The sequence below is a fragment of the Coptis chinensis genome, chromosome 2 (genome assembly GCF_015680905.1).
Source record: "Coptis chinensis isolate HL-2020 chromosome 2, ASM1568090v1, whole genome shotgun sequence".
NCBI classification, from domain to species: domain Eukaryota; kingdom Viridiplantae; phylum Streptophyta; class Magnoliopsida; order Ranunculales; family Ranunculaceae; genus Coptis; species Coptis chinensis.
In genome coordinates, this window is record NC_141457.1 from 46,407,051 (window position 1) to 46,479,139 (window position 72,089).

Consider the following 72,089-nt stretch of genomic DNA (forward strand, 5'->3'; position numbering starts at 1 on the left):
CATCCTAACGTAAGACCAGAACAAATAAAGCTCAAGGTGTTTCCTTTCACCCTAGCTGACAAAGCGGCAGCTTGGCTAAAAACACAAAAGTCGAACTCTGTCGATATATGGGAAAAACTAGTAGAATTATTTATGAAACAATTTTACCCGCCACAGAAGACTGATGAGATGCTACAAAATATTCATTTCTTTCGTCAAAAGCCTAAAGAATCCTTTTCTGAGGCTTGGAATCGTTTCACTGATCTTCTAGTAGAATGTCCACATCATGATCTTGGTAAAGACACACTAAGTTTGTGCCTTCTTTAAAGGCCTATCCCAACATCATAAAGAGACTTTAGATATCATGAATGGAGGTAATTTCTAAAGTAAAGGAGCCACATATGCTTATAACTTTCTAGATAATCAATCCAAGAAAAGTAATAACTGGGGAGGTAACGATTACTCCCGCTCCATTCCTTCTTCTACAGCAAAGGCAGCCAGTATGTTTGAGATTAAACAAGATCCTAAACTTAAAACTTTAATTCAAACCCTCACTCGTACGATAGATGCCCTTTCTGTTAAAAAAAAACCAAGAAAAACGAACTCCCGTCATGAATATAAACTCTCTTCGCTGTAATTTTTGTTATAATCTTGAACATTCAGATCATTATTGTTCTCTTGCTTATGAACAACCACAATCACAGCCAGAAGATGTATGTGCTTTTAATTATATATCTAACGCACCTTGGAGACAAAATCCTAATTTTAGTAGGAGTAATAACCACCAACAAGTAACACCTCCAGGTTTTAATAATCAAAACGTTAGGCCCACCAATAACTACAATCAATATCAACCAAGGCAAGGACAAGGGCAAGGTAATTATAATAATAATAATAATAGAAGTTTAGTACCGATTCATAACAACTATCAAAATCCACCCGTTAATAATCAACGTGAGATAGTTCCTGTTACACAACCCTTAACAACTCAACCTTCCCAAAATAATAGATTCGATGCATACATGCAAACTCAACAATAGATATTACTAGCAATCTAACAATCCATCCAATAGTTAGCCTATTTAAACCATAATCAACTTCATATGGTAACTAAAAGCCATAATCAACTTCATATTAGGTGTTAAATATCGTATGAAGTTGATTAGGTGACTAAAAGCACCATAATGCATCAAAACAGACCTTCTCCAAATTTTTACAACACCTTCCCCTAATCATCCCCTATTTAAACCCTTACCCGTATTCAAAATCCAACCAAAAAATGGCCCAACCAGTAAAAATCTTATCGGAATTCACATTTAATGTAGAGATATTTCAGCCATTCTATGGTACGGAGATGCGTGCTAGAAGGTGGGATAGAATGTGGTACTCTACTGAGGAGTACTACCATGAGGATTTGGTGTTGAAGTTTTATCGGAATTAGAGTATACTTCCTTCAGGGAGGATGTTTGTGGATTTAGACGGAGTTCACCGGGATGTGACTCATGATTTGCTTGCTACCATCACTGGGATACCCGCTAAATAGGTTGCCCTGACCTTACAACGATCCCAGTTTGATGGAGTGCATCAGTTGATGCTGGAGACGCTGCTTGAGGGGGTCGATACAATGATCATTCTCACTGTGCCAGACAGCAGTCGCTTAGGATTAACCAACTGGCTATGACGCAGTGGCTAGACAAGAAAGTCTGTAGCACTTCGAAGCCAAGTGACATCAGCCTGTCTTTCTTGCACATTATTTGGGTTTTGCAGAACAGGAGGTATGGTTTTTGCCTCATTGATTTTCTGCGTGATGAGCTTATGGTTGTAGGCCTTACTACTGCACCCCTCCCTGTTATAATTACTAAGATTATGTTATTTTGGGGTTGCGTGCCTGAGTCACCTAGGACTCATCTTAAGATTCACTCAAATGCAAAGGGGTGTAGTGCATGTGTCCAAACGAACTGGACACTACCTGAAGAGAGAGAGCTGATGGTTTAGATCAGGATGAGGATGAAGATGAATATCCTGTTTGTTTTGCTGATAATGCTATGGATCGTGCTACTTCTGATTTTGCAAGTTTTCACTACTCCATAGCGGGATGCATACGCTTTATGATCATCAACGAAACCTAACTACTCTCTGTGAATCGATACAGAGGCGTCAGGGTTCCATTCAACGTGATCACCGTAGCCTAGAGCATAACATTCGCACCATAGCCGATAACCATGCCGACATACTTAATTCTATAGAGAATATGGAAAAGGCACAGACAGTTTTTTAGGCCGAGGTCTTGAGACATTTGCCACGGCCAGGAGGTTCGCCTTCTTCTTCTGATTCTAGACGTGAGCGTTGTCGTCGTCCGTCTGATGGTTCAGGACCATCTTCTTCCCAGGGATAGCTGCTTTATATTTGAATTGTTGTGATGAATTTGATTTAGAATTATTCTTGTTTTGTAATAACTATTTAAATTCAATATTTATTTGGGTTAGTTAGACCCCGGTTTTCAAAATATTAGTGATACCCCATTTGAGTGATCCAACGGTCGATTTCTTCATCTGAAAAAAAAAAAAATTCATCGCATAACCATTGGATCTTGCAATTGGGGTATCACTAATATTTTGAAAAAACGGGGTAACACTAATTGCAACTAGTAATGGGGGTAAGTCTAACTAACCCTATTTATTTCAGTACTTTAGTTAATATTTACTTGTTTATGTGATTATTTATATATGCAAGTATTGTTAAATTTAATGCATAATTAATCACATATTCTTTACCATATAGTTTTTCTGTTGATATTTAGCATGTTTAGGAAATATAATTGATCAATGTCATGAACCCCCCCTCTCAAATTGTTTGGGGGTGGTATATTTTAATATATGTGAACGTATAAAATTGCATGCCTTAATCACACTAGCTAAAATGCACGTGCTCGCACGTGGATGGAAAATAAAAGTGTAGGATGAATTTTGAGTATTTACATATGTCAAAATAATATAAAAGCAACATGCATCAACATTAGATTACAAAATTTAGGCTTTCATGCCTATATAACAGAAGTAAAGTTCAGTCCAAAATTACGAAATTGTTTATACTACTACTTTGTTAGCCTCATGCAAGGTTTGATATTTTTATCTGAGTTTTTTTTTAACTTAATTGCCAATGATGGTCCAAAGTTGTTTGCAAAACTCACGCAGCTTGTTCTTTAAAGTATTTCGTAGTCTTAAATCAGAATAGGTTGAGTATCGAAATCAAGAGAAGGTTGGAACTCTTGGTTGTGGGCATGAATACCATGCACTGCATTAAAAATGGTTGCAAATGAAGAATGTCTGCCCCATTTGCAAAGTGCAAGCTATCGATTGATGAGGATGGTTAAAAACCAAGTGAAAGATAGATCCTTTGTTAATACTAACATATATGTATTTAACGTAACATGTTCATGTTCCATTCCATGTTGTACATATGGATATGAGGTGCAATGAGAAAATAAGTTCCAATAGCCAAACAATTGGGCATCATCAAAAGATTCTACACAAAAATATATATGAATGAAACAACTTAAGGTGATGCATAGCCCTTTCACGTAACTCCCGCGGATGGATTGCATGTGCAAGCCAACCCACGAAGAGTATTATTGTTTTTAAAAAATAAATAAATCTTAGGATAAGGCAAGATTTCTACAACACTAAGAGAAGGCACACAACATGTAACAAATAAATATCCATACATAAGAATTTACATCATACATAAGAATCCAAATGCCCTGGCTCAAATTTATAGGTCAGAATGTCAGATCACTTGCCGGGGACAAAGTTTGTGGCATATGCCCAAGCATTATTGTTAACTGGGTCAGCCAAGTTCTCCAAAGGTCCCTTCCCAGTTACAATTGCTTGAACAAAACATTCAAACACAGAGAACATAGCTAATCTCCCGTTCTTAAGCTCCTTTACCTTCAATTCAAAGAAAAGCCTCGGGATCATCACCAATCCTAGAGGGTCGAACCGCCACCGTGGTACAATGGGTCGACTACCTCACCTAGTGGTCCACCAAAGAATGCGGTAGCCCTCAACGGCACCCATCAATATAACTTGTGTAGCCGGATGGCTAGAATACTTTGAGCATGAACCAAACCTGGGGTTACCCAAGTAGTCCAATCCACCTTCACTGAAAATTTGTGCACCAGCCTTGAACCAGACTACTTCACCGAACTTGACCCCATTGCATGAAAGAAGTTCAGGGAAGACGATCCCAAGGGCACCAAGCATTGGCCATCTTGAGTGAATGACCTCAAGTTCACGGTTCTTGGAGAATGTCTCGGGGTCCGCAGAGAGGCCAGCGGTGTCCCAACCATAGTCACCGGGGAATTCACCGGTTAGATAAGATGGCGGCTCACCAGAAAATGGTCCCAAGTACCTAACTCTATCGGGACCATACCATTGGGTTGGCTTGCCCACTGTCTTTCTCATGGTGACCCTTCCTTCACCTAGAAGCTAAGATTTTGATGGAGCAAGCTTTACTGCCTTTCCAGCTAGAAAGGGAGAAGTTAGAGCCATCGATGAAGCAGCCATGGTATTGGAGGAAGTGAAAACTGCGGAGAAAGAAAAATATGTATGCTTGTTACTCAAGTTGTGTTTCTAGCTGTTGTCAAGTGTTTTGCATTTATAGGAGTTGGCAGTACAAGAAATTTTTACCAAAAATCTGAATATCTTTTCTCATTGGTTGAAAGGGATTTATGTTTCTTCTTATTTGTATGTATACCCATATCCATATCCATATCATAATGCTCTAAAACAAATGTCAAGAACACTACTGAAAGGAAACAAACCCGTTTAAAACGTTATTGAGAGGGGAAATCACAACATAATGGAAAACATGGGAAGTAAAGGCCGACAAATAAGACAAATTTAAAGATCTAACTGGTAAAGGTACAGATAACCTAGAAAACAATAGCATACCTGGTCATCCATTGGAGTTCTATTGTTAATCTATTTCTGGTGAAGTCGAGTCACCTTTGCTAGCTTTATCTTGCCTTCTTCTCGGACCATCACCATTCGTAACTACTTAGAAAATTAGCATGTATTAATTTTGTTAGCTAGATTCAATAACTGTTTATCGTTAGTGATGTGAAATAAGGTATCACTGTCATTATATGAAAAATGATGATAAAGGTATGCTTAATAGATAAATTCAAAGAAGCACCAACTAATAAAATTTCATGTGTCACAAGCAAAATACCTCGTCAAACGACAGGAACAAAATTGCAGACTTCATATTGAAAAGAAGTATGGAAAAACAATACAACAAAATGTTCTATTTAATATCAATTCAACACCTGTGTTTAGGAATTATATGTAGGGAATTCCTTTGCATGGTGAATCAGTTCCTTCTATATAAAAGCAATTCTTAAAAGGGCTGATTCTCATTAGGTTTTTTTTTTGTAGTATATTGGAAAGCGATCACTATTGATACTTAAGCTTTAAGTTCTTCGAAACAACATCAATTGTATAAGCGTGCAACAATGCTCAAACATCTTAATAAGTCCCAAGTTTATCAATATATCAAATAAAAAATATGAAGGATGACTAATCTGAGATAAATTTTTTGGGTCACTGAAAAATTCTCCTCGACCGCAACCAACTTCATTCTAAACCGAAAAGAACATTCAATGGGAAAAAGAGCCTTTACACGAGTCTATGATCACCACCAAGAATTCTCTGCCGCTTAAGAAAGTATGCCTCGTCATATGGAAGCACCAATTTCTTTGTGTTTAACTATTGTTGGGAGTCACGACTTAACAATCAACTCTTTAGAAGTGCCAATCTTGAGGTCCTTTGTCAAACACACCTGCTGATAAATGTTTTCCAGTTAATCAAATGTCAACCAACTTCATTACAAAACTGAAAGAACATTCAATGAGGAAAAGAGCCTTACACAGAGTTTATGATCACCACCAAGAATTCTGATGCTTAAGAAAGTATGACTCGTCATATGGAAGCACCAATTTCTTTGTGCTTAACTATTGCTGGGAGTCACGACTTAACAATCAACTCTTTAAAAGTGTCAATCTTGAGGTCCTTTGTCAAGCACACTGGCGGGAGGAGGAGGGGACGTGGAGATCAATTTAAGTGACATCCATAGCGGTTGAAAACGCTGCGGGTACTTTCCTCAAACCCGATCTGGATCGTTGCAGGTGACAAATAGCACTTGACGCCAGATCCGTTCTAAGCTGAAAGTTAATTAGAAATGGGTTGAAATCTACAATGTGTAAGGTTCCGCCCGAAGATAAGCCGGGCAGTTCTACAACGAACCAAAGAGCCACCATATGACCAAACTGGTACAAAAGCTTCGAAGTACTTAGAGAGCAACTTCGTGACGCCCATATCGATCATTTTAAACTCACTTAGATTCTATCATTATCTAAACCCTCCCAAGACTCATCCATCAAGTTCAGCCATCAAGCAGCATGGCAGCCACCGTACCTTTTGCAACAATGTGTTCCATAGTCGTTCTTTCTGTGAGTTTTTTCTTAAATACCTCCTCTCTATCATTTTTTTTACCGGCATTGTTTTGTTTATTTTGTAAAATCAGCTGGTTTAGGGGGTTCCAACATCAAGTTGAAAAGACCCATGTCAGCTGCATCTACAATAACTACTTCAAAAGGACCATAGTAGTCGATCCATTTCTGCAGAAGGTAAACTTCTCACAAGATCAGGGCCAGGACCACATATTAGAAAATTAACAAATGCATATGCTTACCTCAAAATTCTGAAAAGCTTGAGTTGTACAGCCTGTACTCTCTTGGAAGCAATAGATGCCACTGTTTTGGCAAAGTTGTTAGCCTCCATTCACTGTAATTTCACTTAGGAGGTGCAGCTACTTTAATTGTCATGCGGCTTGGTGCAAGTGCAATGATCTCCCTGCTCTTACAGTCTGTAATGGCAAGGAACATAGTAGATCCACCACTAAGAACAAAGTTCGTTCCCATACAAATCTATTCTGATATCAATATCACTCTTCATGATTGAGTTGTAGGTGCTCTTGTGAAATTCAGCATCTGCTATCAGCCAGTGTTCTTGACTTGTGAAGAACACGAAAGCACTACAACGGCAGACTTTGGCAGTATGCTCATATTTTTCTTAATAGTAGTCTGTGTGGACCTTATTATGTACTCATAAAGAGAAAAGAAGCGAACCTAACCTTCATTGATGGTCTTAGGTATGTGTTTGCCTATGGGGACGACTGCCATCAGCCAGCGTTCTTAAACAACCTTAATTTCAGGAAGCAAGTCCACTAAGGACCGCACTGTGGTTGATTTTCCAGTCCCTCGATCACCCATGATCATGACTCCTCCAATTTTTGTATCAATCACATTAAGTAGAAAACACAGTTTCATTTCATCTTGCCCGACTATTGCAGCAAAAGGATACACTTTTTTGGCGACTCCTCTTAATGTTGACTTGGCATATGCGGGAGGTGCTGCAGTGATAACTGATTCATCTGCAGCTATTGAAGGTGTGTGGGTTCCATAACCTTTATAGTCTTATGGTTTAGCCTTCAATGACAGACGCCTATATATATCCCCAGTTTGGAGTACTTTGCTGAAGGAGCGAACCCCTGTGAGCTTGAAGTCACAATTGGAAGGTGTGCATTAGATCCACGAAGTTGCTTGAATGATCTTTCACGTTCTGACCATATAGTCTGGCAGCTGGCATGGAGAGCAGAAATGCATGAGCTGCGTGGCCAGTGGTTGTTATGAGTTCACAACAAAACATGATATCACCATGAATTCTCGATCTCGTAAAAGCGGTGAAGAGCAACTTGTAAGTCCAGAAGAAGGTTGCAGTTCTAAAACCAAAGATACTCGAAGCACTTCATACACATCAGGGAACCGGTGTGCCCGAAGGAATGCACTAAGAAGAGAATTGCATGTGGGAACATTAGGACACAGCCTTGCGTCAAGCATATCCTGAATAAATAGGAACAGGGTAAATACCAAAAGAAGGTAGAAACAGGCAAATGAACACATACACTCGCTTGCATTTATAGCCGACGCTTATCACCATGAACACAAAAAAGGGTGTGTGCATATAAACTGTCATTATTAGTTGCAAAGGTAATGGAAATATCATAGCGAATTGGGAATTAAGCATAATTTGCTCAAGTTATTTTTTCAAACACATATATAAACTTAATACGTAGCAGCATTAGAGGACTGAAACACTTTTTTAACTCAACTTAATACTAAGCATAGCCATAAATGACTTTGATACAAACCATGGCTTCGAGAAAGTAACTATCGAGGCTTTAGGGAAACTTAAAAGAACAAACAGTAAAGAAAAACACTTAAAAGTAAAAGCTTCAAGCTTCAGACCCCGTCTCAATTTCCATGGAGGGTTCATAATCTGAGTCGACATTATTGTTGGCCTCATCGGCTTCATCATCGCTGATAATTATAACCTCTGGATTGGCAAGCGGGTGCTGTAAATTTTGAATTTGATGTTGCAAGATCAAGTTCCGGTTGCGTACTTGTGCTATTTGGTTACGGAGATGATTAACTTGGTTGCGAAGAGTTTCGGCTTGCATCCGTGTTTCACGCAGTTCACGGAAGTTGTAGTCAATGATTTCGACTTCGAACGTATTCTTAAGGTAGTTAACGGCCAGCCTTGCCGCCACTTGTTCAGAATCATCCCTGTATGGTGTGGGCAATCCAAGAAACCTCATTCTTGTAGGTTGCAGTTCAACCCATGCCTCATACCTCCTGTTGACGAAATTCGATCCATACAATGGTAATTGCATACCTAGGATTCGGGATGCTTCATCGAGTAAGTTCTTGAATGAAATTGGAATGTTGTTATAAGCCATAGCCTGTAATGGAATAACCAAAAAAAGAAAATGAATTAGTTAGGAAATATCCAAAATAATAGTGGAGAGCCACAATAAGAAAGTATAACATGCCTAGCTTCTTTGTCTAGTTGGAGAGAATGAATAAGCAAGGAGACTATAATAGTTGAGGAAATGGAATCAAATCGTGGGGATTTATAGAAAACAAACCAACCCAAAGTAGAAATAAGCTGGAGAGGCAGACGCATATTTTGTTTCGGGCATTAATGGGGTTCGTCGTTATGATTGGCGAGGAGCTATGGATAGTGGGTAATCATTTTTGGTTCAAACGGTCTCCGTTTTTTTTTTTGAATTTATATATTGGTGTCTTTCCATTCCCTTTGCTTGAACTTAAGTGAATAGAGTGGGAGACGAAACATTTGAGAGGCTGGCGAAGGATTAAGTTGGGCTAACCTGACGGGATTATTGAAAGCCCATAATTTGTACCGACGTTTTGGACGCGCAAGAATTTAATCTAATTGCTTTGAAGCAGTTATGCGAATCTAATAATGTGTAAGAATGTGTTTTCGACCCTTGCTTATTGGTTTATAATCTCTTTATTTAAAAGCTGTCTATATTTTTACAGTTATTAAGTCTGATGGTTTTCTATAAGTCAATGGGATATAGAGAAATGAAATTGTTTGTGTCAAAATAAAGAGCAGCTGTAGCTAACAGAGTTCAAATATAGAATAACTTAAGTGAAAATGGTTATGACACAAAATTTTTAATTTGCTGAAGCATTAGAGGTGGGTGTACTATACTAATAGAGATGATAGAGCAGAGTGTTGATTAGAGCATAGCAAGAGGGTGACGCTATTTTGATGTTGCCTCTTAGGATTCATAGTAATGTATAAATCAATATTGCCTAATGGCATGGATGAATATCCAAATAGTTTGGACTTAGATATGGAAGAATCTCCAAATAGGAACTTAGGATATGCTAGCTTAATATAGTACTGACACATGTGAGTAGCTATTAAAAAGGTGCTTAGTGTTAGAGTATTCTTGACGCAGCCCACCCCATTTGTATTGCACAGCAATAAATTGTCAGGCTATTGAAGTCTCCCATGAGGTTAGTTTTTGCACATATTATTGTGTGCATACATCATATATTAGGGTCACCTTTAGAAGTGGAAGCAAATTTGATTGAGAGGATCATATTTGATGCATCCTTTTGAATTCATCACAATGTTTAAATAAGTAATTTCTATTAAATAAATAAATTTGATTGATTGGATAAAGTGTGAGTACAATTGGAACACTTCTAAAGAAGACAATACCGTACGCCTGATGAAAACTTGAGCAGAGTCAAGTACTTAGTTTTTATTAGACTGAGTTGGCCATAATAGTTACTCGGCTTCCATTGTCCGAGATAACTTACATGAATTCAAAAGGGAAGAAATGGCACACTATGTTGGGAAGGTTAGTCCTGCTTATTCCCATCCAGCATTGCAGAAAATCTCATATTGATTCGGTATGGGCCAGCATCATGAAATCGTTCATCGTCGGTTCCATCAAATTTTTCCTAATTGTTTTGTTGAAAAAGAGTAAGTAGTATTGATGTATTTGTCCCTCTTACGATTGTCTAGAGCAACAAAAACTGGAACTGTTGTCTCCAGGATCTTCTTCAGCATATCATTTCTGATAATAGGTTTGTAAACATCAGGATTGTTTCGACCTTCAGCCCAATTGACGTAACCTATTGGTTAGCTTGTAAGAATTACCTGCAAATTAAATCAAAATATCAAATCAGAAAGACATTAAGCTAAGTATGTGTGTAGCCAAAAAATTGGAGGGTGAAAAGCAATTGTTATTTTGTCAATTCAAGTACGTATTTAAGTTCCTTGATGTTTAACAATTTTATTGAATGTCTAGCATTGGCATATCCGGATTAAGAACATATATAAAATATGAAAAGGCAAACATATATATTGTTAATTCAATAAAATTATCGATTAGTTTGTTTCCTTTGCTTGCGTTATTGAATATATATAAAATATCTATTGACACATCATTAGACTAACCTCTTGCTACAGGGTGCAGCTCGTTAAAAGACAGCCGTCACTAAAGTTTGGATTTGCTATATGCATGGGTGCACACTTGAGGTTGCGTTCCAATTCTTCCCGCTTGAATCTTTAGAGGAAGTGAGAAACGACCTATTATTTGTATAACCCAAAGAAAAACATTGTTAAATCAGTGGCTGATAAAAACAATTTATATACATTACAATTAATAAAAACGGTCTTACAAGCCAGCCTATAACAAAGATTGGGCAAGTAGCTCAACTGCTGATTGAGAGCAGTTTAAGTAGATAGATCCTCGACAATGATTGGAATATCATAAATTGTGCCTACTTGAGATATCAGGCATTGTTTCAGCTGCATCGAAACGAATAGATGCAATAGCAGGTTTGACGGCCTTGTTCGCCATCAACTTTACAAATTAGCGCGGGCTTGCAACATATTAAGTCTTTAGTCTTTGAGGCATTGCGGTTTTGATACGCATGTAAGAAGCAATAGAAACTGCATGGAGTAAATACATATGCATTAAGAGCTGCAACTTATATAGGAGATGATAAAGAATTTAACAGAGTACGGAATCAGTCTTTCAAAGTCATTTCTGTTGCAGAGATAAAGTGTAGGTATGCTGCTTCTAAATGTTACTGGACTTTCCCTTGACACTTGGGGAAAGTTGCAGGTATAAAATTGATAGTTAAAGCTGCCGGCTAATGTGAACAATGTACTGGGGTTACTCAGTTGGTGTGCTTGTCTTTTTCACCATTGTCTGGTCTTTATTGTTAGGCTTGGCTTATTCAACTTGGGCGAGCACATTGTCACTTTGTAGTGCCAAAAATGGATGTCTTTAGAGGCAATGTACTTTTATTTGCCCCTTAACAAACCACTGTTGCAACGGCCAAAATGTTGTTGTTCTCATGCAAAACCTAAAAATAGCCGAGCTTAAACATCCTAAAGCTTTATGACTGACTTGAGATCAAATGATATTCCTAATGGAAAGTAAATGACCTATACAGGTTGAATCCAAACCTAAGACGACATGTATAACTGACAATTTTTTTAAGAGGAAGTCCTTGAAAACGCTTAAAAGGTGCTTACTCCAACACTTGCAAAACATATATACCGAACCGTCATAGTGTCGACGTAAATGCAAAGCTAAAAGGAAATCACCTTATGTTCGATGGAGTCACCATGATGTGGAAATAACCCTGAGACGCAGCTGATCGATCCACCACCCTTAGTCGTGTCTTGTCTGCTTGTACGTAGAATGGTTTAAGATAGGGGCATGGCTTGATTGCACTGGTGTTATGGTCCTTCTTCACTAAACTATTTTGCCCACGCCCGACCCACCCCTCTTCCCCTTGCTCACCTACCTCCACCTATCCCACCGTCATTACCGTGCAATTGTTGGTACATATTTACTTGACGTGGCCGCTGCGGATTGAATCGTTGATGCTGCTACCACACATTGGGTTGCTGTTGTTGCTGCTAGTGGATGTCATGCACCTCTCGGTATTTGAAATTGCTAACAACAAACTATTTGAAATTTGTCACATGAACAGGTCAAAGAATATATCACTAAATATAAACTAAAAACTAATAACTGCGGCACACGGAAGAAACATAATGTATAGTTATAATTAAATAAAGGGACCCAAATTGGTTAACTTAAGAGCATGAGTGTGCAAAATTATACCTTGCACATGCCGTCAAATCCCTACCACCAAGGGGAAATCAGCATACAATGAGCGCATGACGCTGCATAGGTTTCGATTTGACATCATCCCTAATAATATTATGATTAAGTGGTTGGCTAAATCAATTTAAGCAAAAGTATTAAACTAATCAAAAATAATCCCGAAATTTTCTTGATCACCGAAAGCCGGTCTGTAAGGTGTGCACTTCTTGTTGTCGATTCTAATCATCCTAACCACTACCTATATATACTTTCCATCAACTTCCAATGTGAAACAGTACAACCTTGTCAGCAACATAAGGGTATTCAAAGCTTCATCTTAGAACAAAAGAAAAAAAAAAGTTTTACAGAGAGCAAAACCATATGAACTGCAGAAAAGGAAAATAGAAAACTGGAATAGGGAACCATCTTAAAACGGAGGCAAACCATAAGAACTGCAGTATGCAACATGACCTAAATTGTAGTATCAGTCGAGACAGACAACGATGGCTATTAGACAATGAACAAATTAATTGACGACAATCAATATCAGACTAATAATTTTAAATATTTGTTAAGTGTTGTGCTATAAGAAACAACCATTCTTGAGAATGTTAGACTCAGTTTGTCAACCTTTTTTAAATTATGAAAAAGAAATATGACGTTAATGCATATATACTACTCCTTGTAATCCATTCTCAACACCACATGTATGAACAAATTTCTTACCTTTAACGTTTAGCGGCTCAAAGTATGCAAGTAAGCATTCTAATTTTATTTGATGGTCAAATAACAAACAGCAACAATGCATATCAAAAGAAAAAACACATCATTCCCCTTTAAAATCAGACCAAGCACTTAAAAATTCGATATATTTTGGAAAATTGAAAAGGTCACCTTTGTGACGATTTCGCTAAGATATACCTATTGCAAAAAAGAATTTAATATATAGATGAGAGAAATGGGCGCATAAGAAAAATACGTCTAGTTTGCTAGCAACTAAATCTTGTATAAATGGGAAAAAAAATTAGTATTCATGTGAAGGCGTAACACGCGAGCATTTTAATAGCAGCATGATCACATGCCTAGTAGAACCCATAAATTAAAGTGGCCTACATTAGAAAGTTGCATAAGAGATTCCATCTGTTCCACATATACCCTCATCTCCACTGTACTGGTATGGTAGTTACAATCCTTAGAATTCATACACAGATGTTTGGTGCATGCGAAAGGGAAAAGTAAGTGATAAATTGCAGCACATGGTACATGAAAAAAAAAACAAAGTGAAAAAAAAATGGAACATAACAATAAACATTGAACTGATATTAAAAATAAATCAAAGTTAGATACGGAAGCACCAAACCACTAAAAAAAAAAAAAAAAAAAAAAAAAAAAAAAAAAAAAAAAGTGAAACACAAAGGCACCAGTGAAAAAAAAACATAAAGAGGCACACTTCTCAAATAGTATCCAAATCCCTCTTGTTAAGAACACACATTAAAAGAAGTAGAGTTAAGACAATGTATTGATTCTGCAGCCATGGATGTCTCCTGCAATGTAGAAAGGGTAAAAACGTTGTCACACATGGACTTTTGATTTTATGCTTCATGTAGAATTTTTTAAACAAACAAAATAAATCAATTTTTAAATTACTACATCCAAGAGTGTTGTGTTGTACATTCACCTTGAACTATGTTTTTTTAGTTTTTTTTTATGGTTGTATCTCGGAGGTTAATGCTTTGCCTGGATCAGCTTCTTCAACAATATCAACATATGACTCCACACATGCACCTTGGTTTCCCTAAGGTTGTGTAAAATGGTTAAATGTGATTGTAGTCAAACAAATTTGTTATCCGACCAAAAAGACACGCATGAAACTACCTACTCAACCAATTGACAATCGATGACAGCTTGGTCAGGGTAAACCTTCTCAACGGTAAACGATTCAAAACCTTCCTTTGCACTGAACTCGGTAATTTGCACCTGGAAAATGTAAGATCGGCCTTCAAGTTTCCTTAGTTCAGTTTGAATCGCTTTTGGGGCCTCCGATCCCCGTAAGTTGGATAAGAATGGGTAATTTAGACAAATGGCCTTCATTTTAAAAATAGACGGGAGTCATGGGGTTTTTTAATTAGCTTGCCTTATGGATAATTTCTAATTCTTCAACCGACTTCTTCACCAAGTGTTCAGTATGTTTGTTGAAAGTGACAAAAGTGGTAATGTCTGAGAAATCATTCACAGCAAATCGAAGCTTGTACCTGTTTAGACATTAGAATGTGTATAGGCAAGAAGTAGTCATTTGTCATTTGTCATTTAAAATAATACTCTAAAAAAACAACAAAAAATATATATTTAACTCACCTTTTTTCGCTGTCCACCCTACATTTTGGATAGTGTGTCTTGGGTTCAGTCTGCGCAATCATTTTCATACAACGCTTGCAACTATTGTAGTACCAATTATTACTGTATACTTTGTCTATAATGGCACTGCAAGTATAACTTGATCCCTACAAAGAAAGAATGGAGTATATTTTGAGCAAAAGGTATATACATTCATATATGAAAGAAAAAATTAGCATATACCTTATATGATTGATCTCTTCCCATTTCCTTCAATTCACCTATGGTAACTCTCCTGTCTCTAAGCAGTGCTTCTTCAGATAGATTTTCAACAGGGCCTTCAAGCTCAACCAATATGTTTGCAGCTTCAATGCTAGTGGGCAACAATATAAAAGAATGTAAGACCCGCTATGTGTATAGGACAATATAGCCTAGGAATGGTAGTAAACAAAATACACAAACCAATTAAAGGGAGAGGAAATTGGCCCAAATGTCAATGTGGTTGATTACAACACATTCATTTGTTACATAAACTTATTTTTTATTTCCATAACCTCTTTTTTAATGCGTTATGAAAGAACGAATGCAAATATGTTAGATAAATATCATAAACTCACCCGCGCTTGTATTCAGTTACGGGGGCATGGATATCTAGGTTGACATAGATCTTTGTTCCACTAACAGATGAAAGGGTAATCTTGTCTACAACAAAAGACATTAAAAGTGCATTGGCTTAGAATAGAATTTAAAATTAATTAATTTTCAATAACAATTCAAATTGTGAACACTGTAAATGTATTATTACCTTGATAATCCCTTGCAGCCAGCGAAGTGGCTATAATGATCACATTCTGTTGTGTTAGTATGCCGTCCGAAATTGATTTGACCAAATCACCCCATAAAGTAATGGTCACTTCAGCGCGCCTAAAGGGTGAATAAACTTGATGAGGTTACAACAACGTGTTTGTCTGTTTAAATTGATATATAAAGGGTGTACTAACTTCTGATCCATGAGTACTATCTCCTTTAAAACAGAGCCAGATTTCTGTTTTGTGCTGCCGACTTTTTCCAACACACCAATCACATCTGCTTGTTTAAATAAATATAAGGTTAGATCTTTGATCATATCCAGTTAACTTTAAGCGACAGTTTAATTTAACAGGGAAGTAAAACCGAGAGGGAATATTTAAGCATAAGGTTGTGATTACCTGATAGAAGAGTTTTCTGTTTCGCTTTGTCGGACACCGTGTTATACTCAATGAAATTGAAGTTGTATCTTGCAATTTCAGCCCCCCCTTCATCAGCTAACTGTATCAATGTGTCTGGTTTGAATTTTATTACAAAGGGATGCACCACTGGGCGATAGGTCGTTGCTAACACCACGTCAAATCTCTCAATGACGTAGATGTTGCCCTCTTCCAACAAAGCTCCTTTTCCAAATTTGTCAAAATCTTTAAAATCCTTCGATTCCAATTTAGCATGTATGTGGGTTCCCTAGCAAGAAGGGGAAAAAATCAGTGGTAAATTTTGAATGATTGCAAAACAAATGCGGTTGATTACCTTAGCATCCAATAGAAGAAAGTCTCTACTGAGGACCTCATTGTTGTTATTCCAGTGGATTGACTCCCACACTCTTGTTAGACGAACTTTTATTTTCAATTTGGTTGTGCCCATACGAAGCATAGAAAGGTGTTGGAATTCTGCTGCTGCCATTGAGGTATGCCTACAAAACAACCAATATTGAATGAACGAAAGAAATTAAGCCTAAATCTTAAATGCACACTTTCAAAGAAAGAGCATCTAGATCACATAAGTAAAAAGAATATAATCATCATATAGTGCCATGGAAGAAAGTTTTGATTGCGCATAAGGCGAAGACTAATATGACTGCGAGGAAAACAATAGCATGGTATGTAACTCCGACGATTACCTAAAAATATGCAAATATTTTACTTGATCAATTGAACTATATGCTCCCAACCTCTCCAGCACAACATGTATATAAACAATAGTAAAGAAAGCCTGGGAGAAGAACGGTCTTAACCAATTAAAGAGGTTCAATGTTGTAAGGGGGTTGCATACGTTTGTGATATTTAACATATACATTAATGGGAGGCCTGGAAGTTGTATAGATTGCGGCCGTTTTAGAAGGAGGAATGACTGGAAGTTGTTTTTTTGCAACTATTACATACATTTAGGCAAAGGGAAGGGCAGCGTGGAAAACGCATCATATTAAATTTGAGTTAGTTCTGGACAAGACTTTATGACTTAAGTTTTATTTTGATAAAGGACTTAAGCTGATCTTAAGAAAGCTCAAATAGAATAATCAAAACGGCAAATCATTATCATGAACAGTGTATCAGGCCCATTATGATTGTTAGCCTCTATGTTTAACTTTTAACTTGTTTTTTTTTTATTGGCTTTTAACTTGTTTTTTTAATTAGTGAGATGTTTTAAATTTGATTTATATAATTTTTCCTTGGAATAATCACATTGATTTAATTGAGATTAAAATAATTAGGTGTGGTGATACGGGAAAATTCATACCGCCTTATTAATGCGAAAATAGTATTAGTTTTGGAAATTGTGTTTTGAGGTACACATTAGTTTCCTTTTTTCTCTTTTGGTTCAAATGTATACATTAGGCGTTGTTGTTGGTATACTAAGACGATGTGAATTTACTAACTGGACCAATATACTAATTGAATTGAAAATACGTATATAGATATTAGCAATAAATAATGACCTGCTCGCATATTGTATACTGAAACAATATGACGTTAAAAACAAAATAAAACAAAATAAGCAATAATAATATCTTTAAAAAAATAGAAAGAAAACTGAAGAGATGTAATCACACGACCACAGCACACAATAGAAATATAGGCTCTCACATGAGGAATACATCATGTCGATTGTTCTTAAATATAGGGAGAACTGGTGTTTTTGTAGATCAATATGTTTTTTCACCCGCAGTCCTTTTAAAGCATGCTGCAGTAGCATCAATTCAAGGTGGCTTCCATACATGAACCACTATTTGGTTAATTTGATATACAGTTTCCATTTGGTGGTGAACGTCCACCAGGAGCATTAATTCCATTTAAATAGCCATGAGTAGTCAAGATTGAAGGTTCATTTACGGTAACCCACTTCTTAACCCTGTCACCGAATTGTTTGAAACAAAAGTCTACAAACTCGCCAAAATAATCCCTGAAACAACATATAGAAATTCATTAATCAACAAATCATTGAATCTATACTATTGTATGGTTCCATGTGACCTAAGATCAAATTGTGTTTGACCATGTCGGAGCCAAATATGCAGATAGCCAATCCATGCAGACCTAACTTGAGCAATATTCTAGGAATCTACTTACTGAACAATCTAATTACCAATTGAATTCTCCCTCCTAGATGAAGATTCAAAATGAGAAAAACTTAACGTTTAATTTATTGCCACTATGAATGTTCCGCGATGTCATTACCACCTAACATTGAAAGTCACCTTTCACTACCGAACTTGTAAATTCAATCTCAACTAAAGGTCAAGTCAGATCGAAGGACAACAATCAAACAATCAACGAAAGACAATGGGCACTGCAAGTATGTGCACTGCTGAGCCTTATTCTATTCGTAAACAGAAAATTAATTGCTCACCTACGCATATGTATGGTCCAGGGCGAAGCATCACAAGGAAACCTAGCTCGGGACACATCTTGAGAAAAGATTCTAAGTCCGCAATACCCTCAAACATCCATTCCCCAGGTTTTGGTTCATGCAAATTCCAAAGCACATATGTTTGAATTGTGTTCAAGCCCAATGCCTTTGCTCTCAAAAGCCGGTCCTCCCAGTACTGAAAATAAAAAAAAGGGGAAATATTAAGAGAGAGGTAGAGATTATTACACTAATTAAATGCAAAATACACATACATTTAGCATCAGTCGAGCTGAAAATTATGTCAAGAGCTAAGATAAGATGAAATGAAATAATAAAATATTTAAAACGGGAAAGATACAAATGAAATTGTATAAGATGAAAATGGTTCACTTACCTCGGGAGCCAATACGAAAATAATGCAAGTCACCTCCACTTATTTGTAAAGGTTGACCGTCTTTCCAGAATAATGATATGTAAAAAAGATATCTATGTGTATCCTTTCAATAAAATATTTAAAAAAATAGTGACATTAACGCATTAGTCGGCCATTTTTTCTTTTTAATATTAATATCTGCCAAATTTCTTTCGGAGATTCTAATATGTTATTATCACAACTTGTTTCATTAGGACTATTTTTTATATCTGGAGTTAAAAATATGTTTTTCTTGTATTTTGTTATTTTTTCTAGTTGATTTCTGATTGTACTTGTCCTATCCGTCAAATCCTTTACAATAACTTCTTGTATTGTTATCAAATGTATAAGGTACCCACGACCCATGTACCATCAGCTCAGCTGGGAAAGCTGATCAGAATGCAATGTCACTTTAGAGTCCTAAACAGAGCCTGGTTTGACTCCAAGTTCAGCTGACTGCAAAATTAAAGTTGAAACAAAAAAATATACTGGCAGAAGAGCAGTAACATAGAACTGCGAGTACTGGTCGGTGGAACTGATTAAATGCATATAAAATTGGTTTGTTTATGACCATAAGATGAAAAACCTATGACAACCACAATCAGAACTTGGTTATTTATATAAAAAATCAAATAACTTTTCCTTGTCCCTTGGTAAGCTCTCATTATAGCAAGGGAGACACGGTATTCATTGGAAGAACTGAAAATCCGAATTTGGGCCTAAGACTGGATGATCAGGTCTCTACTCTGTAGGAGTCTACTTACATTTTCAATGCAATGAAGACTAAGTGTTAAGAGTAATTGCCTCACACTTCTCCGCTTTGGGACTCAAATGCGAGGTAAATGGCTTTTCGGATCCCCACACACTCGTTATCATCATGCTCCATTTCATCTTTGAATATATATACCCACCGAGTCTCATCATCTAATAATAAGCTGAATAACTGATTGCTGTTCCAGTTACAGATGTAGTGGGCTATTATGCCGACTATAACAATGATCATATGAACGGCAGAAAAGATTAATTCTTAGCGTAGTCGGAGCGAGCCCCATAAAACGCTCTGAGCCACATGTGCAAGTTTTCAGGAGGATTGAATGTTGTCGTCCTTTGCAACCCACCCCACGGGTTAGGATAGGGAGGCCTCTTAGAGTCGAGGCAAGGTATACAGGATGAGTCACACCCTTAAAAAGAAAGAAAGAAAAGTCAAGAATGGCGTAAGGGCCGACCCTAACCTGGCCTTTGCTAATCAAATGCCTAAAGTCCTAGGGGGCAAAGGAAGTGACAACCTTCCCTTTTCTGCTAGGAGAGGAAGATTGATTAAACTTCCTTGCGAGTTGAGGTACCTCCACTCCTCTTCTACTGTAATTCAGGACCTGGTAGCAGGTGAAGGCTTCAACAAAATTAGGAATTGGCATAGGCTTCAACATATATTGGAAGCAATAAGGGTAGTAGTAGGCTCCCGACCCTGACACAAGTGTATCCCAGACTCAACAATAAGGGAAGTGAGCTCTCTGCACTCATACCATTGCAACCAACAGTGTACAACGCAAACAGTAGAATTTAAGGTAGTTATAATTACCTCCTCTTCCTCGGCGCTGGTGAAAAACTTGTTGCCTCCAAAGTTAAGTAAACTGCATCCAGTTAAAGAAATGATCACAAACTGTAACAACATATTATCCACTCTACAGTTTTATATAATAACTTCCCAATAAACGTAAACACGTCAAACATAGTCTTGATGTTCAGGAAAACCTTATTCGTGTTGTTAATATGGCTGCAGGAGCACATGCAGTACAATATCAATTCTTTTGGTTACACATCTGAATGGATATGCATTGGCATAAATTCAGAAATCCAAACATTTTCTCAACATAAATGAACTTAATGGAACAACATAAAAATTATTTTTTATCTTGGAAAAAAGCTATATAAATTGATTGCTATAACAAAAATTAGTGCAATTGACTTGTCAAATTGCACACCAAATGATTACACATCATTAAACCTCGTTCGGTGGATTAACTGGTGCACAACGCAAGGAAATTGCATAGGCAATTGTAGTTCTATATTGTATACATAAGAGACACAATCAACGTATGAAGTAAGGAAGATTAAAATGACATACAGATATCTAAAGCAATAATTAGGCAGCCAAGAACAGAAGACACCAATGGCTACTATGCACTGCAAGAACGGAGGATGTCGTTGTAGACAACATTTTTAGTGTAAGTTCCAGAGAGACCCCTCAATGTTCCCTTCTTAACTAAAACTCTAGTCGAAGATTGTGACACTCCTCTTGATAAAGCAACATAGAGTTGGCCGTGGGAGAAAATATGCTCGGGTAAATATACTCCAACATTTGGTATTGTTTGACCTTGTGATTTGTTGATTGTAAGAGCGAAGCTTAGCTTTATAGGAAATTGTTTCCTAGTCAGCTCGAAAGGTAACCTTGCATCTTGAGAAGGGTGCAACGGAATGCGGGGCAAGAAAACTCTAGCACCAGCTGAATTTCCAGTAATGATTTCTGCATCAATTACATGTGTGTCGAACCCTCTACATATTAGTCGTGTTCCATTACATAGGCCATTCTTAGGATCTAAATTTCTCGTTAGAATAACTGGAGCTCCTAGCTTAAGTTTCAACTCGTGAGGACGCAGACCACTGGGACAAATAGAATTTAAGTACTCTTGCGGGTACAAACCACGTGAATCATTCGCCACCGAATCAAAAGAGTAATACGACACTTCGTCACTTGGAAACTGATAAATTATTTCATCATTCAATAATTCAACAGTTTCATTCCTAGGAGTTATTATTGCCCTCTGAATCATGTAGTCAGTGTCACCGGCATTTTCATGTAATCTTGGAAAGATCTCATTTATAAGATTCACACGTGAATGCTCATTTTCCCACGGCACGACAATATCTCTAGGAAGTTCATTCATGTCCCCATCAATAAATGGTTTAGTCCCATCGCCTATGCTCATAAGAAACTTCGCAAAAGCAAGATCATTTTTCGCTCGCATGTTTTCCTTAAGACGTATCACATGCACTTTCTCCCAAAGTGGTGAGTTTGTAATACATGCATCAATAGTTTGTGCTCTTGTACCACGTGAAACAATAGGGAGTACTTGACGGAAATCTCCACCCATAACAAAAACCTTCCCTCCAAAAGGCAATTCACTGCCTGTGATGTCTTTTAAAGTCCTGTCCAGTGCCTCAAACACATAACGATGTGTCATTGTAGCCTCATCCCATATAAGTATACTCGCTTGTTGTAACAAACATGCCAATTTGCTTTTTTTAGTTATTTTGCAAGTGGACGTAGATGTAATTGGTATTGGGATCTTGAACCTAGAATGGGCTGTACGACCGCCAGGCATCATTATAGCAGCAATTCCCGAAGTTGCTGTTGCAATAGCAATTTGGCCCTCGCTCCGGAGTTATGCCAGAATCGATTTATATAAGTATGTTTTGCCTATTCCGCCTGGTCCGTCAACGAAATAGACCCCACCATCTCTCCGTTGGACTGAACTGATAATCTTTTCAAAAGCCTTTTTTTTATCATTATTAAGTTTACTTATAGAAGTAATGTCTTCTGAAGCAATGGGAATAGACAGTTCCTCTCTAACCAAATTGGATATATCATCAAGGTTGACTTGTTCACCGGTTATTGAAGGCAAATCGTATCCCGAAATATTTTGACCATGCTGTTCCAATAAGAGTTGAAGTTAGCGTAACAAAGCGATGCGTGCGACACGTTGAGTTCAAACCCAACGCGGTGTAATCTTCGGCCATATAGCTATGGAATTCATTCCACAAATCACGAACTCCAGATGGATTACAATAGACCAAGATTGTAACAAATAATTTCCGTAGAGAAGAGGGCATTTGTATCCTCGATGCTTCAAGCAAACATTCGTGAACATCATTATCCCTTTCAAGCAGGCCTAATGCTTCAGCCGCCTCTTTGAATGTGGGGTTCGTAGATGCTCAAATGATGTTGGTCCTCGAACATGATTTAGCAATACCCTCAAGTAATACCTCTCACCTCAAGAGGGGATACTGCATAAAGCCTTCCAATGACACGATTATGTCCATTTCTTTCTTTCCAATGATTAGACGTCTTGTTCCATACATAATGTCCAGGGATCTCACGATAAAGATATAGCCGAGCAGCCTCATCAATGCTATTTAGTTTAAAAAATTCTGTCAACATTGTGCGGGAGTTCTTATCATCAGCCAAAACATCCTCAATGAGTTGGTCGCCTTGATAGGTTACCTCATGCATATTCTTAAGATGGACCTGCAAAGAATATATAGATGGGTATATCTGACTTAGCGGGAATTCAAAAATTCTCCAAAGGGCTTCCTGTGGGCAAATCCAACGTCCATCTACATACTGCTTTATTTCATCTTGTTCTTCTATGTCTGTAGATGTTACTTTAACGGCAACTCAATCTGAACCCTTGTAGATATACTTGTACAAATATTTGACACTTTTAATGCTCGAGCATACCTCAACATTGATATGGCAATTGTATTTTTGTAATAACCACGGATTATAGGGTACAACCCAACGATTATCGACACGGTAACGACGGCGATGATTCTGGACAATTGCAAAAGCACCATTGTCTCGCCGCATATATGTAGCGTAGGAATCAATTCCTTGATTAGTTACTGGTGCAAATTGTTTTGAGAAATTTCTTGTACACTTCTGATCTTTCATGCAGACACATGTTGGATTAACAGAACCACACGGTCCATGAATCATGTGTTTGACAACAATCTCATATAGCTCCGGTTCAATATTTGGATCTGGAATTTCCGCTCTAACAATATTGTCATAATCGTCTGCGGTTGTCAGTTTGTCATTTTCGTCAAGAATTAGAAGGATGTGTGCATGAGGCATTCCTCTTTTCTGGAATTCAATAACATGAACGTGTGCAACTACTTTCCCAAGAACTCCTTTAGTAAACAGATCATTCTTCAACTCTTCAAGCTTTGCACGAAAGATCCTTACTATCAATTCTGGCCTGTCATTTGGAACTTGACCTTCTAATAACTCATCAATGATCTCCTCCCAAGATGGATTGCAAGTCATTGTGATAAACAAATCCGACCTCCCATACTTTTGAACTAGTGCCATAGCATCGTGATATCGTCGATGCATGTCACGGGGACATCCCACAAAAGATGCAGGCAAGATTGTTTTCCGTCCAACATTACCTAAATATTTTAAAAAGATGGATATAAGAATGTCTAGCCGATTAAATGGTAATAAATTATAAAAACTTAATACACACCTGAATGAATTTCTCCTGAGCTTCAAGAGTCTTGCAATCCTTGATAAAGCTCAGCCCTAATTTCTTGTTGGTGATCACGTATCCACCTTAATCTCAGAGTTGATATTTTAACATAGTTGTCAACTATGTATTGTTGTAAAAGACGACCACTACGGAGAAGTAGAAGTGGATCATTTGGTCGAATCTAACAATGGGAGAAGACATTGGTCATGTAATGGTTTTGGAAAACCAATACAGAACAAAACACTAAATAGATGAAAGCTTACTTGGAGTAAGTAACAATAAAATTGTTGACTCGTGAGTCGTTTTCTATTAGAACAGAACATATGCAAATTCCATCCCGGGCTGCCATAAGGGAGTAGTAGAGGGTATTGAAGTGGATCATAATAGCCGGCCGTGTCAGGAACATTCTCAAACGCTCCAGATATTCTTTGAGCTATGATGTCCCTTTCATTTAGGTTACTTGGATCCTCACCACCAACTAATATCGCTGCTACTTGAGAAGATGTAGGCATGCTATATTGATGAGCTCCTGTTGGGTTATCTCTAATAAGTAGACGAAGATTAGGAGATGACAACCTTTGGGAAACTTGGCGAAAAATCTTGACATATGGATTCTCCTTTAAAACATTATGAATGATAGCCAATACCCGTCTGTCCAACACCCCATTTTCAGCCATACGATTGTCAAGCTCATGATCTGTATCGTATATATACATCTGAAGAAATCTAGGTCTGTGACCAGGCTTGGGCAAAAGGCTACCAATACGATGATAAATAGAGCCTCGGGCTTTGTACGTGTAAATGCCTTCTCGACCGTCAGCAAGATCATCGTCTATGTTAACCCCCATAGAAGTAAATGAGAAGACATGATTATATGCACGTATGTTTTTCCTAAAATCGACAGCAGCAGTTGATGGAGATGTAAATAAATCCACCAATTCAGTCGGTGCTGCTAAAACTGGCAAACTTATTGTCCCATTTAAGCAGCAAAAACCGGGCGGTTCGCGATGGAACAGTTTTGCTTGGCATCGTGGACAATTCGTAGGTTGTGGTAAATGATGTGTATGAACATCTAAAGAGTTGTCATAGCCCCGTGCACAATTATGGTTCCGCCTTTTTCTAGCCGTGTCTCCCCTCCTTCGGCCGATCTGACCGTTACCTAAGGCAACACACTCTTCTGAGTCAATGTATTAATCACGGAAGCGTAGCCACTAAAAACACCAGAATACATAAAATAGATGTACTTAATTCAAGGGCAAATTTTAACCTTGTATAGGAAGTATTTCTTCTCTTGAACCTTCATGGTTCCCCCCCGAGATCATCAGAGTGCATTGCAGTATTAATACCATTGAATGGATTAATGACATCAACACAGAAATCCCCGTGATCAGCGTCAGTGTCTACAAAATAAATAAAGGTCCTTGTTTTGCAAGATACGTAAACGAAAACAACAAATTTATTATTGGGTCAAGAGTAAGGTACACATGTAACCTTCAAAAGGCTCGCCTTCGCTACCACTACTGATCTGGATGTCGACCCCATTCAAGCCAACGTTATTGATAGCATAGTCGTCAGGAATATCATCAGCAAGGATGCCCAAACCTGATTAGAGTCCATTTATTTTCCCTTGATAAATAATCGGTTGTGAATCTAAGCGGATAAGTAATTAGTAGGGGTTGTTACCGTCATTGTCACTAATTTCTGAGGTAGATGATGTTGCATTAATACAGTTCCGAGCATATTGCCTTATATGAGTCAGACGTCTTGGTTGCAAATCACGTTCTCCATAAAGCAATAGGTGCGAAACATCTCTAGATGGGTGTCGGCCTTGGATTAACTCGTGAGGCGTCGAATTGTTGGAGTCCAACGATCCATGAGCGAGAATCGATTGAGGGGCATGCCACGCTACACGTATGCGTTCTCTTTGAGAAGCCAATTCTTCAGTTCTTTGGTTTCGGATTCGTTGATAATAATTGATTCGTCTACGCTCCCTTCGTTGGGCCATCTATTCTGAGCTCATGTTGCTTCCTCTTTCTCTTTCTCGATTACGTCGGTTTTGTTGTTGTTGTTGTCGTACGTCACGATGACTAAGGGAATTCAAATTTGGGTGGTCCTCAGGCGCATCCATATTTAAATGGTTGTAAACGGAAACTATGCTGGATGCACAGACCCTTTTCAAAGGTAGAAAAAGAAATGATATATAGGGAATTATTAAGAGAAATCCAACGATTAAAAAGAGATACGAAACGAGGACAGACAACAAAAAATTAACAGATTAATAAAACAAAAAGAAAAGACATTATAGTCCACAGTTGAATAGAAAACACAAATAAGTTTTTTTTTTTTTTTTTTGAAGCATTTAGAGGTTAGGCTGACCTCGACCTGTATTAAAGAAAAAGAGACTCATGTTCTCAAGTACATTTTCCCTTGTGTGTCCTCCTTTACCATTTCTGATATTTCATAGTCTAATGGAGGTAGGAAATACAAAATAGAATTCTCATGTTCCTTGCTTAGCTTTGAGAAGTAATCAGCAACTCGGTTTGATTCCCTGAACACATGTTTAAAATCCACCCATTCAAAGTGTAACTTCAAACAGGCAATAGTAGCCACTATGTTGAGGCAGTACCAAGGCGGCTCCTCTACTCCAGTAATAGATCCTACTGCTCCCTTCGAGTCTGAGCATACACAAATCCTCCTCGCTCCTATCTGGATTGCTCCCTTCATTCCAGCTTCAATTGCTAGCAACTCTTGGGTGATAACCGATCTTTTAGTCGAGTTTCCTGTAAACACTAGTTTGACGGCACCGAATTCATCTCGAATAACACCACCATACCCATTCAGCGTCGGCTGAAATTGACCCATCTGTGTTGACCCAGAAAATCCCCACGATTGCGGCTTGGACCATTTGCACCACACCGAGCTTGAACGTGTATTGCACTTGGATACCGATCCTGTCCAGAAGTACCTTTGCTGCTACTGTTCCAAGCACTTCGGTCAACATGATTTGTAGATATGTCTTCATCTCTGACTTGATCTTTGCACCTACCTGCGCTTCTGTGTGCCGCTTCTGCTGAAATTTCCTTAAGTTCCTCTCTCTCCAGATGGCATATATTGTGGCAGAGATTACTGCTCTAGTAATCTCAGATTCAAGCGAGGCATCACGGCAAATCCTGAGGAGGTTGTACCATTCAGCAGTCGATGCCTTCACTTGCGTGTTCAAACCCAGCCACCCTTTGACACTAGACCAAACCTCTTTTGTATACGGGCAATCGAAAAAGAGATGCTTGGAATGCTCCCTAGAAGCATTGCAAAAGTCGCACATAGAGTGGTGGATAATTTTCTTCTTAACCAGTCGGTCTTGGGTTGGTAAGCTGTTCGAAAATAACTGCCATCCAGTAAACGAGTGTTTCGGTATAACCAACTTGCCCCAAACCACCCGATGCCATTTCACTCTTGGTCTGAGTTGCCACAAATAAGTTAAACATACTTTAAAGCACACGAGGCTTATAAGAATAAAAAATTAAATATATAGTTGTTGATGGCTCAGACAATTAAAATAACATCATCATATTTGGTCAAGTACTTAAGTAATACTAAAACTAAAATAAGTTGCGGAATGCAGTTATAGTTTATACAGAAGTGCATGATGACAAATTTCTGATCGAAATTGATTAAATGCGATTCAGGCAAAGATAGTAAATATGAGAATGTATTTCATTTGATTGAAGAGAGGAACATAATCAAAAGGTGATCCTAAATATCCCAATAGACGACTTTTATTCGAACAATACCGGTTTCAAGAAAGAATAAGATGTTCAAAAGTGAAACCAACTAACCTAAAATTCAAGCTGGGCGGAGATAAACTTATCCTTATAGCGATGCACACAGTTCGAAAGATCGATAGAGTGCTTCTGAACCGTATTGACTGCAAACAACAAAAGAGAAAACGTTAAAAAACTTGGGGAAACGTACAAAAGGCGCCATACCACTCCCAACGGGGAAAATTGGCTTTTGATATTGTAGAAGCATTTCCTATGATGGCTGCTTAGCTTGATCCTACCTTGGGCCCTTTCTATGTAACACTAATCTAGTAATTATAGTATAAATTGGAAAGTGAACTGGAATCATCCTTTTTTATTTAAGCCTTTTTTATATCATAGCATCAAATGAATAGGTAAAAACTGTATTGGAACGATCTTTGTAAGGCTTAAAATGCTTTTAAGAATGCAAGTGATTTGATCTAAACAATGTTAATGAAAAATCTAATCATAGCTGAGATAAATAAAAAACTTTCAATGACTACTGTGTGGATGACTATGGGGGGCACAATGACACTCGACCATAAATGTAGTGGTAGAGTAAAGCCTTACGGGATGAACCACGTCAAGTAAAATGAGCCGCTTTAAAGAGATTGTGTATCACGTCACATTAAACATGGAATGACCAATAAGCAAAGTAGTTATAAATAATTAAACATGCATATACGGAATTAGGTTTTAAATCATTCTAAGCAAGAAGATGGTCACGTAGTGTTAGATTAGGCATATGCCCAGTTATGGTAAAGAATGGGAAGGGTACCAAATATGCATAGGTAGGTGTGAAGAATTGTTGGATTTCCAGTTTCGTAATCATTGCATACTTTGTTTTGGTAACGCACCAAGGCAGGTGGGAGACATTAAAACTGAACCACAAAACCTGCTTGGTTAAAGGCGCGGTAAAGGGCAAAGGACCGGGAATTCATAGTATAGTTGGACACAAACCAAAACAGGCCAAATTATAAACAGAAATATATAAAAACAAAAAATCTAAGAGAAGCGGCAAACAGTTATGGTTTGAATATTGCTCAAAGCGCTGGATAAATATTAAAAAATGATTGTTCTAAGTATACATGTAAGGTTGTCTTGCAACAAAAGCACCAGAGACATGGCTATTTTAAAAAAGCATCCTATTAGCTGATCAGCAATGACATTAGGTCCGTTATGATTCGAAAAACAAACGCACACAAAAGACCAAATTGTCAAGTGGTGAACATGGTAGCCACTGATTTAATGCGTGGCTATTGTAAGATGTCATTTTTCAGTTAGCAGGTCCACTATGACCAAAGGCTAACAGCAGAACGACAATAGAATCAATCGTATTAGACTCGATTTTGCAAGCCCCATACATGGTTGGATAACCATAGAGGATGATATTAGAATGGTCGAAGAGATCATTTTTTTAGCCAGCCCATCCAATTAACATAACATAAATGATACCAAGAGGAGGTTAGTTTTTCTTGTTTGTCATTAAATGGTGATATAGAACATTGGCTATGACTTAAGCATATCGAAGCATACAACTTTAATAAACAAACCATATAGTCTATTATAAACATCAGAGTCAAAAGAGCAAAGAAAGTGAAATAATAATACTATCCATAATGAAGAAAACATAACAAATTTACAAAACATCTACCCATTATCACATACAGTAAACCACCTAGATTGAAGGTGCAATGTTAAACTAAATATGCCGTGTCCATTTATAGTATGATAAGCTAAATAAAAAGTTATCTAATATGGACTATTTTAAGTGCAATGTCTTCTTAAAAGGTTTATCATATTATATCCAACTAAAGTGCAATGTCGTTCTCTTAATCACATAGCACAGCTTCATTCCAGGATTGTCAAGTTATAATACACAGAAGTATGAGTATTTAGAATCTTACACATATGCTCGTTGACACATTAGGAAAATGTGTCCATCCTCATCCGGCACGATAATGATAGCCGCGTTCGTTTGTTACTCAACCCCATGGCTCCATTTCAGTCGTTAAGGCACTGGGAAACCACCAATAAAAATTAGCATTGCAACCAAACGCAACCCCAAATGAAGACTTAGTAAGTCACCACTATTGGCAGAGCAGTCAAAAAAAATTCAACATTCCGAAGTATGAGTTAATGAAAAGAAAATTTAAAAAAAAAATACGCAATTCAAACCATCAAATAAAAAAGATTATTAAAGCAAATCATCAAATTTAGTAAGCGGGAGAAAGGGTTGAAAAGTTTTGAAAAGAAGACATCTCCTAAGGGGCGGGATGGTTTGAATAGGGTCAAGTTATAAGAAGGGAACTATAACGATAGCAGGCAATCGTAGCAAGGCTTAACAACCAGGAGCAACACATATTAGAATTCAAAGCGAATTCGGTTGCTACAGGTGAAATTAGCCCCTTTCATGGTGCAATCATGGCACGTCAATCGTTAAAATGAAAAGTTATAAAATCTAAGCTACAAAAGATCGATCAAAAGAATAACAATAATGACCAATGACCACACCCAGGCCTATATTCAATTCTTGCTACTCCGAACCTTATGAGTAAATACCCATCAATGTATGAACAACAACAGAGGAAAATAAGAAACAATCAAGTCTCATGTCACAATATATTAAAATCAAGGCATAAATTGTAACATTCATCTGTATTTATCAAGCATTGCTTCCTTTATGCTAATAACCTGATAGCAAGAAAGGATTAACTGTGTAAATATGCTTCCAAATAGAACAATAAACCAAGCAGCAGAAAATAAAATAGAAGATAGCTTGCTGGGGCAGCTCTGCAAGTGTTAGTGATATTCAAACACCTACATTGCTATCCTAAGTGCACGTAGAAATAGAAACTAGCATCTCTTACCTAGTTGAGGGTGGGCAAATGTAAGTTTTAATTTGTTTATGCCTCGTTAAGAGCTTTAACTTCCTTGCCAATCATGGGTTTTGAATCCTGCGACTCTTGCTTAAATCAACCTAATAAAGCATTCATGTTTGGCGCTGACGCAATCCTACACTCCGCTCGCCTATTTAGCAAGGCATGAGAGTCAAACAATTTTTCTTGTTCTAGTTGGGAATTTTTTAATCATTCAAGTAAAGGCACCCTTTCATAAATAAGGAAGAAAGCTATCTCAAATATGCCAATTTACATTTATAAAGGATATAAAAAGGTAGGATTCATGGGTGTGCACGTGTGCAACGAAGAAGGCAGACCCATAGATTTCATAACTTTTAAATTTTAGTTTGAGCAACTGCACACTTTGACGCCCCTTCACTATGGCCTTGCTGATGATAAGATTCTTAATGACGACACCCCTGGTTGCTGACACAGGAAACAGCATCATTAGACATCAAAAAGGTAAGACGAACTAAGGACGTAAAATGCCGGTTCAGAACGGCGGTCGTGGAAGGCAACCTTATGCAGCAACCCAACTGTAGATGGTTGGTTGAGCGAAGCCTCTAAGACCTGTGTTTTCGGAAGGATGCTCCATAGGGAACAGCATGACCAAACTCAAAGAAAGGTGAAGTTTGTATCCTCTAGGAGTCGGGGCGTAAGGGATTGTTATTAATGTTCACATAACGCAATACAACATGTTCCGTTTAGCAAAGGCTCTAAGACATGTGTTTTCGGAAGGATATTCCATAGGGAACATCATGACCAAATTTTCCTTGTTGAAGTTTTCAATAGCATAAATGCCCAAGAACCTTGTGCATTAGTTACAATCTTTGTTTGTAATCCTTGCATACTGCACATATAAGCAACGCATCACAGTACTTGTGTATCAAACAATATGCAGTATTAACTTATAATTAAATACGTTCATTTGAACACAATCGAACCTGGATAAACTTTGTTTAATCAAGACCACACTCAAACACCCTAAACTTGTGCCACCACATACACACAAACACACAAATATATGTCGAAGGAGAGACTTTCAAGGGAACGATGGAGATATCTTCAACTCCTCTTTGAATGTCCATGAAAAATGGGAGTGACTCGTTCTATCTTCATAACATATGTGCATACTAAATGAGCAAGACATACTGACCTATGAATACTAACTTTAAAACCAATCACAAAAAGAAGACATGTTTAAAAAAAAGAGAAAAATGGGAATTCAACAGTTCAGTATATAATACTAAAGTATCACCAATTTACACGTGAGAAATGCGTTGCGGTAGCTCAAATATATCTAGATCACTTGAAGAAAAAAAAAAGATTTATTGCTTGAACAATACGTTGCCGAACATTTTTAACACATTCCTATATTGAATCATTAGTTCAAGTAGTAATGCAACTAAGGATGCCTTTGTGCCCACATAGTAGCCATAGGCGAGGGAAGTGCAGAATGCATGTCCAAACAGCAATAGTTAAATGCTAGTGGGAGCATGGTATTGAAACGAATGTAGAATGCAAAAGGTGCAACGATTCAATTGCTCGAAGAGAGCTATACATGCAGAGACCAGGTGAATCCAAATTATCAATACGAATATATGATCAATAAATCTTGTAAAGAAAGTAGCAGTATTCTCCATGCTTATACTGCTAAAAGGGGTATGTATTTTGACTTTATTTGGTATGTACTTGTGCATGGGACATGTATTGTACATCATATAATAATATTGCAGCAAGTTGGAAATAAACTCCCTGCGAAACTTCTACATTAATAGGTTAGTTCAAACTCTTGATTTTTGTACAAACTTTTCACAACTCAATAGTCTGCAGATTAGAGCGCTTGAGTGGTAAAAGTTGCCCACTAATATCCATAGGATTTCAGCTTATAAATAAGTGTGCAAATTGTATTCCCACAAATCGAAGTATCAAACACGGCCTATATTATGATACAGAATCATGCACTCATGGTCACTATGTGAACAGTGTGAACCGCACTGCTTTTATTTACCTAAGGTGCAGGTCATCTTTGTCTATTTTTCAGCTGCACTTGATACTCAATTATATCTACTATTCGCAAACAGTTATGGACATTGGACCAATTGATGCCTTTCCTATTAGAACTACACTTGCTAATAATGGCTATTGAGTCATGTGGATGCCTAGTTGATTATCGACTTTAGCACTCCAAAGACAAAATTGCCAACTGAGCCTCTGACCTCACCAGGTACACAATTTTCCCCACAACCAATCATGTTGGTCAAGTGCTTAACCCCTTTAACTCATTAAGTCATGGCCCAACAACAGTCTTTCCATGCATTGCCAAAGCCTATATAATGTGGCCCATCAGGTCCGTTGGTAGTATGGAAGTACTATGGCCTGTTAAACTTTAAAGTCTTGAGTACGCCCAAAATAATTCAGCTTTTATCCATTCTTCATGAGTTGAGTGTTCTACTATACGGTTTAATCAAATAGTCATTTGAATAGTATACAATAAGATATTTCGATTTATGGATTACTTTTACAACGATTAAAGCATATATGGTTAGATCGAAAGGGCGTCACAGTGGTAGTATTTTATGTCCACAAACAGAGGAAGGTAAAGACTGGGCTCCTTTAGTTAAACTAAACAATTCTAAAATCAAACACTTAAAAATAATTTCTGTGTAAACTTTAAAGAAGAAAGAGAAAGGAGTAAGTTAAGTGATTACCGTTGGTGATGAAGAATAAGTGAATCTGTTGACCCAGAGATTGACATAGTCAATAAGTCGCAAATTTCTCTCATCCTTCTTTTTTTTTTTCTAGCTCCACAATGGACTGAGGCTCAAATATGTGTATTCTCTCTCACCCTGTATTCGAAGAGAGAAATGAGGCAGAGGTTGCATGGTTCGGTTTTTTAGTGGAAAAGGTTAAGTTCTAAATATAATATGGGTATCACATTCTATCTTCTATGAGGTACCTACCACCCTTTGGAGACAAAAGGGATAGCAAAAGATTATAGTTCAAATTATTAACAATATAACCCATACAGGTGCATTAATGGTTAACTCTTACCCACTTCAAATTTAAGTGTTGTATTTGTATTTGTCTGGGTCGAGTGGCAAAGAAGAAGATAATTAAACAGGGTAATGAGGTAAGTAGTAGGAGAACAACATCTAAAATATGTAATTAGAAAGAGACAATTTAAAAGAAAATATGAACATAAAACAGATATCATAATTGAGACAATAATAGCAAATCAAAAAGGGGAAGAATCTATATATTGGTTATTAGATTATTAGTCCATAGAGAATAGCTAGAAACTCAACCAAGGTCACTAACTTGACCTTTAGAACTGCTCATATACTGAAACCAGAAACTACATACAGAGCTATAGTTCCTATATTGATTGGTGTGTTGATAGAACTGCACTCACCTTGTATGCATGTCAGAGCTTGCCTCCTGACTTATTCACTTGAACCAACCGAACCTCAATGCATGGCAGTGTTGGTATGATTTTGAAAGTTCTCTAAAAATGGAAAAATTGAGTTAGAAACTTAGAACCGAAGTAGTTATGCATTTCCCCATTAAAATAATAGAACAAAGAAGTTTATATTATCTAGCATTCATTTGTAGGTGCCAAATTACTGTTATCAATGAGGTAGTTTGGTTCCTTATATCTCTGATACAGGTCAGGGTAAACATGATTGACAATTTGAGGAATGCATCTATTGTTGTTTCTTTGGTATATAATACAAAAGTCAAATGGTATTTGTATCTAAGTAGGTTCTTCTCCTTAATAGAAAAATATCGACATTAACATACCTATACTTGTTCGTTTAGAAAAAAACAAAAGATGTCGCATGAAAGAATTTCCATTTCGAAGGCTGGAAATGAAGAGAACAATTTAGGCAATCAATTATAGTACTATAAGGTGAAAGGGCACCAGCGTGAAAAATATGACACTATATGCTTATTTTAGTACTCAAATCCAGACTTTGGGATGCATATTTATGCTTATTTGTTTTCTTTAATGTCGCATGAAAGAAAACACTATATGCGCTGTTGATTAAGGGGAAAACACATTAAAAGCAAAGATTCCAATATAGTGTCAAAAGGCACAGTTTTACAACAGAGGATGAAGAAGCTTGCCTGAGTTCTTTGTTATTGATATCTTGAGCTCGAAAGGTCTCAGAATTTTGCCGTCTCAACTTGGGAATAGTCTAAGAGAATATCCCTGCAGAGTAATGCCCGGAAGTAAATCAATAGAATAACACGTCTAACTGGAACTTTTAGCAGCAACAATAAATAATATGAAAGCTGGATAAAAAGAGATATGGATCACTTCAAACTACACAACTAAATTGGTGTTTTCAATTAAAAACTACCAAACGAAGCATAAAAGAAACATAATAAAGGAGCAACACCAAGATAGCTTCTCAAACTGGTAATAGTTAACAATGGTGAAATAATGATAGCTAATCATTTTACGTAAGCCATATGCGACTAACTAAATATTTCAAAATTCTCCATATAAGGTTCTGTTAAACTCAAAACTATACAAAACACAAACCGATTCACTTCTAATTCAAAACCCACCTAAACACAAACCGATTCGACATATTTTTAACTCCAAACCAATCAACACCAAATAACTCAATTAAACCTAACCGAAACCCTTCAATAGCTAAATGTTGCATGGATAGTGAAGAAGGGGATTAACTCAATTAGATGCCTTTGTTATCTTTTTCATAAGAATTAAAAAAGTATACTTTAAGACTTCAACTAATTGTTTCTGGAGGAGTTGGATAGGGCATAGGCGCAACATGATTTTTTGCTTGCACCCGCAATGCTACGAAGGTAATTGAACTTCGGGTGCTGGAAATGGCCTAATGTCTAGAGGCTAGGACCAAAACACCTCTTGCTTAGCGAGCATAATCATTACAGATTAGCAATTGACTTTGCATGTATGGGGCAAAAATCAAGAACGCAGACAACAACAATCATATTCCATCGCCAGAAAAAATAATTTACAAGTAAGAAATAAGAAGTGAATGGCCAAATCAAATAGAAAACTTGAAAAATATTTCATTATATAATTCAAAGACAAAAAGTCCGAAAAAACAATAATGGAACCAAACCTGGGGGTGGTACAAAGTGGCAACGACTCTAATTACTGGTTCAACTCCTATATAGTTTTGATGGGTTCCTTCCTCCCATGTCGACGACCACGCTAGAAACCAGCACGCATAACGGCAAAATTTGACAGAAGTCGTTATTTAGTTCTGTTCGATCTAACAGGAATTGGAAGCATAAAACAAAAAATCAAGATCTTTATTCGACTTCATATGACTTTTGATCAGCTCCTAACCAACCCAACATCACCACCGCCAATACACTCCTCTTTTCCTAAAAACAGCTACATTTCCATTATTGATATTCTTGGTGCTTGGTTCCATGAAAAGAATGTTTCTTTGGGGTCAGAATCAAGTCCTTTAAAATGTGTCGTGGAGAGTGAGAGGAGAAAAGTTAAAGGTGAGTAATGAGTTGGTGTGTTGATGTGAAATGAAGTTTTGAGGAGAGTGATTCGTGGTGGGAATTTGAGAGAAGAGTGTTTGGGGTCGAGAAATGAGGAGTGGGAAAAAAAATGGTACCTTACTGTGTCATCTTTGTACATACAAATGAGTCTTTCTCAAGATTTGAAAAACCAAACATTGGAAGAAGAGTTGGTTAGGTTGCTTAAAGAGTTGTGCGCAATTTCCACATCCAGTTACATTACAGAGATACTTTGAATGAGTTCATGAAGAAAGAAGGGGAAGTTGAAAGAACAAAATTTTTTGGATTGTTTTTAAGACCCGGTATTAATGGCATTTAGTGGCATTTAAGTGGGTATTAATGGTAAGACTACCCGCGTACATTTCAATATAGCAATATAAGCGTGGATTTGGTTTTCGACCTGAATTTACATAAAACTCCTTTGTGAGTGTGTTGTAACTGAAGGGTATAAATAGAAATAAAAATATAAATGACGAAATAGTCCTTTTTAAAGACATTGAATAATTTTTATTTTTATTTCATTAGGGGTATTTGGTGGTAGTAAAAAGGCTGGTCTAATTTAAAAGGCCAGGTTAATTATGATGTACTTTACTAATAGAGATTTATATAAGTTTTGGGACAAAATATAACAACCCTTGGGCCTTGTTTAATTAATTGGGACCACAATGTAGTTAGGTACCGAATATTTCAAGAAATTTCAAAGTTTCACGGAATTTCAGAAGCTAATCTAATAGAGAAACCCATTATATGCAACTCATAGGCCTTGTTAAAATCAATTGGGATCCATAATATAATTAGGAACCTTAAATTTCATGAAATATCAAAATTTCAGATAATTTCAGAGACTAATCATATATAGAAATTCCAAAAACTGAAATAGAATTCATGTGTAGGAAACTATTCTAAAAATATGTATTTTCACATCTTTTATTTTAGCAACAATCCGGCGTTAGACTTAGCAACCAAACACTATAAAATCAATCTCTAAGAATATAGTTTCATAACTGAAAACCCTAAACACATCGCTGCATCTCAGAGCGTGCACGCGCCTCTAATAAGACCAAACTTAGCGCGCACCGAGCTCATATTAAATCGGTATCAGTATTTTTGATCGTGCACCGCGCCCACCCAAGGGTTATTCCAAGCGCGCGCGCCATCACTACAAGCTTCCTCGCTCGGATTTCCAGGTTCCATTTTTCTAACTTCTAGTACTTCGAATCAATTCATTACTTGTTTGTTATGTCTATTCCAAAAAATTTACCGAAACAGTCTTTTTATGACTTGCTTGATAGTGACACTTATGGCTTTTATTTCGACGACATGATTAACCAATTAGGTTGGCACCCTCTATTGGTATATCCATGTGATACTTATTCACATCAACTTACTGCTTATTTCTATGATAATTGTAAATTTTATAATAACAAAGATGGAGAACAAGTGTTCTCTGTCACCATTAACAAATAAATCATGGATTTAAGCAAAATTTTGTTAGCATTGGCGCTAGGACTTTCTATGCCTCCTGGCCAAGACACATGGGATTACATGTCAATAATTCCTTCTACTATAACAATGCATACTTCCAAGAGACTTATGGGCGCGGGTGTTTTATATTTGGAAAGTAGTCATGGATGGAACTCATATAGGAGTTGCGTCTGCCTTTTAATTCTTTATATTTGTATCGTTTAACTATCTTTACAGGTGCTACCATTTACAAGCACGTTTCTATGGTACTCTCTATCCTTTCTTTTCATTCCATACTTTGGGGACAAAGCATGATTCTGTTTGGGGGTGCAGTGGTATAGAAATACGCTGTAAATATTTAAGCACATATTAGGTTATATATTACGTATTAATTATCGTATAAAAAAATATAAAAATCATAAAATTAATTTATACTATACACTTAGGATAATGGTATTATTTCCTTTTCCATGATGATATTAGTCTAGAAATCTCAAGTAGCAATAGAATTAAGCGTAGTTCTTAGAAACTTAGGTTAATACGTAGGTAATAGTCATTGCATCTTTTCATTAACATCTTGCATGAACATGTATGAGTGTACTTGGCAGTATTTTTCAGAGACCTAGGTTAGACTACTTAATTTTACATATCCTGTGAGATTCTAGCCTAAAAGTCTCATATGAGTGAGTATCTGAGTGATGACACAAAGAAGACATATAATCTGAGTAGAGAATAACACATCAACTTGCTTGATCACCATACCATATCATAAGCGAGAATTTAGTCCCTTTTTGGATTGATATAGCTAAAAATTAATACCTATAAATAATTATCCGCTAGTCTCCCCTCTGAGCCTTTCATTTAGCCTTTTCGCAACCACAAATCCTTTACCCATATTTTAAACCAATAAAAATAAAAATGAACCTACCCATCTTTGAATAAGTCTGAGAATAGGATGAGTAAAGAAAATAAAGAAAAATTTGTGGAAAACAAAAAATTAGTTAGTTTCTTTAGGAAAGAAAAAGGAAAGAAGTTTTCATCCAAAGAAAACAAAACAAAAATAGAAATAGAAAGAAAACAAAAACAAAAACTCCAAAAATAGAATAAAAGGAGTCAAAAAGTCAAAATAAAAAGGCTAAGGATAGAAACTAAGTAAGTGTAGAAGCAAAGTAAGAACAAGGTTTTCTCTACTTACATGTAATTGAATACCCTATCATCTCGGACTTGTTTATTTGAATATCTATTCCGTTTCTTCTTAAACCATCACCTCAGCCCCGTATCACCTAATAAATACCTCTATCTCAATTAGGATTAATTTGGTGTGATAGTAAGTGGTAGATGTGATTGATCGACCCTAGCTCCTTTAGACGTCATTAAGATTGTGAGAAAGCGTATGCCCACTGCACACTGGAGTGAGCTAACTTGAGTGGAAAAATCAGAATATTTTTGTCTTGACAAATTATGAGGACCTACTTAAGGACGTTATTCCAAAAGTTTCAGAAACGGACCTGTTATTGCATTTCATAACATAGTTCATAGCATGCATATATATTTTTAGATGATTTGATTATTATGTTTGTATTAGCTTAGGTTTCAAAAATATTGTTCTTATTATATTGTTATTGAGATGTATAGATATCTGAGATTAATTAGGAAATTTTATTTTTATCTCCTAGTCGTTGTAATATAAATAAAGTTTGTGAGTACTTTCTCTATAAAACTCTCACGAGGCTATCACTCATCTACTAGGAAATTCCTATTAGTTTAAGGCCTTATTGCATATGGTCATTGCAATCGCACTCCACAAAACGAGATTAGTTTTCACCACATTTTTTGCCACTTATCTGTTTTTATTTCTCATCTTTGCTTGAGGACAAACAAAATACTGTTTGGGGGTGGTGTGATAAGCACCCAAAAGTGTAGTTTAAACCCCTTAATAGTACTCTATTTAGGCCAATTATGTTTATAATAAATAAGAATTAGTAATGTTTACGTGTTTTTGTGCATTTCAAGACTTGAAGTTGATTAGGTGACTAAAAGCACCACTTTTGCATAGAAAATGAGTCAAGATGATTGCCAAGGAATTTCTACAGTTAAAGCCCAAGAATCATGGATAAAAGCCTTTTTCAATCCCAGTCAAAGTCAATCCGAGTAGAAAAAGGACATAAAAGTGAGCAGAACTTCAACAGGTCGTATCTTTAGAATCGGGCCTCAGAATTAAGCCTACTTTATGTCAAAACGACCGGCTCAAAATATGATTTCCAATGGACCTAGCCTTGCCCCAATCAGAGCTAAAAAGGTGGATGAGAAGGGTATTAAAGTAATTTTCAACAGCTGTGGCCCTTTTAGATTTAACCTAATGGACTTTGGGCTCACTTTAGAGGCCCAAAGTCCCCCTTTTTGGCCCATGCACGAAAATATAAACCTAACTCTCTCCTATATAAAGAGGGTTAAGGCTAAACACTTCTTCTCTCCTTCCTTACCTCTTATCTCTTCCCCTTTTTAATTAATAAGTAGTTTAGTTTAATTTTAATTAGTTTTTACTTTTATTAGGGTTAGCATTGTAGCCTCCATTAGAACCTATCAATAAAAAGCTTAGTTCTTTAATATTCAATTCTCTTTTTTAAATTATGTCTTATTATTATTGTTAAAATAGCATGATTCCTGTGACACTAGGCTAAACCTCCATTAAATGAGGTTTATGAAGCCATGTGAGAATGATTAATCTTTAGGATTTTTTGTTTTGCAAATAAGAACTTCAAGTTATTCATTACGAGTAACTAGAGATAGAGCTCATAATGGAGAACTAGAGCATATAGCCACTACCAAAGAGATTTGTGGTGGAGTTATACTCTCTTGCTAGTGAAACCTTGATCTGAGAGGACTTGGTATTCACTAGGGATTAACAAAGCGATTCGATACTAACTAATAGTAAATCGAATCGCATGGTGGATTAAACCCCTTCTAATACCTTAATTCATCATTTAAATTCACTGTTTTGACTCTTATTAGTGAAGCATATTTCTATTCTATACTCGCATCCAAGTAGTGTACAACTAGAGTTTGGCGAACACAACTACTTCCCTTTATCTCACATGATTTAAAGAGTATTTATCTACTATTTTTCCACCATAATTTACTGTTTACAACATTATATATCTACTATGCATCGTTGTATACGACATCATAATTACTCTTTGTTTTTTGGTTCGGCTAAAATGACTATTGGAAAACTTATATTCATACTAGCCTGCAATATTATTTTGTATTTTTATTTTATTTTTTGCTTTTGTTATACTTCACTGAATTTGAAAAAAAAATAAAAAATAATATATATATAGCCGACATCATAATTACTCTTTGTTTTTTGGTTCGGCTAAAATGACTATTGGATATATATATATATATATATGTACGGGCCGGCTACATCGACATACAGAAATGACATACGGAATTGACATACGCAATCCAAAAGCAGACTTGCACATTGCTCTAAGGGCTGATTTTTTGTAGATATTATCTCCCTACCATGGATAGTATCTGTACAAAAAATCAGCTCAATCGGATGTGTCTAGTCTTGTCAAAAGAGTGTTAAAATTCTGGACCGTCAGATAAATTTATAATTTGAACTCAATTTTTGGTAGGGTTAGACATGTTCAAAGGAGCTGATTTTTTGTGGAGATGATCTCCATATTGTGGAGATCACATCCCTATAAAATCAGCTTTTAGTTCATTATGTAGGTAGGTAGGATTGCGTATGTCATTTCTGTATGTCGGCGTAGCCAGCCTGATATATATATAAAGTTAAAATATCATTTGCCACTGGAGAAAAACCATGTAAACAAACACTGGCAAACTAAAATTTTCCCACTACAGATTTGCCGAGCAAATCTATAGTGGAATAACACTGGAAAATCTTATATTTTCCCACTATAGGTTTGTCAGTTAACAAACACACCCTTACAGGTTTAGGCTAGTCTTTGACATCTTTCATGGGCTTCACATTACTCATGTAAGCTAGGTTATGCTCTGAGACCCAGAATTAAGAGTTGCAGTACTTAACCCACTCAACTCTCCTTGGTAAAAGCACTCTCACAGCATGAACACATACAATTCCAGTCATCTGTCATACCATACATTTATAAGTGTGGTCCACAATATTGACACTCCACCTATCACCATGGTAATTCTTCACAACAAAAAGATCATTATTTGAACCTTCAAAGATGTATGATGGACATATTTCTATCATTTTGGTTATGTGCTTATTCACTCTAGGGACCAATCCATTTTGATCTCATCCTTTACAAGCTTGTTTCCTCTTGTACCTCAAACTCATTAACAAAATGTGATATTGGTCTAGTAAACTAACAATTGGAAGGTCTCTGAGCTCTAAGATCCAACTATTGAAAGACTTTGAGAAATTGTTGCATACTTGTTCAACTCTAAGTTCCTCAGAAAAGTGAGATCTAGCCCATGTTTCATATCCCTCTTTTTGTAGCCACTTCCATGCATCAATGTTTTCCTTCTTTATCACTTCCATCCACCTTTCAAAGTTTTCTATTTTATATGCCTTTGATGGAGCCCAGACAAGTTGTTCCATATAGTCACCCTTGAAAAGCTTTTTGAGGTTCTTATACATGTGCCTGAAACAAAACCTATGTTGTGCTCTAGGGAATAGATCTTTAACAACTTAAATCAAACTCTTTTGTCTGTCAGAAATAAAGGTAACAGGCCAAGGGTGCAGTTCTAGCTTCTCAGCCATGATATTCAAAAATTCACTCCATGATTGCTTACACTCAGATCTACAAATGTATATAGCCAATGGAAATAGACCATTATATTTTACCATTATTTCCATCTAAAGCAACCATGATAAGCACCTGCCCTCCATATTTCCCTTTAAGGAAACAACCATCCAACCCCACTAATAGCCTACAACCAACTGTAAAACCCTGAATACAAGCATCAAATGCAATATAGACTCCTTCAAACTGAAGTGTGTTAGCATCTCTAGAGAATTTTGCAATTGTAGAAAGACCATTACTCTCATGAATCTACAAACAACCATCAAACATGCAATCCATTTGATAGTTTAAATCACACAAAAAGATATGAAAATTATGAAAACGATTCAAAAGTATATACCATGTTACATATCACTGGGATCATGTTGTAGCTTTCCCCATAATCCCCATAAATTTGTTGCAGACACTTGAATCTTGCATTCCAAGCTATCCAATAACTTATATTGACATGAAAAACCCTCATGACTTCTCCCTTTATGAAAACAGGAGTCAAGGTTTTGAAATGAACCTTGGACAAAACAATATAAAAGTTACTACATTAGTACTATTTAAACTCTTATAGTAAACTCCAAGCACTTATAATGAACTGACCTTCATTTGATCTTCAATTTTTCTAACAGCCCAATTTGTATTGGTCATTCTGTTGAACATATCATAATCAGTCTTACAAGTATGTACTGCCTTCAGTGTATTCAGCCTCATTGTGAATCCATCATCTTGTCTCCTTAAATAAGCTACCCATGGACATTGTACATTCTTTTTGTCTTCCCCCAAACATTTTAATCTAATTCTTAATAGGTCATTCTTCACTAAGTCACCTAAAAACCTATTTGCTACACAAAAATCAATTATATCTTGTCTTAACACATCAATGTTTGGCCACTTCATTCCTACCTCCCAAACTGTTGGCTTGTTTACAGACTGTTCACTTCTCTCATCTCCATCTTCCATATTATCAGTGACTGCAGTGAAGTCAACAAAGTCCACTCTTTCTATAATTACATGGTCCTCCTCATCTTCGGAAAAATGTGTACTCCTATACCCCTCATCATCCTCAATATCATCTATAGGTCTTGGTGTTGGTGGTTGTGGTGGAGGTGAAACTGTGTTGGTGGAGCTGAGTTGTTTGGTGATGTGGACTTTGAAATGTGTGGAGGAGATGCATTGTCTATAGGTGGTGCTGGAGATAAAGTCTCAGGATCCGGACATGTTGCTGAAATGATAGGTGCTATTGGTGGTGGATTTAAAATATCAGCTGGAGCTGAACTATTAGGTGCTATTGGTAGTAAATCATCATTCCAGCCTTCCTCTTTCTCATAATCATCTAATGTACCAAGACACTTATTTGTATAAAAATCATCAGTATCTTTGATGATTGAATTCTTGTTCTTCATACTTCTTCTCATTTGACTCTTCTTCTTCACATTTTTCCTAGGCTAGCTTTGGAGTAGAAACTTGTGGAGTTGGTATGGTTATAGTTTCTACAAACTCAATAAGTTCCCCTTCAAATTCAACAAATACGTGACTCCAGCCACTTATATCTTCCTCCATGTTAGCCCACATTTGCATCAAATCACTATCATTCTTAACATATACCTTCTCACCATTACAAATGTACAATACTTCAAACACTGCACTAATATCAAACAAATAGTTTTCCTTAAAATCATCTACTAAGTCCATATAATTTATCCTATCCCCGTCCACATTTCTTATCTTCTTCATAACACCACCTCTATAATTATCATGGGCATATAGTGAACCGTCAGGTGCCTCTTGAAATCCCCCATAATAATGGAGCATTAATTAAGTTTCTTTTAGCCAAACAATCCATTTCCATCTGTGTTTGATATAGATTAATTACAGTTAAGTTAGAACAAAACAAACAAAACAAAAATGCAAAAGTTGCTCCTGGATTACAAGCAAGAATCACAAGTATGGATGTTAGTTCTCCCCCAAGATGCAATATTTAGAAATGTTATACGTTATTAAAGTTACACATTCTCATAAATATTTTACATTTCTTACTTAACATACTTGAAACCACCTAAAAACATGTTAAAACATTAAAGGTTTGAAATTTAAGTAACTTACTTTGAGCTCAAATTTGGATCACGTGTAAGTAACTACCACCAAGCTATCTACTTGAGCTTAAAAGTATCTTCTTTGTGTTTTTCTTTTGTTAGATAGTGTAGTGTTTGTCTACTAAACCAAAATAAGTTGGATTTGTGAAGATGGAACCATTTTCATCATGTTTGAGTTGACAATGAAGAAGATAGCAAATTTGAGTGATCTTTTAGCTAAGCGAATGTGCTCTTACAAAGCTGATGAGACATATTTTGCATGCCAATTTATGAACCGTTGATTTGATTGCACAGGATGCTGGCACGTGACACATGGGCCAAACTTGTTTGAGGGTAGTTTGGTCAATTCAAGTTAGCAAGGGTATTGGGTGTCATTTAGGGAAAATATTTGGGTTCATTGGATTAAATGAGAGGGATGATGCCACATGTAAATTTGCAAGTTTTTGGTCATGATAGAGTCAATGGACATTTTGGTCATTTTGCCTGCTCAGGGGTACAAGACGGAAAGAGTTGAGTCTGAATTTGGGGACGTAAGTCTAATAAGTGAAGAACTAGGGGGGGAAGTACAATTGGATAAGTTGGTCTAAAAAACTGTTCTATTTCTCGAGATGAAACGTAAACACGTGAACCCAACACGCAAATCCCACGAGCGTGCGTTTGTTAGAAAGGAAAAGAACACCCGAACGGTAACCCAAAAGGCTAAAAAAAGGTCAGTCCGTTGATCGAATCCTTTTCAGGCAACCCAATTCCCTTGTCCAAAAAAAACAAAAAAAATGATGATGAGTACATCTGACATACAAAAAGAATATTTCCCAGAAGAAGTAATATTACAAATCCTAGCAAGACTACCAATAAAACCACTATTCAAATTCAAATGTGTATGCAAACTTTGGTGTAATTTGCCATCAAATAATTACTTCATCAAACTTTACACCCAAGTCTCATTAAATAATCCCATGGTACTAGTAGAAATAGTTAAGTCATTTTATGTTCACTCTAGTTACATTTGTGTAGATAGAATTCGCGGCGTTTCCGAGTTCTCACTTGATTTTATTAAAGAAAGAGTCAAAGTTAGAGCTTCTTGTAATGGTTTGTTATGTTGTACTAGTGTTGCTAATAAGGGGGTGTATTATGTTTGTAATCCAATGACTAGAGATTATAAGATGCTTCCTAGGACTAGAGAAAGACCTATGACTAGGTTTCATCCTGATGATGAAGCTACCCTTGTTGGGTTGTCGTTTGATGTGGGTAGTTCCAGGTTTAGTGTTGTTTTAGCGGGGTTTTATCGTCCATTTGGGAGAAGACCACTTGATTCTTTTATCTGTCTTGTTTATGATTCGGAGAATGGTATGTGGAGGAGGTCTATTTCGTCTAGGAATGAGGAGTTTACGCATATGAATAAGAATCAAGTTGTGTATGCGAATGGATCGTTGCATTGGTTGACGTATAATTGTTTGTATGTACTTGTGTTTAATTTGGATAAGGATTTGTGGAGGAAGATCTCTTTGCCCGATGAAATTGTTGGCGGGTCTGGAGCTAGGTTGCATTTGTTGGAGCTGGATGGGTCTGTTTCTGTTATTCGGATTACAGAATCTTGGATGACAATATGGGTGTTGAAGGAATCAAACGGGGATGAATGGTTTGAAGTAGACAGAGTGAGTCTGAGATGCATTACTGGACTTGTACCTAGTGTCTTTCCTATTAGCCAAACCAGAGAAGTTTTGTTTCTAGCCAGCCAAAAGCAGATCTTGGAATATCATCGGAGGAGTAGAGTTTGGAAGGAAGTGTACGCTGTAAAGAACTCTTGCACATATCCGCTGTGGTTCTCAGCTCATGCTTTCCGAAGCACAATTGTCTCTTGCCATCGAGGTGTCAGATACTCTTGAATCGTCGCGTCTGTGTATTCAGGATATTGTAAATAGCTTCCTTATTATTATTTTCGCAAGTTACTTGGATTAGTTTACTTAGTAAGTTATTATTGGACATATGCAAGTAAGGATATTTGGAGGATGATTTCTTTGCCGGATCAAGCTGTTGGCGGGTGTGGAAATTAGGTTGCATAGTCGGGAGTTGGATGAGTCTTTTTTAGTTATTCGAATTTCAGAATTTTGAATGACTATATGGGTGGAGTTGAGTTTGGAAGGAAGTGTACGCTGTAAAGAACTGTTGCACATATCCATTATGCAATGGTTCTCAGTGCATACTTTCAGAAGTACCATTGTCTCTTGCCAACATGGTGTCAAATACTCTTGAAAAATCTGGCAATCAAGGAGTCTCTTTCTCACTTCAGTTATGGCTCTTGACGCATGCCTTCTGAAGCACAATTGATTCCTGCCATCAAGGTGTCAGCTACTCTTGAAGCATCTCTTCTGTGTTTCAAGGTTATTGTAAATAGATTCCTTATTTATTTTTATCACATCTTTACTTGGCTTAGTTTGTTTCATAAGTTATTGTTGTACATATGCAAGTAAAATTTTATGAAGAAGTTTCGATTGTTTAGCGTTTGTTTTGATTATTGATGGTAAACTATGAGTACAAGATTGTAAAGTCCTGAATGGTAAGGTGTTATAGCCTTATGTAATTTAATTAAATTTTACACTGACTTAGAATCCCAAGTTAGTCGAGCAACCAGCTCACTGAAAGTGATATGCATTGTATCGTTTCCTTAGAATAAAGATGTTCCGCGTGGGAAGATAAATAAACAAATGAAATAATAATTGAATTATATAATGATGGTGTATAAGAGGTTTGCATTTGAAATATACATTCTTTTTCGACATGAGTCCGTTAGCTATAAACATACAAAAGTTTGATTAGAAGAAGTTATTTAGTGGCATTTTGCATTTAGAGGTTTAAATTAATTATAACTTATAAGCATACACTAGGGGTGGGCAATGGGCCAGGTTGGGCTAGCCCGGCCCTAAACATTTAAAAGCCCTTTAGATATTAAGGCCGGGTCGGCCCGGCCCTAAAGTCAACATAGGGTCGGGTCGGGTCGGGCCGGGTCACAAGTCTAAATCTCAAGCCCTGACCCTACCCTAGGCTCTCTTTAAAGGCTTTAAGGCCGGGTTTTAGGGCCGGGCCTATATATTTTCTTCGTTTTACAAATGCCATTTTTCAGACAAAAGTTGTTTTTTTGGTTTCTGTGTTACAAATGTCTGCTCTGTATTTCGCTTTAATGGTGTGGACGGAAACCTTTAGTTCTAGACTTGGCTTGCATGTGAATAAAAATATAATTTATAAGAAGTAAGTGGGAAAATAAATTGAGAATAATAAGTTCTAGACTTTGATTTGATGATCAAAGGAATAAAGTCTTATTTTTTTTATTAGACTAGTGCTCATTGTTCTTCATGGCTGTTAGATAAGTTGACAAGTTTTTGTTATATAAGACAAGTTATTGGAAGTACCCTTGGATGTAAGTGATAAATTACAAATGACAATGTTATTTTAATTTAAAATATTTAACAAAGAGTTGGATAATTATAGTACGTGTATTTATAGTGAAAATGTAAAACTATAACTAGGGCTTGGTTAGGGCTGAATTAGGGTCGGGCCTATGTTTCAGAAACTTAGCCCTAGCCCTGCCCTCCTAGGTGTATGCCATACACCCAGGAGGGTGTGTATGCACCTTGCTATGCTATGGACCATAGGCAACTAGATGCGTAGGCATGGTGAGTAGCAGCTTCGATGCCTTGGTCCTTATCATCTCAAAAACAGGTGTTGATAGTTAGGGGATTACCATATATTACTAATGTATTAGATAAAAAACAAAAGAGCTACAAAACAAGAGAATTTCCCTTACTGCTCACGCCTTGATCAGTTAACTCTTCCTTTCTCCAATTACATAGTGACAAACAGCTCTTCACCAGAAGTACCAATTGGAACTTTGATCACATGGTCTTGTTGGAGATCTTTGGAAGAATTTAATGGGTTGTTAATGAGATTGTGTTTGGAGTGTTGATTGGGCAGAAAACTTCAGCAGCAACCTTGGAGGATTTTCCACCAGTTTGTGAGTAGCTAAGAGCATTCCCAATGCAACTCAGTGTTTTTCACCTCCACGTAGGCTCAATTTCCCCTCTTTGCTACCGTTTTGGTGAAAAGCAAGGTGAGGGTGCCCAATGCAGAGGTGACTTTGAATCTCGGACGGGATATTTGATTCCGTCTGAATGTAAAAATTGAAAAAACGCGCCGGATGGAATGAAACATCCCGTCTGAAGTTAAAAAAAAACTTGCGAGACGAAATGAAACATTCCGTCCAGGAAAAAAAAAACCCCGAAAAAATTAAAAAAAAAACATATGAGACGGAATAAAACATTCCGTCCGAAGCTCACAACTCAGTGAAAATCTCAGTAGCAAGTGCTACCCTCGTTGTGACTTAGTTACAAGTCACCAACTTTGTCACCCTTGCATTGGGCAAGGGTTTTTTGGTATTCAAAGGTGAAAACTCTCAATTTCCCCTCATAGTGACTTGCATTGGGAATGTTCTAAGAGTTCTTTTCTTTAGGCCTTTGTATAGAAAAACACCCAATATCCAATAAATTCCTCATACTCTTTTCACCCAATTTTGGTTAAATAAGTTGAACACTTGAACTTCCCACCTAATATTGTCTAATGCATTTAATTGGGTTAACCCCATTCTCAAATGAAATTCTACATATTAGGAAACATACACCCTTCTTTTTTTTTAGTAAATGTATAATTGTACTTTGTTGGTGTTTCTCAGATGCTATAGTCCCTAATCTTTGGCTGCCTTTCTTGTGGTGTTATTGAAGCTTGCAGTAGAAGAGGTGAACTATACCATAATAGGTCATTAGATATTAAACAAATGCTAATAGTTTATGAACTGATATTGAAGTGTAGTATCATCCCACTAAGGTCCACATTCAAAATTATGAGTGGATTTTGGAGGGAAAGGTCCAATTATATACCTTGGTCAGGAGCCGCTCATGGTATATGTCAGGGACTGAACCATCCATTGAGGACAATATACCTCTGACATAGTACTGTTAGCACAGAAAATAGACGTTCTGATATCTAGTACCCCAATGTAATGACCCTAAATTTATTAGGACAAGTGCTACTGTCACTTCTATTAATTATATTTAATTAAATATATTGATTGTATATGGGGCTTAGTTTACTTGCACAATGTGGTAATTAAGTTTCAAAAGTATATGTGTATTAGTTATAGGCTACAGTATATACATTTATTCTTGTAGTTAACTAGTTATATTCTTTTACTGAACAGTGTACCAACACTTTAGTAGGGGCTAAACCATTATATCACTTGGAACATAAACATGAGATGGACTATGTGTATGAGACTATGAGTTACAATTGAAATTTCTCACTTCATTTTTTTTTTTTAATTATTTATTTATGTTAGTTAGTGTCACAGTAGCTGTAATAAGTAGCTAGGTGGCCGGCTGGACACATGTATATGTTAGACCACTAACCCCTTTACTACACATAACTATTCACATCAAAAGGCAGCTCATCCATATCCGTTTAGTTAAGTTCGGAACTTAGTTCTCTCTCTCGCACAGAACCATTAATATCAGCCAAAATCAAGTTGGGGATAAGGACAACTATTTTTGTGGAATGGCTGGAGATTTTATTCTGGGGGATTTAAGTGTCACCGTTGAAGAATTTTGGAATTTTCCAGTAAAAGAAACAAGGGAATTGAATCATGTAAGTAGAATCCCTAGTTTTTGTTGAGATTATATGCTTATATACGTACTAGTATGAGCGGCCTCCGTCCCACTATAAGGTGGATTTTGCCCCATAACACCTGTGCCACAAATGTTCGTTTTGCAGCAGCTTTTATTGACTTCCTTTTGTGCTGACTGTATAAGAGATAATTGTTGGAATTATATTCTGAGGGTACTTCTGGAATTATGAATAATGGCAGTGGAATAACCTTACGTGCTTTATAAGTGTAGAGATATATTATTAATTCTTATTTCAATTATTTTGCTTTTATTAAATCTGCATACGGTTAAGGTTAATTTGCATAGTTTCTTGTATATTCTTCATGAGGTTGGACTGTTTTGGCATTTTAATTGAGTACTTTTTCATCTTGGTCTTCTTCATAAATGAATATTGTTTTGTGTTGCACTGAATATAAAGAAAGTTTGTGCTGCAGAATCGTTGATGGTTAATTGACTGTTCTTAGTGGGTCTAAGAAATTGAGTTTTTTATTTTAGTGAAGTTCTTGTACACCACCTGTATAAGTCAGTATTTCCTCTGCCTTTTAATATACATACATATAAAGTACAGTGTGTGTGCATGTGTACGATTTTTGGCATCTATACATGTGTCAGTCTGCAGTTTTTTGGGTTTTGGCATTTGAAAGTCTCCACGGTTTTGTTGAGATTGTTCATATAATGTTATCTGTATTTAGACTGAGGTCAAAACAGTTACTGGATCCAGAAGCAAAAGTTGTTGGGTTACTCCCACTAATGTAGATAATGAAGGAATAAAGTAGTTGCTTAAAGAGCATTCAGTAGACTTGTAAGTGGTTCAAGCAAATAAATGTATGAATGCAAAGGCCACAATAAATGTATGATGTTTGCAAAAAATCTATTTTCATTAATTTTGAAAGCATGCTAGTATAGTTCTGATAGAAATATATTTATTTATATTGTTCAGTTGTTTTGGGTATGATGATTCAAAACCTACATCTTTCTAAATTGTTTACTGTGTTTTTTCGCTATATATAGACAAATTATTGCCACTGTAAGTTACTACTGGGCATCGTTTTGCTCATCTTACATTAACACATTTCAGATGACCTTGTTGTCTAGGAGACAATCGCTATAACTAGTGATGATGAGAAATTGGGCCGTGTTTCCCGAGAGAGGCCGCCTTCTCTCAGGCCAGCAGTCTTTTACTTCTAGTCGACTACTCTTAGATTCTTGCTCCTACTTGGGGGAGTATGTGAAATGTCTTCTATGATATCCGAAGTACTCCCCCTATTTTGGGCTATCTCCGGTTGCAGCCTCAGCAGCCCGGCCCAAAGTTAGGCCAAAGCTGCTCGGGATTGCCCCCCGCCCCCGCAGGAAGCGGTATGAACCGCCTCGACTGTAGCCGGTTCCTAAGCCGCCAGGGGCAGCCATTGCCTGTATAAGGCCGCCTCGTTTTCCACAAGAGATCGGGGGAACCTGTCCCCCGAGCCTTTAGAGGGGGGGGGGGCGAGCCTTTGTCAATTCGAGATCGAGAGATCATCCACGCAATATGCGACAGGTATTTGAAAATAATAAAGAAAGTTAAAAATGTTATGGTGACATAGGCAGTTTCCACTATGCTTGATGTGAGTGTCTTGAAAGTGTCTTACTTATTTTGCTATACTGCTTATGTATATGTTCAACAATTCACACTCAAAATAGTCTTGTATATATACATCATCACTGTCATGTATAAAGTTCAACGAGTTATTCTGTGTATATGAGTCTTTAATATATCTCTTCAATCTCTTCTATTAAATGAATGAAAAAATCTGCAGTTAACCGTCATTGAAGTATAAATGATACAATATGTGTCCATGGTGCTGACGTAAGGCCTCGAGACGTGTCTTTGTGTCATCGAGATATGAATTGGATCTGGAAGCGTTACAGAGCATATTAGTACACAGCTGTCTTCTAGGTATCCGCCTTATCTGCAATTCTGCATCAGTAGCATTTTTATCCTATACGTTTAATGGTTTTGAAAAATTGTTTCTGTTTGCTTCTTCCCTGTCAAACAGAATTTGAAACAGATTTTATTTCGTGCATCTGCTTTATTTACATTATTGATGGTAAAAGGATCTATGTTTTCTTATATAGACCAGAGACATACTTTGTCAGTTTATCTTGGAATAAAGAGTTCATACAGAGTTTTCATGACCTTAAAACTTATATTACCTGACAAATAAACCCTAGCATCATTTATCAACCAAGTAGCAGTCCTTCCCAATTTGGCAAAAGGTGCACTGGCACACAACTCCCTGGGTACAAGAACTAGCTTGCAAAATACGAACTAAGACATATGATTCTCTAGATCACACAGAATGTTACTAAAACTTCAAATTAGAGACTCCATAACAAGCACTTGAAACTATAAACACACAAGTTTCTCAACCCCTGAGACCAAATCTTTTCTCATTCCTTCCTTTAGAGCTACACTTTTTGCTTCCTCGGATTTACAAGTGAGAATTTTCTGCAAGCGAAGGTGTTTGAGAAATCTAGATAATATGTAGTTCAGCCTGTGTTTAAATCCTCAGATTTATCAGTGAGCAAAATAGGAAGGTCTTCAGTTTGAATATGAATGGTGTAAGAAACTTGAGTGGTATTTGTTTTAATGGGAGTATGGAGTTGTGAGCTTGTTGGTGTATATTTGTATGTTTGGGTTTTTATTTTGATTTCAAAAGTAAAACTGTTCCTTTGAAACCATATGAAATAGGCTATTGAAGCTAATTCTGACAAGCCTAATTGAAGCGAGTCTTTTACAGGAGTTGAGTGTAGGATCTAAGTATGATTATACATGTGAAAGTTGGTGACAGTTTTGAGTTCTCCAGGAGAAATTCGATGCCGACCATATGGGGGCTTGTAAGGTCAATAGAGATGTCATGTTCTACAGTTTCACTCTGATTATTGCAAAGAGGACACATCCCTTGTGAGATGCTGTTTCTAGAGAACAGTAAGTGTTTGGTCAGTAGTATCTTATGACATTTTCCATAGGAAGGGCTTTATTCGATGGGGAGTGTGAAGTTTCCAAATGTTATTGCAAATTATCTTGGGGAGATTGTGTCTAGGTGGCGTGTGGAGAAAATTAGACAAGAAGAAAGCATAGTCTAGTTTGACAGAGAAATTTTCATTTTTTTATTTCTGCGTGGTCAATTAGTAAAGGTTCTTGTTTGAGTTGTTTCTGAGCTTGATTTCAGCAGTAACCTTAGCAACAATAAGAAGGAAATTATCACGAAGGAGTTGAAAGTTGCAAGGATTATTGAAGGGATTAAAGAGGTAAGAAACAGAACTTAAGTTTTGGTTGGTCTAGTATAGGACCAAAAGGTTATGTACACTAAACACTCAAGGGATTGTATCCAGTTCCCATATTCCCATGTCCTAATGTTTTCCCCATGCCCAATCAGAAAATGCTATTTTTCGCTTTTGATTAGGCTTACCACCATATGGAAGCATTTTGTGTAGCTTTAGCATTTAGTGACGAGGTACTAGGGAAGTACTTGGACTTGAGAATTTTAAGTTTTTTAAGCTATAAAGCACGTGGATCTATGTTTAAGTGGTGTAAAGCATAAAGCAATGTAGGACAACAAAGCACAAATTGTTAGATTACTTCCACTCTGTAGATAATGAAAGATTATGACAGCTGCTTAAGAGCACTCTTTTGACATTTAGATGGTTTGAGCAGATTATTTGCTTTCAGCACTTCAGTGCTGATGCTGAAAATCTTTAAGCTCGGTTGGTTTAATGTAATTCTGCTGTAAAATATTATTTTGATTAATCTGTGTCCTACCACGTTAAAGCTTCAATGAATGAATTCTTGGGTCTACATCTATGATGTATGCCAAGATAAAGATTTTGATTTTACAGCCTTGCATGTACTGCAGTCATGTAATTGCTCCAGGATTTTAGAGTTAGATGGATAGATTCCCTGAATTTCCTGTCCATATACTGTATACATTTTCACCATTGATTTGTGACAAGCTTAGGTTTGTACATACTTATCGAGATTCAAATAGAAGTAGGGTTTCAAAGTCCTCGGATGATTGAACTTGGTATCAATATATATTTTTGTTGTGTGGTATGTTGGACAATTGTTTGGTGCTTTGTCTTCATGTAATTGGTTTTATGCAATTTGTCGGTGGGTCTGGGATTAGGTTGCATTTGTTGTAGTTGGATGTGTCTGTTTCGGTTATTCGAGTGGCAGAGTCTTGGATGACAATATGGGTGTTGAAGGAATTGAGTGGAGGCGAATAGTTTGAGATAGAGGGAGTCTGAGTTGCATCAATAGAGTTGTACCAAGTTGTGTTTTTGGCCGCCCAATAGCAAATCTTGTAATATCATCGCAGGAGTTGAGTTTGGAAGAAGGTGTACGCTGTAAAGAACTCCTGCACATATCCATTATGGAGTTATGGTTCTCAGTGCATGCTTTCCGAAGCATGATTGTCTATTGCCAATTTGCCATCAAGGTGTAAGGTACTCATGAAGCATCGAGGTCATTGTGAATAGCTTCCTTATTTTTATTTCACAACTTTCCTTGTAAAATGGTAGTTTGTTTACTAAGTTGTTGTTAACATTGGGTGTATACAAGTAAGATCTGCTGAAGATGTTTAAAGCTTTTATTTTTCTCATGACCAGTTGACCTTCTCTTGAAATCTAAACACCTTTAAAGAGGCGCACCCGAGCTGTCAAGCGTAGCTTTAGCCTCCATCACATAGAGGCGTGGGCGAGTTAGTCGTGCACCGCGTTTTGATCCTAACCCAATTTGCCATCTGTCGTTTTTAGCCTGGGAAGCCGATCGGCTGTCCGTCCGGACTTTTCATCCAATCACAATGCAACTCCTGTTTTTCTCAACTCTGAGCCATCATCCTCAGCTTCCACAGCCTCTTTCACCCAATCAAACGAAAAGGAAGAAAGAAGATGTTCCTTACCCACATTTTCTCTGTCAAACAAATTCGTCCTTATCAGTATACAAACAACAATCAAATCAACTCAATCAAAACTTTTTATCTTCTTAACATAAAAAGACCCAATAAATTGCTTAACGTGTATTTTTCATGAAAGCCGTTTAAAATTTTTAATAATGGCATTTACTTCATTCGGTAGCATTATCTTGATATGTACGACTTCATTATGTATTTATGTGTTAAGAAATCATTTTGTATTGTAGCTACGCACCAATTCAAAATTCAAAAGATGGCACAAATTTGCTACAGTATTTATATAAAAGCAACACGACAGCAAAAAAAAATCTGACACCTTTAATAAAACACATTTGTTTCAGGATTGAAATTCTGGAAGAGGGGCTACAGAGAGGTATATTGACCTCTAGCACTTATGACACTAGCAGATTGATGGATGCTCCAACTTTGTAAAATTGTTTTGTTTGAGAATTAGATAAAACCAATGTTCCACTAATTAATATTGCGAGCGCACAATTTAATTTGTATCGAGTCTCGAACTTTGATACTTGGAGTTCGATACCACGCTTAATCAATAGTGAAAATAAATTGTATTACGAACACCATTTTGAAAGCTTTTTAGGGATCAGCCCATTGTAGAAAGTTTTAACATCAACACCCACTCTTTTTATGACAGATATAATGCGCAATTTTAAGATTTTAGATAGTTTTGTGCTACAATTTTATCAGTAAAGTTTCTTCTCTCTATACTGCTTATATATGTATGAAGCATATTCATGGCGTCCTTTATTAACACTAATTTGAAGTCCTCTGATTATCTAATTTCGCCATTACTAATGGATTGATCGCATGTTGTTTTTCTTTCGGTTCTACATCTCCCTAGACTAGCTAAGTGGAGCTTTCTTGCTTTTTGACTCTTTCTTGGATTCCTTCGAAGAAAAAGAAGAAATAAGGTTAGACTTTACAACAACTTCAGTCCTTTATTTTATGATTGCCCAGTGCTTATTATTTAATTTGCTATCAAAATATGTGATGAAATGAGTGTGGAATATTTATGAAGGTGTTTAGATACGTAAGTCAAATTGATGTTGATTTGTTTTTTATGGCTTTTTTAGGTGTAAAAGGAAGATGATGATAATAGAGGACTTCGTGTGACTGCTCCAGCTCAATTTTCTTGATACAAGTTTCATTGAGAATTTCCAGTTTCTAGGTAAATTTTCTATGTACTACTTTACAGTGTTATCATGGTTTTGATTTTTGGGATTGTTCATTATGTTTTTTTTTTAGTTGTAAAAGACACTGAAAATCACTTTAAGCTTTTCGATTGTTAAATATCAACCAATAGTTGTTTGGTTTGCTCATTTTCACCCCCCAGATATTGAACTTTTGAAAGACATCTTCTCACTTACAATACTATACGCTTTTAGATATTAATCTAACTTAAGTATTTTTTTTTTTTTCATATGTTTTTAGTATATCCACTCAAATGAATTAGATGTGTACATGAGAAACGAAGACTAGAGGTTCTGCAGATATTTTATAATCTTTCTTTCGTCACTTCGTACGGTGAGTGCTAACTTCATGCGATCGATGACCTCTTTTATAAATATGGGGTTCTCTTGACCTCCTCAACATTTACTGCATCTACAGTGTATTCGTTTATGGTTCAGTACTTACAGTATGATTCTATCTTACTAATATACTCATATTTAACTCTTTTAGGTTATTTCGCATGAAGCCTGCAATTGGTTATCCCCTATGATTGGAAGTAGTATACAGGTTGCTTTTCATTTGGAGGCTAGATTTAACAATATTCTAGGTACTCTTTTGTACCCTTTGGTATTCTTTTATTTTCCTATTATATAACATTGTCCTTTCTATGCATATAGTGTCCTATTCCATATTATTGTATCATTGCTATATGTAATATAAATTATACAATTAAAAACTTGGGTAAATTTGAGTTATCCACCTAAACTTACGCAGTTTTTTGTATTTAACTCCCAAATTTTGAATCATCACACTTAGACCCCACTCTGTCTCAGACTTCTAACAGAACTGTTCATATTTTCCTTAATGCCCAAACTACCCTTTCAAGAAAATTGCCGGGAGCAAGTTGTTTTTCCCCTAATTAAACACGGCCACCGCCATCATGTAGAATAGGTCTTATACGTGCTCGAAATAGGTCATTCCTGGATTGACGCACAGCAAAGACCGTTAATCGGGTCTCAGACAGTCAGACCTACAAACAAATTTCCTTGCCCTTGGTGTAAAGCCAATCTTGAATCCAGGATCATAATCTCTGCGTTCCTTCCAAGCAGCGCAGTTTTAGTTATCCGTAGCTTTGGCCTGTAAAGTGCTCGTGTAAAGTGATTTTACCTCATAATAGCTTATGTCAATCCTAGTAACGCTCTTATTGAACATTCCACAACGCCAATTACAAAGCAGCTCCTTGGAAAACATTCTGTTGGAAGGGTCGTCTTCATCAGATCCTGCTAAATTGTAACATGTATAAGACCACACTTTTCAACTGCTCCCACCTATCATCTGGCTAACTAGATCAATATGAAAATAAGTTGTTTGTATCGCAGTTTGGACAAATGAGTATGGTAGGCTTCCTTCAGGTAGGGGTTGAATCCAACTCCCTAGAGCATTCTGCAAAATCTAACTTTGGTTGAAGTTGTCTCTCTGAAAGAACTCTCATTAAAAGTGAAAGCTTCTTGAGTTTAGCAGCACTTCCATCTAGTATTGTAAATTTTAAGTAATACTAAATGATTCGTGCTAATTTGTTTATCTCTTCAGAGAGGGTGTACTGATCACGTTGGTGTAGACTTGTAGTCTCGTACTAGCTCAAGTTATTCTTTGAAACACAGAATACCAGCTACAATATACTGGGTTATTTACTTATTTTTGTAGTTTTTGGGTTTGGCAGTCATGAAGTTATGCTGGGTTTTATCTTCTACTTAATCTGCAATTATAGATTTAGTTTAGCTGAGGCTCCAGTTCCACTAAATATACAGCAGCATATAACGTTTTCAATATAAAAATCTTAGTATGTAAATTCTGAATTAGTTACCTCAAGCTTAGAGCTATGTTGCTGTGTGGCCTAAGTTTTTTGCTGGAATGCATAGTAGTTGTTGGCAAATTTTGAATTAAACAATGCGGATCAAAGCTAAAGAAAAATAGTCTTAGATTTCATTCTAAATATTTTGAGAACATTAACATGAGAACTTAAGAGAAGATTCCCTATTGACATAGCTTCGAATAACTTAACTAAGCTGGAACAGTCTTCGGCTTTACACCAATTTTTCTCCATGAAACACCAGGCATTATCTGCTTTGTGTCAACTCGGTCCTTAAACTTGATGGCACTACTTAGCAAAGAGTCAAGTAGAGAGTCAGAAAGAAGGTGTGGTTTGAGACCCAACTCAATTAGCTTGGTGTGCTTCGCATTGTAGTAGTGCTCTTCTGCTTCCACACGTGGGTTGGGCACAGATATAGTATCAACATCCAATCCGAGCAAATAATGAAAGGTAATGAGATCTACTTCATAAACAATATAGAGCAAATAAAAGAACTAGGTTATATGCGATCAAGGATTGTAAAAGTAACAAAAATATATGCAATCAAGTAGTAATATTAGTTTCTGCCACGAAGGTCCATGCCCTACTGGACTTCAAACATCAGTTTAATTGGGGGTTTTAATCTAAGTTATTGGAGTGGGCTACGTTTAATTGGGGGAAAAACAATTTGCACCTACAGTTTTTTTGAAAGGGTAGTTGGGGTATTATGGAAAATATGAACAGTTTTGTTAGAGGTCTGAGACAGAGTAGGGGTCTAATTGTGATGATTCAAAATTTGGGGGTTAAACACAAAATGCTACATAAGTTTGGGGGATAACTCAAATTCACCCATTACCCTAAAAACTTTTATAACCTAACTTTGGTCGTGCATTAATTGTTTATTACAGATATGTATACATTAATATTATTATTGTTTGAACTTTGGTGCATTCCACATTTACATACAAAATATTTGTTAGAACGTGGAAAGTGATTGAGAGTTAGATTGTAAATTATCATTTAGAATTACTGTGATAATAATTAATCCCTGACAATCGTATGTATAAAAAATGACCAATATAATTGGGTTTGTTGCTAGAAACTATGGTCTTGATTGGGGGTGTAAAATGGGTCGGGCCGGGCTAGCCCAACCCTCAAATCATAAAGCCCCCTTATGCTATGAAGGTCGGACCTATGAGGGCCAACACTAGAATTATTCGAAAATTGTGTTACGACATGTGGGTCGGGCCCCTCACCTCAGCCCCCTTTAGAAAATTGTGGGCCAGGCCTGAGGGCCAAGTCTGTGGGCCGGGGGCTGTACAACTTGTCAATTATTTGAAACTCTTAAATACAACTTGTTTGGACTTCATTAACATATTTGGTTTTTATCATATTTCATTAACGGATTAACATATTCATTACAAAAATTCTTGAAAACAACCTATCAAACTTCATTAACATATACAATAGAATATATAAATATATTCTATAGGATAGAGATATATCCATATAATGCAACTATATTCTATAGAATATATTCACATATTCTAACAATATATTCATTACAAGAGAGAGAACCTCCATCAAGGACATGTTCAAACTTCAAACAAATCCAAAAACAGGTGTGCAAAACAACAAGAGAATTGTTTAAATACATCATTAAGCTTCATAGTATTCTCTGTACTTGATTCTTGATCACAACTTATATTTGCTTTAGTCTTCAAATATCTGCAAGGCAAAAGGATAAATATTTATAGTTAGACAAATCCAACTCTTATCATTGGCTAAGTACTATGTAAATATAAAGAACCGACCTCTAGATAAAAGGCATCATTCTATAGTTTGTACACATGCAACCATGTAAAAGAAGAAGAATCAACCAAAATCAACAAGTTAAATTTCAATTAGATATAAAGAAATTAACTAAAGAACAGTGTGACTGAGACTTCTAAACTTGCAACATTACTATATAGCAAAATCCCACTTCATTTCAAAAGTAACTGAAGGCTTGTGGGATCACTTCATTTGGTGCAAAACAAAATTCAGATGCAAAAGCCCCCTTCCAAAATCTGCAAAACAATAAGTTAATAGTCAAGATTCCAGTATCACATAAAAATAAATACATAAATAAGTCACGTACACCACAACAATAGAAAGTACTAACTCCAAAATCCTCATGACCAAAGTCCACACGCTACATCCCCACGTCGCTCATCGTCTCTTCCACTAAATTTTCATCTTGAAGTCCTTCCTCAGCTTGAAACCAATCTTTCAAACAAACCAAAGCTTCCACTGTCTCCGACAACAAACAACTCCTATATTTGGTTACCACCCATTCGCTTCCACTAAAAGCCGCTTCAGATGGAACAGTAGTAACAGACACCGTTAGTAGGTCATGTGCCAAGGTAGACAGAATATGATAAGTACCTTCATTCTTCCACCATCCCAAAAGATCAAATGTCTTTTCACTACAAACATTAACAATGGGCAGATCTAGATACAGCTGCAATTCAGATTTGCTAGTGAGTCTAGAAGCTTCTCTACGTTGTGATAGTAATGTGGCAACCATATCTTCCACTACACAGGTGTTAGATACTGCCACATTCACCTTTATCTTCATTTGGTATTGATCAAAAAGTGCATACAATTTTCTTTTATATCGATTCAATCTTTTCTGACTCACAGTAAGGACAGGTCCGGACACGGTATCAGTTTCAGATTCATGATCAGATAAAGGTTCAAATTCATAGTTTAGGTCCAACAACAATTCTAAAATAGTAAACTTATACCTTGGGTCCATACATGAAGCTAAACCAAGAAGCAAAGGGACACGCTTCTAGTATTTATCATACTTGTCCTTCATGTCTTCATACATAAGTATAAAACCATGTTCATTGGCATATTTTTTTAATAGCAATGAAATTCTACTCAATTGATAGCAAAAGGCAGAATAAGTAACATAAGTAGTCCCTGAAAATAGCTTAGTCTCGTCAAAGAATAGTTGAAAAAAAATCTCTAATGACAATGGCATTATTCCAATCTTCTGGAGAAGGAGCCTGTGGAAAATCACTATCATAGAAAAAAAGATCAAGAACTTTCTGGTATGGAATTGCATCACGCAACATTATGAATGTCGAATTCTATCGAGTTGGCATGTCAACAGGCAATCTCTTCTCCTCTATATTCAAACTCTTACAATTCTCAAAAAACTTTTGCAATTTTGCTGGAGAATTTTTCACATGCTTTACACTCTCTCTAATGTTATCAAGAGAGAAATCAACATGTTTCAGTCCAACTTTCACTATAAGATTCATAACGTGTGCATTACAACAAATGTGACACAATTGTTTAGATAACAAATCAATCCCAAACAGTGAATTTTTCAATCGAGACACAGCAACATCATTGTTAGAAGCATTATCCAGAGTGAAAGAACCTATCTTGCCACAAAGATTCCAACTCAGAAGTTACAATACATTGCATCACTAATAGACTTACCAGTGTGGGGTGAAGGAAGCCAAGGGAAGCTTATGACCCTTTTATGTAACTTCCAATCTTTAGTGATGAAATGAGCAGTAATACACATATACCCTAGTTTCTGATTTGAAGTCCACAAATCTGAAGTGAAAGATATTTTTCCGGGGACAGTGTCTAAGAGAGCTTTCAAAGCAGCTTTGTCCTCTTCAAAAATCATCATGACATCACTTCTCATTGTGATCCTACTTGGAGGTTTAAACTGGGGACCAAAAGACTTGGTAATCCACCTATGGAAAGCTGGCTTATCTACTTTAACGAATGGCAACTCTTCACGAACAAAGTATCGCACAGTCTCACGACGGGCTCTCTCTTGGTTAAAGGTGAAAGAGAATATGGAACCAGAAGGGCCAACACCAATGATGGTTTGTCTCGTATTAGTTGATGTTCTATTGAGACAAGATTCCTTGAGCCTACAGAGATGACTAGTCCCACCCCTGTTCCCACAAGACAGCTTTTGAAAACATATTTTACATACAACAACCATTGAATCAGACACATCAGCATTTTTTACAACAATACCATCATCATTAATTTCAACAACTTTATCGAATTGGGTCCAAACATCAGAAATTTTGCGTTTTTGTTTTTTAGGGGGTCGAGCATGGAAATTCACAGACTCTCCTTCTGCCCCATCTTCAATTAGAGTTTCTACATCAGTAACAGTATCTAATATCGAACCTGACACGTTAGCCATTCCAATCAATTAGAAGTATTAAAGATCTACAAGTTGGAACAAGCAAACCTAAGCACCGCACAAGCAAAATTCGTTAAACCGGAAGTGTGATACCAACCTGTCCAAAAAGTTAACGAAACAACACAATGCTTTTAATACTCTAGAAAGGTACTACAAGTCTACAAGTATAAAACATAAAAAAGAATTTGAGTGCATTCAAACATGCAAGCAAAAAAATTGTACGAAGATCAAAGGTATACCAAATATAATCACCAATAGCATAGCAGCTCAACACACAATATTATGGGATACAAACAAAACAGATTACCAAAGAATTCCAGCAAGAAACAATATACAAAACCGTACCAAAAACATTTTGTACCAAAGAATGAACTTGAAATATATATAAAACAAGCTCATTAGAAAGCAAAGTAGAAATTACATCATATCATTAGAAAAATTATAACTTACCTCCTTAGCAATTCTTCACTGATTGTCACTAAGTGTTACTTAAATAGATCCAAGCTAACTTGACCAAAACAAGTGCTACAACAGTCTAATTTCTTAGCCTAACAAGCCACAAAGAAACACACAGCAAAATTAGAAAACAACACTATGAGAATGAAAATGAAATCGTACAGACAAAAAAGAAAGAAGAATGAAGATACCTAATTCAATTCGTTGCGGAGACACAATGCTACGGAATTAATATTTAAGAAGATATAATTGGAAGAATGATTATGGGGGGAAGAATGGTTAGAGGATGCATATTGTGTCATTTGTGTGCGGCAGAAATGAAGGCTAAAGAAGAAAAGAGAAAAGAAATGAGTAGTAGGGTTTCATTTGGTTGAATTTATATCAACCACTATACTTTAAATTTACATTTCTACCCTATGTAATAATAAGTGAAACTTAAAACCCTAAGGGTATTATATGTATTTTTGTTTAGAAAATCTAAATACCAATGAGGGCCTTAATCTGGGCTTTGTGAGGGGCTTTTAGAGGGAGGGGGCGGGGGGTCGCCCTCATGTTTCCATATCTAGGCCCTTACCCTCCCCCCTCAAAATATGAGGGTCGGGTCGGCCCTGCCCTCAAATTGCATGCGGGCTTAAATTTGAGGGCTTTTTTTGCCCATGGGCCGGGTCGAGGGCTTGAGGGCCGTTTTTACACCCCTACTCTTTATGGGGTTCATTAGTAATTGGATGTGGAAAAGCTAAGTAGTTATGCACTTATGGTCATGTAATACGCATGGTCATTTTTGACAATGATAAATCAAGGTTGAATTCTATAAAGGATTAGAAATTTCAATTTTTTTTCCCCACAGATTGTTTTTCTTATAACTTAGTTTACATCTTTATTCTTAAAAGTTTTTATTTGGCGTATTCAAATATGAAATTTATATATTTATATATCAAACTATTTATAGTGTGCTTAAGGAATTTATAATGTGTTATATTATAATATTTATTAGTTTAAAACCATTGTTTTTCAAATATCAATATGATGGGTTTTGAACTCTAGCATCCAATAATAGGGCTTTAAGGACTCAGTGTGTATTAGGCATATGGATCAAAGCTAATGCCATTCTCGACCTTGGACTTATAACCAAATATGTATCTACTGTTTTTATATAGTATCAAGTATGTATGTCACCCTGCTTCAAAAATGTGGTTGCGCTCATTGTTGAATTATATGTGACTATTTGGCGTTACACGTTTTGATTCAGATCACGTTAACCCAACCTTCTGTTTATCAAATTGGCCTTCGTATGGTTTTAACTTGTCTCATGTGGGTTAGTATTACCTCATATTAGAGTGTACCTACCCCACCCTGTTTTCATGCCTGCCCATCTATATATGTTGTTTGATCAACACATCAAAAGTTACTGCCAAAAATATTACTAAAATTTTGGTCAAGAAAATCAAACAAATATCAAGTCCCTCCAGTTTCTTTGGTTGATTGGAGCCTGACAAGGTTTGGTTATTCACAATCATGCAGTGAGATCAAATGGTGCTTAAGTTTGCACAAAAGGTTTTAGTTTAATAATATTAGCTGTTGTTTAACTTAGTTAATTTTTCAATAGTATTTCTGTGTGAAATACCTCAAGCTTATATCTAGGTAGCTATTTGCAACCCGTAATCATCGGTGACAGCAAAAGCACCCAACTATACACCTAAAAACATATAATAATCTAATCAAATAAAAACCATACACTGTCATAGAGTATGAGAAACAAAGCTACAAGTGTTGACCCTTCACTTGGATGCAAAAGTATATATTCTCTTCCTCCATTAGTTTCTGATGATTAATGTTGTGGTTAGCTTACTTTAAATGGTTTTTAATCCTACCCACAGGAATAAACAGCTATATCTTTTGTCCCTACCATACTGATCAATAATATATTAATTCATAATTTATTCTCTCCATATTTTTCATTTTGAGAAGGACAAGAGATTACGGTCAGTAGGTCAAAGTTTGTCACGCAAGAGATAAACAAGATTCAAATGAAAAAACATACCCACACTTAATATTATAGGATTTCAAACCTTTCAACTTTAATCACGTCTCGGTTCATGTTGATTGTTGACGGCCTTAGGGTAGTATAATTGAGGGTTAAAGTAGTTAGAACTTTCAAATTGGAAGCATGGAAATGAACCTTTCAAATTTGAAAGTAGTTAGAACTTTCAAATTGATTGTTGATTGTTTTCATGCCTGCCCATCTATATATATATATATATATATATATATTTATAATTAATGATTCAAGCAAAAAGTTGATCTCAAGCTATTAAATCTATTGCCTATCGTGTTTTGCTTTGCTCTGCTTTTTATCTCCACCTAAATTTAGCAACAACATGTCTATAAACTAAAAGGAGTTTTTAACCTTTGTAAAGTTACTTTTGAGGTTTTCAATGCAAGCGTTTGTTTGCTGAATAATTGGTCTTCCTTCGTGTCAAAAATGTTGTTATTATTATTAACCAACATAACTTGCCACCTGGAATAAATTGTTCAATTCCATGGATTCGTATGCAAAATGTTGAAGGGATGTTTAGGTTTTATGAATGAGCAGACGAAACTCTAAGAAACCATGTTATATGCCAGGGCGTACTACTGATGCGTTTTGCGACCAGTTCTGTAATAGACTAATTTGGCATTTACTTTTGTTTCGTCATTGTCAAGTGTTTAACATAGACATGACCAATGGTTTTTTCATCCGAGTACCCTTGGCCCTAACTATTTTCCTATTTTTCTTCAAATATGATGTTATATTTCTATGATATTATACTATCGTATCACTTTGAACGCTTTTATCCATTATGATTTGTTCTCCCGTGCAAGGATCTTCTATCGTTATCCGTTTTCTATCATTGTATCTAACTATATGCACATTTGGACATGGCACATATTAGATAGCTTGCATGCCTATACATTGAATGGACTAGCTAGGTAGGTATACAATAATCCTATGCTTGCTTACTTAAATGGTTTATTAGATGCTCCGAATATGCTAACAATGTTTGAGCATGTCTCTAAGGCTTTATATAACTTAACATATTTATCAACAATGTATTGGTTTTATGTCTGCGGTACTTGTCATTGGTTACTCATCATTTTAACTTTATTTTAGTATCATGCAAGACATGGTTGGATATGATCTTTGAACCTTGCATCTTTAACATTTAGCTTCATTAAGATAAATAATGTCAACTTGCGGAAAGTTCATGCGATCATTGGGCTCTTCTCTAAATATGGGATTTTCTTGACCTCCTAAACGTCTACTTTAGCTACAGTTTATTCGTTTATGGTTCAGTGCTTAAAATATTATTCTATCTTATTGCACTCATACGTAACTATGTTAGGGGGTCCCACATGGAGATTGCAATTGGTTATCCACTGTGCTTGGGAGTGCTATAACAAAGTACCAGCCCTCATCAATCATTGGTGGTATTTCAGAGGGTTTTTTTTTTTTTGTGTTTTTTCACTATTGACAATAGGCTACCTTAATCAATCTATTGATTTAAGTTTTAAAATGATAATAGTGACAAATCTAGATTGCCTTAGACGTGGGAAATGTATTATTTTTTATTTAACTTCAACAAGTTACCTCGATATTAGGTTACCACAAGATTCAATCCTGTTGAAATTTACTCCTAATAATATAAATATTTTTAATAAAAAATATGTATTCGAATTGGATGCATTATATTATCTGGTACATTTTGTCATCAACATATCTGTTTCGCCTTTCGAATACCCACTACTCTAATTTGTTCCTACAACTTTTGTTTCCTTCTCTCTTGCTTAAATCTTAACTTCATAGTTTGAATCAATATTCTTTTTGATCAATTAACAATAGTCAATTCTTGCATAGACTAAACATATGATGATTGTATTGATGGTTTAGTACTGACTTTGACTAGATGAGAGGATATATCATTATAACATATTAATACGACAACCATTTTTTAAGGTGGTCAATATGGTCTTCAAAAAGATGTGCTTGGTGATGATGGATGTGCTTTGTTGTTTATTGTTGTAGTGATTTGCCTCTCATTAGGTCAACAGTTTTCCCCATCTGGTCTGATGTTCATTAGCTTCTTTGTGTGTTTTTACAAATGTTTATATGCTTTATATCAAACTTGCTATTGTAACAAATTTTAAATTGATCCTACTCTATGATTTCCCCATTACTAGTGGATTCATCGCCCATTGTGTTTTTCTTTTTTATGTTTTTGGTTCTATTTCTTGGTGAACTATTGCTAACTAAAGTATGTATTTTTTGTTGTTTCACCCTTTATTGGATTTGTTTGATTAAAAAAAACACCAAAACGAAATTAGGTGATACTTGACAACTTAACTCCTTTATTCTTCACTTACTGACTAATTATATTGTTTAATTTACTATGCAAATATGAGATCAAATGTGTAGATGTTTAAATGAGTCCTATCTCTTTTTCTTAATTTCAGAAATTTAAGCAAAGTTGTTAATTGTCAAAGTAGTTATTACTATAAATAATCTCCATTTCGTTAAACCAGGGAAAAAAAACAGTATCTCAAAAATCTTGAGATTTAAAGGTGTTTTCATGGTATTGTTTAGTTGGTGACTTGATAACATACCAAAAGTACTAGATTTAAAATTCGTTTATACCATATTATGAATTAGACCATAATGGAAGATAGTAAAATATGTTTATAGGTTTGGAGTTGGATATTGCTTATTTATTGGTGATATTAATATATTTTTTGTGTTATTTGTACTATTAAACAATTATTGAGTTTGTTTTGAGACTGGGTATTCTTTGTTAGTAATAACTAAATTCATATTACAAGGCTACAAATATTATATATATTATAGCTCTACCCTCTTCAATTGAGGAAGTGTTTCTAGAGTGTCCACGTGTCAAGACTAATTAAGAAAAAATATGAGATAAAATAGGAAACAAATATTTATCTTTATCCTTAGATATATATTATAACTATACCCTCACAAAAAACTCCAGTTTTTTTTTAAACTCTATTACTAAATATAAAAGCAGTTTTTTCTAAACTCTATTACTAAATATAAAAAGTAGGATATAAATAAAGAAACAATCTCATCTAGAGTTTCACATACTCTCTAACTTTTTCTAAACACTATAGCTAATTATGAAAAAACAATCACATCTAGAGTTTCACAAAATCTTCAACTTTTCCTAAACAATATAGCTAATTACGAAAAAAAAAATAGTAAACAAAAAACTAAATTGCTAAAAACAATAATTTCCATCGAAAACAATTTTTCTAAAACCCTTTCGATTTGATGCGCCATCCACTGTGTGATTTAGACATTTATTCATAGTTAAAGATTCAAAAAATCATAATTACGACCACAATAATTATGACATATTCCAATTCTTATATATATATATATATATATATATATATATATATATATATATATATATTATAGTTACACCCTCACCAATCTATTTTTTGAAACACTCGCAGGGATTTCAATTTTTTCTAAACTTTATTACTACTTATAAAAAAGTAGGATATAAATAAGAAAACAATCTCATATAAAGTTTCATTGAGTTTCTAACTTTTCCTAAACACTAACTAATTACGAAAAAAACAATTCCATCTAGAGTTTCACAAAAACAATCCCATCTAGAATTTCATAGAGTCTCCAATTTTTTCCAAAAAATATAGCTAATTACGAGAAAAAAAAATATGAGACAAAAAAACTAAATTGCTAAAAACAATAGTTTCCACCGAAAACAATTTTCCTAAAATCCTTTCGATTTGATGCGTCATCCACAATGGGATTTAAACATTTATTCATAGTTAAGGATTCCAAAAATCACAATTCTGGTCACAATAATTACGGCATATTCCAATTAAATTTATGAATTTATAAATTTTCAACATTATATATATATCACAATTCTTACCACAATATATATATAATTCAGCGGAATAACGAGATTCAGTTAAAGTGGAAGTTGGGCTTCAATAAATTATATACCAAACCAAAACAAATTACATGTGAAAAATTAAATTATACAAAAAATAACATCACAAAATATATAATAGAAAATGAAAAAAAAAATAACGACAAAGCAATAATGACAAATATTTCAAAACATATATAGTACTGAATGAAACTAACGTCAAAAAACAATTAATGGGAAATCGAAAACTAAATACAAATGCATCGAACTAACCTCAAATAATATTTAACGAGAAATCGAAAACTGGATGCAAATGCAAGCATTAAACTAATCTTAAAAAGTAATTAATAGACAATCGGAATATGGATACAACTGCATTAAACTAACCTAAAAGAATAATTAACGGAAAATCAAAACTTGGATGCAAATACATCAAACTAATATAAAAAATAATAATTGTCGGAAAATCGGAAACTGGATGTAAATGCATTGAACTAACCTCAAAGAAAAATTAATTATAAATTGGAAACATGATGCAAATGCGTGGAACTAATCTTAAAGAATAATTAACGGAAAATCGAAAACCGGATGCAACTGCACTGAACTAATCTCTAAAAATAAACTGGATGCAAATGCATTGAACTAACCTCAAGAAATAATTAACGGGAAATTGGAAATTGGATACAAATTCATTGAACTAACCTCAAACAATAATTAACGGGAAATCGAAAACTAGATACAAATGCAACCTTATCAAATAATAAACGAGAAATCGGAAACTGTATACAAATAGATTAAACTAATCTCACAAATAATTAACAGGAAATCAGAAACTGGATGCAAATGCATTGAGCTGACCTCAAAGAACAATTAATAGGGAATTGAAAATTGGATGCAAATGTATTGAACTAACTGCAAAGAATAATTAACGAGAAATCGGAAACTAGATGCAACTGCATTGAACTAACCTTAAAAAAAAACGGGAATCAAAAATTGGATTCAACAACATTGAACTAACCTCAAATTATAAATAACGAAAAATCAGAAACTGGATGCAAATGCATTGAACTAACCTCAAAACATAATTGGATTATATGTTGTGAGAATGTCTTGATAAGTATAGTTTTACATTTAAAATGATGTTTATCTTATCTCTTTCCGTATGACTGGTAACTCCTTACTATTCAAGTAGCTTCAATATATATGAACTTCGCCTTATTAGGTAACCTCATAAAACTTCAATCAAATTTATATTATTAAACAACAAAATGAAGTTGAAGGGTTTTATCAAAGGTGAGTTTTTTTTTTTTTTAATAGAGAGTGAGGTTTTCACGTTATAAGAAATTTGGATGAGTGATCAATATAATATTAATATATAATAGTTATGCATATTTGTAAATATTTTTTAGAATAATTAATATAATAACACCCGTTCATAGATTATCTTTGCAGATTCCACATAGTGAGTCATGCATAATTTAAAGAATAATTAATGGGAAATCGGGAACTGGATAATCTTTGATGATCCCACATAGTAAATCAAATATAATTTATTTTTTATGTCATGTTTGCAAGGACACTACAGATGGATTAGTAGAAGTTGGTATTACACACCACATTGGATAATTAAAAGAAAATCGAAAATTGAATTCAAATACATAACTGAACTCAAAGAGTAATTAACGGAAAATCGAAAACTTTATGCAAATACAATAAACTAAACTCAAAAAGTAATTAACTAGAAATCGAAAACTTGATGCAATTGCATTAAACTAACATCAGAGAATAACTAACGAAAAATTAGAAATTGGATGCAAATCCTTAAAAAATATTTAACGGAAAATCGTAAACGGTATGCAAATACATCAAACAAACCTCAAATAATAATTAATGGGAAACCAGAAACTGTATGCAAATGCATTGAACTAAACTCAAAAAATAATTAACAGAAAATCAAAAATCGAATGCAACTGCATTGAACTAACCTCATAGAATAATTGGTGGGAAATCAAAAACTAAATGCAAATATGCATTAAAATAACCTCAAAGAATAGTTAACGGGAAATCAGAAACATGATGTAATTGCATCGAACTAACCTCAAAGCATAAATAATCAGAAACTATATGCAGATGTATTGAACTAACCTTAAAGAATTATTAACGAAAAATTGGAAACTAGATGCAATTGCAATGAACTAATCTCAAAGACTAATTAACAAAACATTGAAAAAGGGATGAAACTACACTGAACTAACCTAAATGAATAATTAACAGGAAATTATAAATTTGAACTAAATGCATTGAACTAACCTCAAAAAATAATTAACGGAAAATCAGAAACTTGATGCAAATGCATTGAATTAACCTCAAAAAACAATTAACATAAAATCAGAAATTGGATACAACTGTATTGAACTAACCTCAAATAATAATTAACGGAAAATCATAAACTGGATGCAACTGCATTAAACTAAAATTAGAGATTAACTAATGGGAATCAGAAATTGGATGCAAATGCATTGAAATAACCTCAAAGAATAGTGAACTGGAAATCGGAAGCCGGATGTAACTGTATCGCACTGACCTCAAAAGCATAAATAACTAGAAATTGTAAACTATCGAACTAACCTAGAAAAATAATTAATGGGAAATCAGAAACTGGATGCAGATGTATTGAACAAATCACAAAGAGTAATTAACGAAACATCAAAAAATGGATGCAACTGTACTGAATTAACCTTAATGAATAACTAACGGGAAATTATAAAGTGGATGCAATTGCACTAAACTAACCTCAAATAATAATTAACGGGAAATCGGAAATTTGATACAACTGCATTGAACTAACCTCAAAGAATAATTAATGAGAAATTGGAAACTGAATGCAACG

At 35.8% G+C, this 72,089-nt stretch overlaps 4 protein-coding genes, 5 long non-coding RNA genes, 1 other non-coding gene and 1 pseudogene across 11 annotated transcripts in view; 2 read left to right on the plus strand and 9 right to left on the minus strand.

Annotated features, from left to right (window-relative positions):
• Positions 1-166: 166 nt before the first annotated feature.
• LOC147516257 (small nucleolar RNA R71) lies at positions 167-272 on the minus strand. The gene has a single exon (XR_015214632.1). It is a non-coding gene; the product is annotated as a small nucleolar RNA R71 (small nucleolar RNA).
• Positions 273-3,683: 3,411 nt separating this feature from the next.
• Positions 3,684-4,824, minus strand: LOC147516258 (chlorophyll a-b binding protein, chloroplastic-like; annotated as a pseudogene).
• A 5,235-nt stretch (positions 4,825-10,059) lies between these two features.
• Positions 10,060-11,012, minus strand: LOC147516259 (uncharacterized). Its single transcript, XR_015213627.1, has 2 exons — positions 10,881-11,012; positions 10,060-10,580 (listed from the first exon to the last, which is right to left on the minus strand). It is a non-coding gene; the product is annotated as an uncharacterized LOC147516259 (long non-coding RNA).
• Positions 11,013-13,948: 2,936 nt separating this feature from the next.
• LOC147516260 (uncharacterized) lies at positions 13,949-14,578 on the minus strand. Its single transcript, XR_015213628.1, has 3 exons — positions 14,425-14,578; positions 14,228-14,344; positions 13,949-14,093 (listed from the first exon to the last, which is right to left on the minus strand). It is a non-coding gene; the product is annotated as an uncharacterized LOC147516260 (long non-coding RNA).
• A 96-nt stretch (positions 14,579-14,674) lies between these two features.
• Positions 14,675-16,607, minus strand: LOC147516261 (replication protein A 70 kDa DNA-binding subunit D-like). Its single transcript, XM_086593198.1, has 8 exons — positions 16,444-16,607; positions 16,092-16,377; positions 15,885-15,969; positions 15,689-15,807; positions 15,501-15,585; positions 15,127-15,256; positions 14,905-15,050; positions 14,675-14,801 (listed from the first exon to the last, which is right to left on the minus strand). Exons 1-8 carry the CDS (start codon positions 16,594-16,596, stop codon positions 14,675-14,677), a joined length of 1,131 nt encoding a protein of 376 aa, XP_086449324.1. The 5' UTR covers positions 16,597-16,607.
• Positions 16,608-17,809: 1,202 nt separating this feature from the next.
• LOC147516262 (uncharacterized) lies at positions 17,810-18,907 on the minus strand. The gene is made up of 3 exons (XR_015213629.1): positions 18,813-18,907; positions 18,541-18,736; positions 17,810-18,093 (listed from the first exon to the last, which is right to left on the minus strand). It is a non-coding gene; the product is annotated as an uncharacterized LOC147516262 (long non-coding RNA).
• A 2,222-nt stretch (positions 18,908-21,129) lies between these two features.
• LOC147516263 (uncharacterized) lies at positions 21,130-22,335 on the minus strand. The gene has a single exon (XM_086593199.1). It carries the CDS (start codon positions 22,333-22,335, stop codon positions 21,130-21,132), a length of 1,206 nt encoding a protein of 401 aa, XP_086449325.1.
• A 20,466-nt stretch (positions 22,336-42,801) lies between these two features.
• LOC147516264 (uncharacterized) lies at positions 42,802-43,722 on the minus strand. The gene is made up of 3 exons (XM_086593200.1): positions 43,363-43,722; positions 43,112-43,279; positions 42,802-43,020 (listed from the first exon to the last, which is right to left on the minus strand). Exons 1-3 carry the CDS (start codon positions 43,720-43,722, stop codon positions 42,802-42,804), a joined length of 747 nt encoding a protein of 248 aa, XP_086449326.1.
• A 1,753-nt stretch (positions 43,723-45,475) lies between these two features.
• On the plus strand, positions 45,476-47,359 carry LOC147516265 (F-box family protein). Its single transcript, XM_086588936.1, has one exon. It carries the CDS (start codon positions 45,629-45,631, stop codon positions 46,739-46,741), a length of 1,113 nt encoding a protein of 370 aa, XP_086445062.1. The 5' UTR covers positions 45,476-45,628; the 3' UTR covers positions 46,742-47,359.
• Positions 47,360-55,899: 8,540 nt separating this feature from the next.
• The window catches only part of LOC147516266 (uncharacterized), a 17,665-nt gene continuing 1,475 nt past the window's right edge, over positions 55,900-72,089 (plus strand). The window contains exons 1-3 of the long non-coding RNA XR_015210989.1: positions 55,900-56,447; positions 56,610-56,704; positions 57,217-57,313. This is a non-coding gene — a long non-coding RNA (uncharacterized LOC147516266). The remainder of the gene's footprint in view (positions 56,448-56,609; positions 56,705-57,216; positions 57,314-72,089) is intronic.
• On the minus strand, positions 60,032-63,725 carry LOC147516267 (uncharacterized). Of its 2 annotated transcripts, XR_015213631.1 has the most exons (4): positions 63,237-63,725; positions 60,720-62,883; positions 60,370-60,624; positions 60,032-60,283 (listed from the first exon to the last, which is right to left on the minus strand). It is a non-coding gene; the product is annotated as an uncharacterized LOC147516267 (long non-coding RNA). The 2 variants fall into 2 exon arrangements; XR_015213630.1 differs by having other exon boundaries at positions 60,720-63,725.

Bases quoted from the DNA above. Each gene is read 5' to 3' on its own strand.
- LOC147516261 (XM_086593198.1), bottom strand. From the start codon at position 16,596: ATGGCAGCAGCAGAATTCCAACACCTTTCTATGCTTCGTATGGGCACA. The intron at 15,257-15,500 runs GTGAGTTTATGA...GTTGCCCACTAG, and splicing joins GTAACTGAATACAAGCGCGG to CATTGAAGCTGCAAACATAT. The intron at 15,051-15,126 runs GTATATGCTAAT...CTTTCTTTGTAG, and splicing joins GAAGAGATCAATCATATAAG to GGATCAAGTTATACTTGCAG.
- LOC147516263 (XM_086593199.1), bottom strand. From the start codon at position 22,335: ATGCCTGGCGGTCGTACAGCCCATTCTAGGTTCAAGATCCCAATACCA.
- LOC147516264 (XM_086593200.1), bottom strand. From the start codon at position 43,722: ATGGAAGATGGAGATGAGAGAAGTGAACAGTCTGTAAACAAGCCAACA. The intron at 43,280-43,362 runs GTCAGTTCATTA...GTTTTGTCCAAG, and splicing joins AAATTGAAGATCAAATGAAG to GTTCATTTCAAAACCTTGAC. The intron at 43,021-43,111 runs GTATATACTTTT...GGTTGTTTGTAG, and splicing joins TCCCAGTGATATGTAACATG to ATTCATGAGAGTAATGGTCT.
- LOC147516265 (XM_086588936.1), top strand. From the start codon at position 45,629: ATGATGATGAGTACATCTGACATACAAAAAGAATATTTCCCAGAAGAA.